General features: G+C 33.5%; 9 protein-coding genes across 11 annotated transcripts in view; 7 read left to right on the plus strand and 2 right to left on the minus strand.

Moving 5' to 3' along the window:
• The first annotated feature begins 2266 nt into the window (after positions 1 to 2266).
• Positions 2267 to 9172, plus strand: LOC115967568 (bifunctional riboflavin biosynthesis protein RIBA 1, chloroplastic). Of its 2 annotated transcripts, XM_031086687.1 has the most exons (8): positions 2303 to 2499; positions 4346 to 4503; positions 4621 to 4739; positions 4854 to 5075; positions 5835 to 6157; positions 6865 to 6994; positions 7533 to 7829; positions 8525 to 9172. In XM_031086687.1, exons 1-8 carry the CDS (start codon positions 2447 to 2449, stop codon positions 8792 to 8794), a joined length of 1572 nt encoding a protein of 523 aa, XP_030942547.1. In that variant the 5' UTR covers positions 2303 to 2446; the 3' UTR covers positions 8795 to 9172. The 2 variants fall into 2 exon arrangements, with proteins under 2 accessions (XP_030942546.1, XP_030942547.1); XM_031086686.1 differs by having other exon boundaries at positions 2267 to 2499; positions 4346 to 4739.
• A 6629-nt stretch (positions 9173 to 15801) lies between these two features.
• Positions 15802 to 16420, plus strand: LOC115967571 (classical arabinogalactan protein 1-like). The gene has a single exon (XM_031086690.1). The coding sequence runs from the start codon at positions 15901 to 15903 to the stop codon at positions 16258 to 16260; it is 360 nt and encodes a 119-aa protein (XP_030942550.1). The 5' UTR covers positions 15802 to 15900; the 3' UTR covers positions 16261 to 16420.
• A 1631-nt stretch (positions 16421 to 18051) lies between these two features.
• Positions 18052 to 18662, plus strand: LOC115967569 (classical arabinogalactan protein 1-like). Its single transcript, XM_031086688.1, has one exon. The coding sequence runs from the start codon at positions 18157 to 18159 to the stop codon at positions 18517 to 18519; it is 363 nt and encodes a 120-aa protein (XP_030942548.1). The 5' UTR covers positions 18052 to 18156; the 3' UTR covers positions 18520 to 18662.
• Positions 18663 to 20532: 1870 nt separating this feature from the next.
• Positions 20533 to 21136, plus strand: LOC115967570 (classical arabinogalactan protein 1-like). Its single transcript, XM_031086689.1, has one exon. The coding sequence runs from the start codon at positions 20619 to 20621 to the stop codon at positions 20979 to 20981; it is 363 nt and encodes a 120-aa protein (XP_030942549.1). The 5' UTR covers positions 20533 to 20618; the 3' UTR covers positions 20982 to 21136.
• A 7783-nt stretch (positions 21137 to 28919) lies between these two features.
• Positions 28920 to 29531, plus strand: LOC115967572 (classical arabinogalactan protein 1-like). The gene has a single exon (XM_031086691.1). It carries the CDS (start codon positions 29032 to 29034, stop codon positions 29338 to 29340), a length of 309 nt encoding a protein of 102 aa, XP_030942551.1. The 5' UTR covers positions 28920 to 29031; the 3' UTR covers positions 29341 to 29531.
• Positions 29532 to 32393: 2862 nt separating this feature from the next.
• LOC115967842 (anther-specific proline-rich protein APG-like) lies at positions 32394 to 33592 on the plus strand. The gene has a single exon (XM_031086992.1). The coding sequence runs from the start codon at positions 32854 to 32856 to the stop codon at positions 33307 to 33309; it is 456 nt and encodes a 151-aa protein (XP_030942852.1). The 5' UTR covers positions 32394 to 32853; the 3' UTR covers positions 33310 to 33592.
• Positions 33593 to 33864: 272 nt separating this feature from the next.
• Positions 33865 to 37638, minus strand: LOC115967841. Of its 2 annotated transcripts, none has more exons than XM_031086991.1 (5): positions 37338 to 37638; positions 37176 to 37244; positions 36294 to 36382; positions 35713 to 35915; positions 33865 to 33983 (listed from the first exon to the last, which is right to left on the minus strand). In XM_031086991.1, exons 1-5 carry the CDS (start codon positions 37541 to 37543, stop codon positions 33963 to 33965), a joined length of 588 nt encoding a protein of 195 aa, XP_030942851.1. In that variant the 5' UTR covers positions 37544 to 37638; the 3' UTR covers positions 33865 to 33962. The 2 variants fall into 2 exon arrangements, with proteins under 2 accessions (XP_030942851.1, XP_030942850.1); XM_031086990.1 differs by lacking the exon at positions 33865 to 33983 and adding an exon at positions 35200 to 35407 and having other exon boundaries at positions 37338 to 37634.
• A 28031-nt stretch (positions 37639 to 65669) lies between these two features.
• Positions 65670 to 67426, plus strand: LOC115967330 (RING-H2 finger protein ATL54-like). Its single transcript, XM_031086403.1, has one exon. It carries the CDS (start codon positions 65966 to 65968, stop codon positions 67124 to 67126), a length of 1161 nt encoding a protein of 386 aa, XP_030942263.1. The 5' UTR covers positions 65670 to 65965; the 3' UTR covers positions 67127 to 67426.
• A 3013-nt stretch (positions 67427 to 70439) lies between these two features.
• The window catches only part of LOC115966596 (TMV resistance protein N-like), a 3794-nt gene continuing 2946 nt past the window's right edge, over positions 70440 to 71287 (minus strand). The window contains exons 4-5 of the mRNA XM_031085800.1: positions 71209 to 71287; positions 70440 to 71123 (exon numbers count right to left, since the gene is read on the minus strand). The exon at positions 71209 to 71287 is cut by the window's right edge and continues 764 nt beyond it. Coding sequence (XP_030941660.1) covers positions 70440 to 71123; positions 71209 to 71287 — 763 coding nt within the window. The remainder of the gene's footprint in view (positions 71124 to 71208) is intronic.

Consider the following 71287-nt stretch of genomic DNA (forward strand, 5'->3'; position numbering starts at 1 on the left):
CTAACATTTTGGTGTCGTGTCAACTTAGTCTATGTTGTTATATTTTGGATGGAAATTGTTGAAATGACTAAATTGACACAATAGAGACTAAATTAACATGACACCAAAGAGATAACTGTAGAGTCTAAATTGACATGACACCGAAATGTTAGGAACCAAATTAATACAATTAAATAGTTAGGGACCAAATCAAAATATGGTGTAAAAAATAGAGACCAAATACGTAGTTTACCCATTTTTGTTTAAGCTTAAAATTCATTTATTTTGATTTATTAGAGCATTCTTATTCAAAGAGCAAAAAATCATTTTTATATATTGTAAAAAAAATTAATTTGAAAATTTTGGTAAATTTCTTATTTGTGAGTTCTAACTTGCCTTACTTGTATTATAATTTTTTTTACGCTTAAAAGCCGTTTATTTATTTAATAGAGTAACCCCTCTAACCCACACAAGAAGAAGTTATATATATTTTTTATTTGACAAAATACTTTTAGCTATTCTAAAATAAATGAAATTTTACAAAACTATAAAAATTCAATTTCTTGTATTACACTTACCTTAAAAAAAAACAAATAAAATTATTAAAAAAGTAGTATCACCTCTCGTTTAAAGTAAATGACATTTTCGGAACATTACTATATCTTTATCTTTTTATTAATAAATTGTTCCATCTGAATTTCAGGAGATATAGAGTACATAACTCTCTCTCTCTCTCTCTTCAATTTCTTATATTACACTTACCTAAAAACAATTATTAAAAAAGTAGTGCCACCTCTAGTATTGTTTGTTTCTCAAAAAAAAAAAAAAAAAAGGTAATTGTCCCACATTACTTAAGAGAGTGTGTTGTGTGTAGTATAACCTATCCCACCATCCTTTAAAAGTTACCATGACTTTTAAGTGAAATTGTGGTGTGCCTTTGTGTTAGAATTTCTTTTCCTCTCCCTTATGTGTGTGTGTTTGTTTCTCAAGAAAAAAAAAGGGTAATTGTTTCACATTACTTAAGAGAGTGTGTTGTGTGTAGTATAATTTGCCCACCCTCCCTTAAAAGTTACCATGGCTTTTAAGTGGAGTTGTAGTGTGCCTTTGTGTTAGAACCTCTTTTTCTCTTCCTTGTGTGTGTGTGTTTGTTTCCAAAAAAAAAAAAAAAAGAGTTAAATGTTATTTTAGGAAAACTTCTATATTTTTATCCTTTCATTAATAAATTGTGCCATTTGAATATCACCTACCTTGGGAGATAAGGAGTAAAAGAGGATTCTTTTATTTGAACTAGACTTTTATATAGATAAAAAATACCCTCATTAATGAAGAGTAACTTCTTTTAAAAATAGGATCATAAATATTAAATAACAAATTTCATTTTGAATTAAAAAAGAAAGCTTCTAAAATTCAGGATTTTTTTTCCCTTCAAGTTCATCTTTTTATTCTCTAAAATTTAGTTTTATTTATTTATTTATAATAAATACAAATTATTAATCTTTAGCAAAAAAAAAAAAAAATAGAAGAGTTTTTGAACATGCACAACGCGTGTGCTTCGAGGTTAGTGTGTGTATATATATAAAAACAAATAAACTAAACTAAAAATTCAATTTCTTATATTACAATTACCTAACACAAAGTTATTGAAAAATTAGTCACCTCCAGCATAAAGTAAATGCCATCTTAGGATCAATACTATATCTTTATATTTTCATTAATAAATTGTACCATTTGAATTTCACCTCACTTGGTTGATAGGGGGAATATATATATATATATAAAACTAAAAAATCAATTTCTTATACGACAAATTACATATTTAGTCCCTATTTTTTACACCATAATTCAATTTGATTCCTAACATTTTAATTGTGTTAATTTGGTCAATAACATTTTAATGTTGTGTCAATTTAATCCTTAATGTTATCTCTTGAATGGAAATTACTGACATAACTAATAGTCAAAATAAATAATTAGTTGATTGAAACTTTTTTTTTTTAATTTTATAATTTTGGCTGTTAGTCACATCAATCGTTCAAAAGGTTAATATTATCAATTTTCATCTAAATAACGGCGGTGACTAAATTGACATGACACCAAAAAATTAGAAACTAAATTAAAATATGATGTAAATGATAGGGTCCAATACATAGTTTATCTAACAAAAATTATAAAACAATTTAAGGCAGCTCACAATTGGGAAATTTACCAAAATTTTCCTTAAAAAAGAAAAAGAAAAAAACAGTTGAGTGATTTATTGGTTGGGGACAGAACAATGTCACGTGCGTATGACTGAAATTTCTCTCTCTCTTCCTTATACAATTCGCCGTTGGCTTGTCATCTCTTTCGTCTTCCTCCCTTTTCCAATTTGTTTTCTTTTTCCCCACTATATATAAAGAGACCCCATTTTGGTTTTTGAGGAATCAAAAAGCTATTTTAATTTTTGAGCTGTTGGTGCAAGCAACAAACAATGGCTTCCATCAACATCTCTTGTCCTTCAAATACATCTCTCTCTCACCTGCAGTAAGCTTCTAATTTTCTCTTCATTTTCCTTTCTAATGCTTATATATTTGAAATTTTTATCACCTTTACAATTCACTTATTGATTGTTTGAGTTAAAACTCCATCTGGGTGTTGTTGGTTTTTTTCTTAAATCTTCTAAAACTTTATAGTTGAATGTGATTTGTTGACCAAGCTTGGGTTTTTTTAATGGTCAATTGTGTCATATCATATATTCAAATTCATTATCTTTGTGATGGGAAATACCATTATGTTAACTATTTTCGATGTTGTTTGCTTATTGTGGCACTTGTTTATTATTGGTATTGTATATGGGGATGTGGGTTTTCTCCCTTATACTGATCCGATCCAACTTTTTTTAAGGATGTGCAATTTTTAGTATTAAAGATAGGGTATAAGATTGACATGACGCTATTATGTTAAGGAGAAAACTACTTTTCTGTTTAATTGCTGAGTGACATGGTGGTTGATAAAAACCAATGAGCTCTGGCTCAGTTGGCGCCTCCTCCCCTTGTAAGTACTAGGTGGAGGGTGAGGATGTGGGTTCAAGACTCATTGGGTGCGTGTCTAACTTACCAATAACAAAAAATGAGGTTGAAAAAAAGTCAATTTCTGTTTTCACTTGTTTCTATAATTTGGTTTAGCCGAAACACATCTCTACCAAGCCACTAAATTCCACAGGGCAAAGTCGAGTGTCGGCTTTTTTTTTTTTTTAGCTAGTCTTAAATAATATATATATATATATATATATATATATATCAGTGATTCGAATTCTTGCATCTGTTTGGTTCTGTAATTGTGTTTCAGAAACCTTTAAAAAAAAGGAGTTTTTAAAGGATGATAATGAAGTTTTCAAACATGCTGATTTAAGTGTTTTCTTTTTTGATAACATAGACAATAAAGTGATGAATATCAAATAATGTTCTCTCCATAGACTGCATTAAAAATAAAAATATCTTGAAAAGTAGGTTACTGAATGCACCTTGGTTCTGTTTTTGTTCTTTTGTGTCTTTAGAAACTGATAAGTTTCAGTGGAGGCCAGAACCAAACAGATCCTTGATTTGCCGTTATATTTCTACATTTGCTTGATAGCCAAATGAAGCGGATATTTTTATGCTATGTAATTGGCTGGTCCTTATAAAATTGTGATTAGTTTAAACTCCTTGCATTAAGTGCTTTGCATTGACATGGCTGTTGCACATCTATTTTTTTTTACCCCTTTCTAGCAGATATTATTAATTCTCTACTCTTATGAACACTAACAGCATCTCTTGCATAACAAGCTGGCAAAGCTCATGGAGCCTCATCTTGTAATTCACTTTGTTTACATTTTTTAGATTGAGAGATCCCCAAGTCAACTAAAATCTACTGCAAATTACCCAGCTAGACTACCATTGGCCCAAACAATACCATAAAGCCCTACATGTCTTGATCCAACTTGGAGTTGGTCATGCATTTTTATCCACTACTTTGCAATGTTTTATTTAATCATGGGCATGGATTTCCATTTCCATAACCTTTCCTCTCCAAAATAATGAAATTTTTTTAGCTTCACGTTGGTAAAAAGTATGTATAAAGGTTCCTATGCTATATCAACTTTTCAAAAACTTGATCTCTTCTTCTGGGCCTTGAGGGGTACTTAAACTGGATAGTTTCCACATTCTGGCATAATAAAAAATAAAAAAAAATCTATGGTCCTCAATTTGTTATATTGAGATTTGCATCATAAACATTCTTTTATAGACACGGTCCAAGTGAATATGGTATTTTAATGCCAAGCTCGTTGTGCTTCCTTTCTACTGCTTCTGCCATTACATCTCGGTACTAATTAACCTTCTCTTGAATTTAGAGTATGCAAAAACTTCAAATTGTTCAATGGATTGCACGGAGTTAATCTTTCTGTGGCAAAAGGGTATGCATCCAATTTGCCCTCGATCCAGCTGGGTGGCAAATCCTTAAGTATTGAAGGTGTTGGTAGAACTAGAGCTACAGTGATATCTGGAGAAGGTGACCTTCTGTCTTATGCCAATGAAAATAATGTTGAGGAAAATAACACTCTCATTGGAGATCAATCGGTTGGGATTGAGATACAGCCTGATAGAGTTGCGTTTGGAACACTTGCAGCTGATACTGCTCTTACAAGTGGTGCTTTTCCCATTGAAAATGATGAATTTGATTTGGATTCCCCTACCAAAGGTTTTTCTTCCATCCCAGAGGCCATTGAAGACATTCGCCAGGGAAAGGTAGCCTGTTTCCTGAGTTTTGTCTTGTTATGAAACCTATTAGCAATGAACTTTTGATTTTCCACTGTATTTTAGTAGTTGTTATTCCATCACTTATTTTGTACAGTGATGCAGATGGTAGTGGTTGTGGACGATGAGGACAGAGAAAATGAAGGAGATTTAATAATGGCTGCACAATTAGCAACACCTGAGGCTATGGCTTTTATAGTGAAGCATGGAACTGGGATAGTTTGCGTGAGCATGAAAGAAGAAGATCTGGAGAGATTACAAATCCCTTTGATGGTAACCCAGAAGGAAAATGAGGAGAAGCTTTGTACTGCATTCACTGTGACAGTGGTATGTACTTTTCCTAGTTGACATCTATAAATTTTGAGTTTTTTTTTTTTGTCATCTTAATATTTTTGTCTTGGGTATCATATAGATTTGAATTTAGACAAACTATTATCCCATCAAGAGTCGAGTCCTTCGAACTTTTGAAAAAGGGTTTTGTCTGAAATTGCAGTTATATAATGCATTGTATGTTCACAAACTAGGCCATTTCAACAAATTCTAAATGTATTATTAATTATTTATTTGAGGGATATTAGTGATTGTTATATTGTACGTGCAATCAAAGGGCGAGAACACAGATCATTTGCTATCTATTGTGCAATTTCTGTGTAGATGGGCTTTTGACTTTGTATTGTTCTGCATATGATGGGTGATGCCTAAATCAGTGAAATATGTTGCTTCAGTATTGAAGAAGGAGACCTAATCCTTTGAGATATATGGTGGACTATAGTACTATCATGTCTCGTGTGAACTTTATGGAAAGAGAGAAATAGGACTTTTTCCTTGATTTTTTGTACTCATTTCAGATTTTTAATATATTTATTCACTACGTTTTTATAAGGATTTTGGTGACTGTGATTATGGAAATAATAATAAAACCTATTAAACGTCTACTGTCTCAAAGAAGTTGAATTTGATAATGACTTTTGATATAGGATGAGTATTTTGCTCTACTTGTAGTATATAATTGGCTTTTTTAGTATTTAAATAAATTATCTTTTTGATAACTACAGTTGATTTCATCCTTGTTAATTATTTATATAGGACGCCAAAAATGGTACAACCACGGGGGTATCAGCTCGTGATAGGGCAACAACAGTATCGGCTCTTGCATCCAAAGATTCAAAACCTGATGATTTCAACCGCCCAGGCCATATTTTTCCACTGAAATACAGAGAAGGTGGTGTTTTGAAAAGAGCTGGGCATACAGAAGCTTCTGTTGATCTTGCCATGCTTGCTGGGTTGGATCCCGTTGGAGTTCTATGTGAGGTTGTGGATGATGATGGTTCCATGGCTAGATTACCAAGGCTTTGTCAATTTGTAGAGCAGGAGAAGTTGAAAATTATATCTATTGCTGATCTGATTAGGTAAATATTGTTTTGAAGATTCTTAATTATATGCCTTTTACAAAAACATATGGTTGATTTTCTTTATAAATGCCTATATGTTTATCTTCAGTTAAAATGTAAGGAGATCAAATTTATTGATTGACTCCAACCCCCTTTAAGAGCCAGCTGATTATTACATTGCAAATTGCCTTAACACCATCAGAATGTGGCGAGTTATATATGAATGATTATATACATCATAGCTGCAAATTAATGTTTTTTTACTTGAATTTTAATGTCAAGTTTTTTTTTTTTTCATACTAATCAATGTTGAATTTTATAAATTTTCAAGTGATAGTTGGAAAGTCAACCCTCTTTGGTTGCCCTATTTGGTTGCTTAAGATATGCACAACTTGGATGAGTATTATCAAGCTTCAGGCTAAACTGGGACCTTAGGCCAACACAAAATGGTTAATAGGGCAGGCTGTCAACTCAAAATCTGTTTCATTTTAGGGTGTTAAACTGGCCAGGGTCCCCGAAACACTGATTTGTGTGTGTGCTTGTGGTGTTTGGGTTTGTGTGTGTGTTTTTTGTTTTTGGTAGGGTGGATGGGAGAGTGGCAAGTTTTTTTATGTCAAGTAGTAACTTCTATTGAGGTGTTTGATACCCAATTTATTTGTAGTTTTGGTGCTTTTTCATTGGAACATAAAAGAGATCATTGTTCTAACATCGATAATCCTTGTCAGGTATAGAAGGAAGAGAGATAAATTAGTAGATCGCTCTGCTGCTGCCAGGATACCTACCATGTGGGGCCCATTTATGTCCTACTGCTATAGATCCATCATAGATGGGATTGAGCACATTGCAATGGTTAAGGTAAGTGATGCTTGTAATTTTGATAGTCAAGACTGATTTTTATTTTTCTTAATCTCACAGCAAACACAAATAAAATTGCTTGAAGGCCCAATGGTCTTTGGACAATGGTTTCCCTGTCATATTGGTGTCTGAGTTTATCTAGAAAAAAAAAAAATAAAAAAAATAATAGAGGGTGCCATTAATAGGCTACTCAAATTCTTTTGGTATTGTGGTTTCCAGAATGTACCACAATTTGTCTCAATCTGTTATGTCGTATGTGTGCATGTATGCAAAAGGGGAAGGAGATATATATATATATATATATATGTTATTGAGTATATGCATTAAAAATCCTCTGCTCTGTATAAAAAATTAAAACCAAAGGGAGAGCTGTTATGTACATCCATTTGGGTAAGCTCCTTTAATAGAGTCAGAACTCTTATGGTTGCCACTAGCATGACAAATAAAATTTAAAATTACATTTTTTTAAGGTATAAGGATTTTTTTTTTCCCATTATTATTTGTCATATTGATTTTAAACATATAAACATGGAAACAGGGTGACATTGGGGATGGGCAAGATATTCTTGTGAGAGTACACTCGGAATGTCTCACAGGTGATATATTTGGATCAGCCAGATGTGACTGTGGGAATCAATTGGCACTTGCCATGCAGCAGATTGAGGCTGCTGGCAGGGGTGTACTTGTGTACCTCCGTGGACATGAAGGGAGAGGCATTGGTTTGGGCCACAAACTTCGCGCTTATAATCTACAGGATGATGGGTGTGATACAGTGGAAGCCAATGAGGAGTTGGGATTGCCCGTTGACTCCCGAGAATATGGCATTGGTGCTCAGGTACTTTAGAGTTGGATTTCTATGTTGCAAATTGGACAAACCACTATTTATCTCTTGCATTTGGCTTATGCATCATCTGTCTCACAACATGTGGGCTTCACACAATTGCGGGATCCACATGTTGTAAAGAATGTATATGTCGATTTAACAAAGCATTTGACTTAATTTTAATCATGACTCTGTCAAATGCTTTTGGAAACAAGATTTACTTTTGGGCATACTTTGATAACAAGATGAAATGCCATCTTTCGGTGTGGATTCCAAATGCACAAGATTTCAGATCTTTCAACAACTTACTGGGTATAAAAAGTTGGTTTTCACTGTTCAATGCGACAATTGTGCATTGAATTATTACCTTAATGGGGTATAAATAAAGCAGACACTTAAAGATTATAGCATTGTTGATTCAATAAAAATAATTACTACTTATTTAATATGCTAATAATTGTATTTCAAATTTTTTAATCAGGATTTAAAACATAAAATGCATCTTTCCCCTGTTTAAATGCTCTATTTGAATAAAAATTTATATACAATAACAACTAATTAAATTGTAAACAGTACAATCCTTAAAAACATATAATGGTGCTTTGTTAAAACAAGAAGCTGAAAACAGTAATTCCAACCTGAAATACTTAAAACATGTTTAAGTTGCCTTCTTTTTGACATTAATTTTATTGCCTTTGTTACTGCAGATACTTAGGGATTTGGGTGTTCGAACAATGAAGCTGATGACAAACAATCCTGCCAAGTATGTTGGGCTCAAGGGTTATGGTTTGGCAGTTGTGGGCAGGGTCCCTCTATTAACACCCATCACAACTGAAAACAAGAGATATTTGGAGACGAAGCGTTCTAAAATGGGTCATGTCTATGGATTAGAATTTAATGGCCACTTAAGCAATCTTATCAGTGGCAATGGTAAACCGAGTGTCAGTCGTCCTTCTGATGCTGCATCTGAGACATAAGTCATGATGCATGCCCCAAAAATGGTACACTAGTTTATGCAGCAGAAATGGGACTCACACAATTCAAGTGTGAAATACAGATAATCCTAGCTTTGAGGAAAGTGTTGTTATCAATCAGACAATACATTTAAATTTGTCAATTGATTTAAAATTACTCAGCCTGAATCCGAGGCATTGCTACGTGTCTAGCCAAAAACTCTCTTACAAAATTTTGGCAATTAATTGTACTGTATTGTCATTCATTCTATCATCTTAAATATTGTAATTATAACAAAGGAAATAAATCCCATTTTTTGTAAAATTTAGATTGTCTGATGGCTAGGTGAATTTCTGAATTATTGTTCATGAAGATGTGACAACTGAGTAATTTCTCTTTAAGATTTCAATGTTCTTCCAAGGCTAAATGTCGTACTTTCGACGTATTTTATTGATAATTAATGCAACGAGCTAGAGCTGTCTAGAGGTAATTTGTAGGCTAGCATGCATTTGGGAGACAATAGCGTTAGTTAGCATGCGTTAGAAACGATTCAGTAAAGTAGCATCTCGAGTTTAATGGGCTCGAGTTCAATATACAACTCGAATCTCAAAGACTTGAGTTTCACTTGCTGATCTGGAGGGTTTTTGTCACGTAGATCTTGAGTCTTATAGACTCAAGTTTGTAAAAAGTAAACTTCAGTCCATAGGACTTGATTTCTATAGAACAAGATCAAATCAGATCATATCAAGAACAGAGGACCAGATTAGATCAGATCAGATGCAGAACAGGTGCAGAATAGAGGACTAGATCAGGAAGAAGAAGAAGAAGAAGAAGAAGAGAAAAGGAAGAATGAGGACCAAATCGGGCAGGAAGAAGAAGAATCAAATTTGGAAGGAAGAAAAAAAGAATTGGGGAAGAAGAAGAGGTTCACGTTGTTTGTGGAGGTCTGTTTAGATCTCAAGTTTTAAATACTCGATTTCTACGTGGATTTTTTTCCACATCAGACTACCATCACATGCAACTCGAGTCTTCGAAACCCGAGTTCAACTTTTGAACTTGAGTTTTAGAGTCTTAAGATGCTAGTTTGCTACATAGTTTTGCAAACGTGACAACTAATTAAAGTATTTCAAAAATAATGTTAAATGCAAAAAAAAATTCAAGCTATCTACTTCTTGATGTTGGCGGCTGCATAGGTTTGGATTAAAATATGTTTCTCCATAACAAAATTCAAATTTTAGCTGGAAATGAACAAATAGATACAATGTCCCAATTGTAATTGCATTCTAAGGATACTTTGGATAAAAGACCATACTTTTTTTTCTTTTTTTTTTTTTGTGGTTACTATTTTGATCCTTATATTTTGGAATCACTTTCAATTTTGTTCATACTTTTTCTTAGCAATCAATTTGATCTATGTTATTTTTAACTTTCTGTTAAGTTAATTTCTACCATAAAGTAGCATAAGGATACAATCTTACTTAATATCTTTTTACTGAAGGTGAATTTTGACAAATCCTCTATTGGATTACATTTTCTTCTTATATCCTCTATGCTCGCAAAATTTCTAGATATTTAAATATCAATAGCTATGTCATCAATAAATTGTTTAAACTGCAAGTTTTTATAGTTTAAAATTAGGCAAAAAGCACATTTTGGTCCCTACATTTTCACACGATTCCCACTTTGGTCCCTATATTATATTTTTACCGTTTTTAGTCCCTATTTAGAAAAACGTCTTCTATTTTAGCCCTTTCCGTCAGTGCCGTTAGGGCACTGACCTACGTGGCAAACAGAATTATTAAAATAATAATAAAAAATTTTATTTTGTCATTAAAAAATAACAAGTCAGCATTTAAATTTAAAAAAATAATTTATTAAATTTAACTAAATAAAAAAATAAAAAACAGAAATAATAATAAAAAATCACATTAATTAAGATTGAAGTGTGTCTTGAGTAAGAATAACAAGAACATAAACTCAGATCTAAGAACACAAAATTAAAATCCAAAAATCACAAAGCCAAAAAATAAGAACATCAAATTAAACCTAAACAAGGAATTAAACATGAAAACAAACGCAAAACACAAAACCAAAAAATTAAAATAAAACCAGCACAACACTCCCACTCTCATTTTATACTTCTTTTTCTTCGTTCTTTCCAGATCCATTACTCTCTCTATTTGAATAAAAAAAAGTTTTTTATTCTCAGAACTCTCTCTCCGAACTCAGTTCTCTCCTCTTTCCTCTCTCTCTTCTCTCTCCTGATGGATGTGATCCGGCGATGGTTCTGGTCCGACGATGGTTCTGGTTCGGCAATGGTGGTCCAATAGTCATGCGTCCGATGTGGTCTGATGGTCTCCCTCTGTTTTCTATTCTTTGTTCTCTCTTCGTGGGTCTGCGTGGATCGAAGGAGTCGTGGGTCGGAGTGTGGGTTTTTGGTTTGGGGCGTGGATCGAAGCAGTCGTGAGCGTGGGTCGAAGGGTGGGTCTGATTGTTCGTGGGTCATCCTCCGCCGGGTTCCACTCCTTTAATCGAATTTGGGTCAAGGTGGTGGTGGTTGGTGGTTCCGATCTAGGTTTGGTTTATGGCTTGCTTCGTGGTTTGGTTCTTCATTTGTGGTTTGGTTTGTGATTTATTGGTGGGTTTGGTCAATGTGATTGTCCCTGGGTTCGTGGCTTGCTTCAGAGGTGGTGGTTGATGGGTTTTTCTGAGTTTGAGATTTTTTTTTTTGGATTGGTTGTGATGTATTTTTGGATTGATTTGGTAGTTTGGAGTTTTAGGATTTGATGATTTTGCTGGGTTGAAAAAATGGTGATTTTGAAAATTTTAATTTTTGAATTTTAATTTCTGAGTTTGTGTACTTAAATCTGGGTTTGTGTTCTTATTCAAGACATACTTAGATCTCAATTCATATGATTTTTAGTTTTTAATTCTGTTTTTTATTTTTTTTATTTAATTAAAATTAATAAATTATTTTTTTAAATTTAAATGCTGACTTGGCATTTTTAATGACAAAATAAAATTTTTTATTATTATTTTAATAATTCTGTTTGCCACGTAGGTCAGTGCCCTAACGGCACTGACAGAAAGGACTAAAACAGAAGACATTTTTCTAAACAGAGACTAAAATCAGTAAAAAAAAAAATATAGGGACCAAAGTGGGAATCGTGTGAAAATGTAGGGACCAAAATGTGCTTTTCGCCATAAAATTATGCATAAAATATAAGTTTATAGATCATATAGTAAATAATATCTGATTGATACAAAATTTAACATGTGTATTAAGAACATAAATAACATGCAATTCAACAGTTAGATTTTCAAAATATGTAGTAATGTTGTTGATGCCCACTTTTGACAAAAGGCCCAATGGTAGAAGAAGCCCTACAATATGAAGAAAATGGGAAGAGAAAATAGTGAAGTAAAGACCAGCAGGCCGGAATAGTAGGAATAATGATCAGCAAGCCCACAAAAAATAATAAGTGGCAAAGAATGAGTAAATGGGCCGAGAAAGCCCAATGAATGAAGTAGTAAACCTATAGGAATAATAAGAGGTAAAGAAGAAGTCAATGGGCCAGGGAAGCCCAAGAAATGTGTTAGTAAATTCACAGGATTAGCATAAAGGCCAATAAGCCCGAAAGGTAATAAGAGGTAAGGATGTGGTAGTTGGGCCAAGGAAGTCCAAAGGATTTAGCAAAGGCCCATGGGAGTAAAAGAGATAAAGAAGAAGTAAAAGGGTCGAGGAAGTCTGAGGAATGAAAGGGGCTGGCATAGCAGGAATGTGGTCCAATAGAGCCCAAAAGAGATAAGGATGTGGAAAGTGGACTGACACAATAGGAATGCTGGTTAGTAAAGCTCAAAAGAGGAAAGGATGTAGAAAGTGGACTGGCAAGAGCCTTAGCCCATAAGCCCATAGGCGACAAAGAAATGAAAGAGAAGTGATGATATAGTAGGAGCAGTGCAGTGGCATGGTAGGATCACCAGCCAAAAGCCCATGGACACAGGAAGGAAGAGGACATGGGCTAGGTAGAAAGGAGAGGGCCTACGCCCAAGCAATGGCTAGTCCAAAGAAGAGGTGGAAAGAAGAAAATGTAAACCCAAAGACCCATGTATCTTTCACATCACAAGAGTTAAACAACTACCAGAACTTATAGTAGAATTAGACAAACGCGGAGGTTATGGCAAATGCGTGAAGGTTAGAAAAGTAATGGATTTAGACAGAAGTGGAGCATACAAACAGGGCCCATGTACCACCTACTTGTACCCAACCAATATAGGGGAGGTGGGCTATGGGTCAAGGGTATGTGAGGGTGTGGTCCGACGGTAGGGAGAAGGAAGAGCCTATTTTGGGGTTCCTGCTCAAACTTCTTTGGGTAGAAATGTCCCGCTGGGATGACATCTCACCCAAAAGAAGTAAATATGAGCTAGAGCCACTAGATGCATGCCATAGAGGTGGGTGAAGGAGATGTTTAACCTTTATCCAGATAAGAATAGTGAGAACAAAGAGATGTAAGAGAGGTAAGAGACAAGACAAACAATTTTTGTCTGAGAATGAGGTGTGTGTGCAGCCAACACAGTGTAATGGTAGTATCTGGGTAGCTAGCAGGCCAGTAGGCAGTCTTGGAAGGATGCCCACAATGAGCCAAAAGCGATTGAGAGGTAAAAATGGTAAATCCTGTCACGACAGGCAGTATAAAAGGCCATAGTTATGAATAGTGAAAGGGGGGAGGAACTAAGCAAGAAATAGAGGTAGAGTGAAGGAAGGAAAAGAGCAAAAAGGGAAAGACTAAAAAATCCAAGAAAAAAGGAGTGATAGGAATAGAGGCATGCATCCAGTAGGCTATCAATTTCTCTCCTTCTCAACAGACCCATTCTCTGATAAGCTATGAATTCAAGTTTAAACCATCTAAGTCATTTTTCCAAAGTGTGTAATCTCTATGGCAGGAGCCTTTTCTGAGGTTACTCACATTGGAGATCGGCTCCTTTTTTGGACTTGTATTTGCTGAAAAGTTGAGCCTTTTTATTTGGCAAACGAATCTTGGTTTTGGTTGACAAATGACTAACTTGTTACCTTATTATTGAATTGTTTGCTGCAATTTTGTTATTTGTTATTGTATTACTTTGTCATGACCTTGTTATGCTCCATTGTAGTGTTATTTACGCGTTATTATGATTTGTAAAGATGTTTTAGTTATCTTGCCATATTGTGTCTCCTGCCATAATAATCTGTAACAATCGTTCTTGCCGCAAGCACGCTGTACATTTAAGACTCTTGCCAAGGCGCATCTACATAGGGATGGCCCAACTCGCGCATAAGCTGGCCTAAAGTGTGATTCAGTTAGGCCAGTCCCAATTCTCCTACCTCAAAATCACAGGCCGTGGTATAGCAAGAGAAATCAAACCCAAAAGCAGAAAAGGCTCACCACAAATGTTTATTTTATTGAGTAAGGTTATAGCATAAAGCTACAACCAATTTTGTAACTAAACTTTGTCCTTTGACAAATCCACTATTGGGTTAGATCTTCTTCTTATATATTCCACGCTTGTTAAATATTTAGAAAATTGAAAATCAATAGCTATGTCATCAATAAATTGTTTAAATTGCAAATTTTTGTAGTTTAAAATATGCATAAAATATAAGTTTATAGATCATATAGTAAATAATATTTGATTTACACAAAATTTGATATATGTATTAAGGCGTAAAGAGCATGCAATTCAACGATTAGATTTTTAAAATATATAATAATGTTTATTTTATTAAGTAAGTTTGTAGTTTTTAAGTTGCAACCAATTTTGTAACTAAATTTTGTCCAAAGGTAAATGTAACAAATCATGAATCTATTTTCAAATTCTGTTATATATTTAAACCCCTTATTAGAATCTTGTCAAATCATATTTTCTTTCTTTAAATATGCAAAGATAGTTATAATAAATATCTATTAATAATTATCATAAAAAATCAATTATAATAAATAGTACTCATTAATAACTATTATAATTATTAAATTTTCATATTTAATATTTCATATACAAATATAATCATAATAAATATCCATTAATAATTATCAATTTTCATAATTATATACAAAGTAAAAGTAGTGAAAATCATTTTTTTAGATAAAATCATAATTTATTAAACATTCTTGTGCATTGCATGGGTTAGTGACTAGTAAAATCCAAAAATTAAAACCTCATGTGTTAAAAAAATTTACTCTAAATTTCAATGGTTAAGAAAAAGGAGAAATGCTATGTCCACAATATTTTCACAACAAATCTTAAGTGGCAGGTTGTTTTTTGTCGATAAAAAAGTAATTTTAGTGATAGATTCAAATTATAACCAATAATAACTAATCACTTTTCTTAAAGAGTAATGCTATGTCCACATATTTTTTTATAGTAATTTCATAACAAATCCTAAATAACATGTTATTATTGATTCTAAATTGAACTCGTCATTAACATCATTTATTTTACCCAATAATAACAGTTTGCTACTTAAATTTTTTAATAAAATTATTATGAAAATAGTGTAGACATATCACAGAGTAAAAAAACAGTAAATTGAAAACGAGTGTAACAAGATATTTTGCTTTATTTTATTTTTTAATTTGTTCTTTGTTTCTTTTCCTTTGCCCGTTCTCATCTCTCTCAAGTCTATGCATCTCAAAAGGTCAAGAGTCCAGATTACTTTTTCAAACAGACGTGTTCAACTTCGATGTTCCCAGATACGGTCGTACCGCGTACCCACGTTGTGAACTGCCCCACACAAAACCCTATACAACTTACCGTTTTCCGACCGTTACAAAGACCACACTTTTAATATTCATCCTTACGGCTCCGCATTCTTCGCTACCAACTCCCACGTGTACGTCCACGATTCATTTCATAGCCAACTGTTCCTTACTCATAATAGCCGTGTTTTTTTTTTTCTTGCCTTTTATAAATAAACAATCTCCACCGTCCAATCCTTCTCGAGATACGTGATATAGACGTTAGGAAATCACTATATAATCCCTACTCAGCCTCTCTTCTTCATATCTCAAATCCAAACACTCCAACTTTCTCTCTTTCTGTTTCAGTCTTTAAAACTTTCACTCTCTCAGAGTCTTAGCTTTTTTATTTTACAATGGCTCGCTTTAGCTTTGTGGCTTTGGTTCTAATGGCAGTGCTTGTGGGCTCCGCTTTAGCCCAATCTCCTTCACAATCTCCTTCAAAGTCGCCAACACAGGCACCTTCTCCTAAAGCTTCAGCGCCGTCGCCTACAGTTATAAAGACTCCAGTGCCAGCTCCGTCTCCGGCAGTGGTGAACTCTCCACCATCTCCTCCTCCGGCTTCTTCTGATGCTCCGTTGAGTCCTCCATCTTCCATTAGTACTACACCTACTGAAGCTCCTGTACCGGCTCAGAGCGGTGCCGTTTTGAACAGAGTTGGGTTCGCTGCTGGATCTGTGGCTGTAGCAATATTCGCTACCGTTTTGGTGTTTTAGAGATTACAAGTGTTCTATGTTTTTTTTGGGTTTTGGTGTTTTATAGTATTTAATTATTCAATATTCATTCATTCACAGTGGATTTGGTCGTATTATATGTGATGTTTATTATGGTATTTTTACTATACCCATTAATATAATTTCTTCTTTATTCTTTTAATTCTTCAATTGTTGTTAAATATTGTGAAATTTTATGGGTTTTAATTGGGCGATTAAACGGAAATCAATTGGTGCTCTCGAGTTCAATAAACTTGGGTAGTTAGCAGTGTGTTTCTCAAAAAAAATCGCAGCAATTGTTTTAAGACTTCACGAATACAAAAGTTACAAAAATGCAATAGAAAAAGTTTTGCTTGAAATATTAATATAATGAATAAATAAAATGTGCACTAAAAATGCGATTAACAAGAGATATTTTCCATTTCCGCAACAGTGATATCAAAATGTTGATGGGCTTTTGAATGAATGAAAGCAGGACCAAATATTATTAGGACACATGGGTGGCATTTTTCATTTTGCTTTATTTTCATTACCAAGGAAGCAATTTTCAATTGCTATCTTATGTACGATTAAGAGTCGCCTAATTAAAATAGAAAATAAAAGAAGTTAAAGCTCCTAATAAAATTGAAAAGAAAAAAAAAAACTAAAGAGAGTTCAACTTTTGATAAAGTAAAAAGTTCGCTATGGTCACTACTTTATTTAGTGCCTCCCCTGACTCCTTTGCCAAGCAAAGATGCTCTAAGTTTTTGACTCAAATTAAAAGTTGTAAAAATATGTAAAAAGAAAAAGGAAACGGTTAAAGGAAAAGACATTGTACTACTGTAGAAAATTTTGTTTGGTTTGCCTGATGTGTCGTAATCACTATCTAAGATGTAAAACACGTTGCTTATCGTTTGAATTGAAGGAATCTGAGAGGAATGAAATGAAAATAAATAGTGTCCTTCCCTTATTTGAAAGATGCTTACCAAGATATAGAAATTTGAAATGTGAAAATCCCACATTCAAACTTGTATTTTGAATTTTTTTTCTTATGAATTATGTTTTTTATTTGACAACAAGATATTTTACCCGTTAAACTAATTGAAATTTAGAAAATACAAATTTGTGTTTCACATTAAGTAGAAAAAAAAAAAAAAGTTACCTAATTTGACCGATTATTCATTCACCTAACACCATTATTAATGGTTAGATACTAATTCCTAACCAAAAAAGATACTAATTAAATAATAAAAATTTATGATACACCTTGCAATTGCATCACTCCAATTAGACAGCACTGACTAATCCAATAAAAAAATCAAACCGCCTCTTTGCAGTTTGCACTGATTGTTAATTTTTTTAAATAAAAAAGAGTAGCTCTAATATATATAAATTATTACAATTTTTGTTATAACTATCTTAATGTGTTAGATTGTAATTGAATATTTGTCATTTTTACATAAATTTATCATTTTTTCTTTATTACTCACAACATACCACGTGAACAATTATGAGACAAATTGTACTATTTTATATAGTCTTAAAATTTTTCAAAAAAAAATAAAAAATCACTTCTAACTCATTTTTGAAATATAGAAAAACCAAAAAGGTAATAATATCTTATTATATCCAGCCAAGACTGTTACCTACTCATACGCTCATACAGGTCACCAAAAAAGCACCTATTACTTAGCCGTGTTTTTTTAATTCTTGCTTTTTATAAAGAAACAATCTCCACCGTCCAATCCTTCTTGAGATACGTGATCTAGACGTTAGGAGATCACTATATAAACCCTACTCAGTCTCTCATCTTCATATCTCAAACCCAAACACTCCAACTTTCTCTCTCTCTCTCTCTCTTTCTGTTTCAGTCTTTAAAACTTTCACTCTCTCTCTCAGAGTCTTAGCTTTTATTCTACAATGGCTCGCTTTAGCTTTGTGGCTTTGGTTGTAATGGCAGTACTTGTGGGCTCCACTTTAGCCCAGTCTCCTTCACAATCTCCATCAAATTCGCCAACACAAGCGCCCGCTCCTAAAGCTTCAGCGCCGTCGCCTACAGTTAGAAAGACTCCAGTGCCTGCGCCGTCTCCGGCAGTGGTGAACTCTCCACCATCTCCTCCTCCGGCTTCTTCTGATGCTCCGGTGAGTCCTCCATCTTCGATTAGTACTCCACCTGCTGAAGCTCCTGGACCGGCGGCTCAGAGCGGTGCCGTTTTGAACAGAGTTGGGTTCGCTGCTGGATCTGTGGCTGTAGCACTATTCGCTGCCGTTTTGGTGTTTTAGAAATTACAAAGTGTTCGTTCTATTGTATTTAATTATTCATTATTCATTCATTCATTCACAGTGGATTTGGTCGTATTATATGTGATGTTTTTTATCATGGTATTTACCATACCCATTAGTATAATTTCTTCTTTATTCTGCAATTGTTGTTAAATATTGTGAAATTTTATGGGTTTGAATTGCGCGATTACACGGAAATCAATTGGTGCTTGAGTTCAATAAACCTGGGTAATTTGAAGCAGTGTGTGTTCAAACAAAATCGCAGCAATTGTAGACTTAACGAATACAAAAGTTACAAAAAATGCAATAAATTTTTTTTGCTTGAAAAATATTAATGTAATGAATAAATAAATGTGAAAATCATGATGGGTTCCACTAAAAATGCCAATGCCAGGTGAAATGATTTAAATTAATTTTGCACTCTCTGATTGGGAAGTCTTAAGAGATTTTCCATTTTAGCTTCACCTAAAAGGAACTCTAATTTTTCCATTTTGAATTTCACCAAATCCTTTTTCCAAAAATTCGACAGATATCATGAAAGTGATTGAAAATTTTAATTCAAAGAAAAAAAGATTAATTCGAGTGGCGCAAGTCTTTTTTTAGTAAGGTAATATTTGCAAATATAATTTGAAAATATTATTAGGGATATCTGCAACACATATTATGGGTGGCATTTTTCATTTTGCTTAAAGTTTCATTTTCCATTTCTCACAGTATTTTAATTTTAATATTGATTCAAATATACCACAAAAAATTATTTATGTACTGAAAAAAAAAATGCTATAAAGCTCCTAATAAAATTGAAAAAAAAAATAATAATAATAAATAAAGAGAGTGAACCTTTGGCAATTAAAGTAAACCTTTGCCAGGGCTTAGGGTCACTTTACTCTTTATTTAGTGCCTCCTGACTCCTTTGCCTAGCAAGAAGCTCTAAAGTTTTTGACTCAAATTAAAAGTTGTAAAAATATGTAACAAGAAAAAGGAAAAGTACATTTCAAAAAAAAAAAAAGGAAAAAAAAAAGAAAAAGGAAAAGTAGACGGTTAAGGGAAATGTAAACTACGGTAGAAAATTTGTTTGGATGGCATGATGTGTCATAATCACTATTTAAGATGTAAATCATGTTGCTTACCTTTGAATTGAAGGAATTTGAGAGGAATGAAATTAATGAAAATAAATAGTAGATATTATCATTGCCTTATTTTAAAGATGCTTATCAATATATATAGAAATTAGAAATGTGAAAGTCCGACATTCAAACTAGTATTTTTTTTTTAATGAATTTTAGGTTTTTTATTTAACAACAAAATATTTTATCTGTTAAATTAATTGAAACTTACAAATTTGTGTTTCATAAAATATATATATATATATATATATATATATATAAAGAGTTAACCAATTTAACGAATTATACATTCATTTAACGCTGTTACTAATGATTAGATACTAATTAAATAATAAAAATTTATAATACACCTTGCAATTGAATCACTCCAAATTAGGCAGCACTGACTAATCCAATAAAAAATATCAAACGGTGTCTTAAACATAAATGTTAAATTTTTTTTAATAAAAAGGGTAGTTCTAATACTATATAAATTACTATAATTCTTGCTATAACTATCTTAGTTGTCAAACTGTGATTGATTGTTTATTTCTTTCATATGAATCAGTCACTTTTTTTTAATACTATATAAAATAGTTTGTCATATAAAAAATTATGGCACAAATTATGCTATTTATATGACCTTAGAATTTTTTTTTATATTTTAATTCACTTCTATCTCTTTTTTGAAATATAGAAAAACCAGAGGTAATAATATCTGATTCTCCCAATCAAAAAAAAAAAAAAAAAAAATTCTGATTCTCAAAAAAAAAAAAAAAGTAATAATATCTTATTATATCCAGCCAAGATTGGCAATCTCCACCGTCCAATCCTTCTCGAGATACGTGATAGAGACGTTAGGAAATCACTATATAAACCCTACTCAGTCTCTCTTTTACATATCTCAAACCTAAACACTCAATCAAACTCTCTCTCTCTCTATTTCAGTCTTTAACTTTCTCTCTCTCTCTCAGTCTCAGCTTTTTTTCTACAATGGCTCGCTTTAGCTTTGTGGCTTTGGTTCTAATGGCAGTACTTGTGGGCTCCACCTTAGCCCAGTCTCCTTCACAATCTCCATCAAAGTCGCCAACACAAGCACCTGCTCCTAAAGCTTCAGCGCCGTCACCAACCGTAAGAAAGACTCCAGTGCCTGCTCCATCTCCGGCAGTGGTGAACTCTCCGCCATCTCCTCCTCCGGCTTCTTCCGATTCTCCGGTGAGTCCTCCATCTTCGATTAGTACTCCACCTGCTGAAGCTCCTGGACCGGCGGCTCAGAGCGGTGCCGTTTTGAACAGAGTTGGGTTCGCTGCTGGATCTGTGGCTGTAGCAGTATTCGCTGCCGTTTTGGTGTTTTAGAAATTACAAAGTGTTCTATTTTTTTTTTTTTTTGGGTGTTTTATTGTATTTATTCATTATTCATTCATTCACAGTGGATTTGGTCGTATTATATGTGATGTTTATCAGGGTATTTACTATGCCCATTAATATAATTTCTTCTTTATTTCTTTTAATTCCGCAATTGGTGTTAAATATTGTGAAATTTTATTTTTGGAAGTCTAAGGAAACCAACTTCATGGGTTTGAATTGCGATTACACGGAAATCAATTGGTGCTTGAGTTCAATGAACTTGGGTATTTGTAGCTGTTGCTCAAACAAAATCGCAGCAATTGTTTTAAGACTTCACGAATACAAAAGTTACATAAATGCAATAGAAAAAGTTTTGCTTGAAATATTAATGTAATGAATAAATAAAATGTGAATGTTCCACTAAAAATGCGATTGCCAAGAAATGCTAGCCAGGTGAAACGATTTAAATTAATTTTGTACTCTGATAGAACCAAAGGAAGTCTTATGAGAACTTATTTTTCCATTTTAGCATTTCACCTAAAAGGAACCCAATTTTCCATTTTAGCAAATTAGAGGACCAAAATAAATTTTGGTGAAATCGAAAGGATGTTTTGCATTTTAGCATCTGTTTTTTTTAGTTATTTGCAAATATTATTAGGCATATCCTACAACACATATGGGTGCCATTTTTCATTTTGCTTAAGTTTCATTGCCAAGAAAGATGCAATTTTCTTATGTACTGACGAATAAGATTTAAGTCCAAAGCCTAATTAAAATAGAAAATAAAAAAAGTTATAAAGCTCCTAATAAAATTGAAAAGAAAAAAAACTAAAGAGAGTGAAACCTTTGATTAGGCAATTAAAGTAAAGTAAACCTTTGCTAGGGTCACTACTTTACTCTTTATTGAGTGCCTCCCTGACTCGTTTGCCAAGCAAGATGCTCTAATTTTTTGACTTAAATTAAAAGTTGTAAAAATATTTAAAAAGAAAAAGGAAACGGTTAAAGGAAAAGACAACGTAAGCTACTGTAGAAAATTTCGTTTGGTTTGCCTGATGTGTCATTGTCACTATCTAGGATGTAAATCATGTTGCTTACCGTTTGAATTGAAGGAATTTGAGAGGAATGAAATGAAAATAAATAGTGTATATTGTCATTCCCTTATTTGAAAGATGCTTATCAAGATCTAGAAATTTGTAATGTGAAAATCCGACATTCAAATTGTATTTTTTTTTAAAAAATTTTAATGAATTTTATGTTTTTTATTTGACAACAAAATATTTTACCCATTAAACTAATTGAAACTTACAAAATACAAATTTGTTTTTCACATAGAACAGATATAAAAAAGGAGTTACCCAATTTGACAGATTATTCATCCACATAACACCATTACTAATGATTAGTTAAATAATAAAAATTTATAATACACCTTGCAATTGCATCACTCCAATTAGACAGCACTGACTAATCCAATAAAAAATATCAAATCATGTCTTTACAGTTTGCACTGATGTTATTATTTTTCTTTTTAATAAAAAAGAGTAGTTCTAATACAATATAAATTACCACAATTTTTGCTACAACTATCTTAATGTGTCAGAGTGTGATTTACAACTTGTCACTTTCATGTGAATCCGCCACTTTTTTTTCATCATTCACAATCTGCCATGTGAACAATTATGACACAAATTATATGGTCTTAGAATTTTTCAAAAAAAAAAAAAAAAATTTCACTTCTATCTTCTTCTTTTTTTTTTTTTTTTTTTTTTTTTTTAAGTGGACTTGAATTTCATTAAGCCAGATAGAGAGTTACAAACATAGAACCAAAATGACTAAGCACTACAATACATCAAATTGGATTAACAAAGAAACAAATGGAGGAGTAACACCCTTCCATAGGTGGGAGCTTTTTGTCCCACAAGCATGCTGGGCTAACTCATGAGCAACTTGATTGTAGTCTCTGCATATGTGTTGGAAAGACTCAAAGGAGCTTCGGATTTGCAAAATTTCCTGGATGAGATGACCTGAGCTACTACTTGTGCATTTGTCATTAATAGCTTAGATTGCTGCAAGCGCATTAGACTCCAGAATGACTTGAGGTAGATGCAATTCTTGGGCTAGCTAAACACATTGTTACAGGGCCATAATCTCCACCAATTTTGCAGAATAGCATGCTTTTAGAAGCTTGCAGTTGGCTGCAATTGTCTGGCCAGTGCAGTCCCTAACAATTATTCCAATACTAAAGTTCCCACCATGGTCCGAGGTTGCCCCATCAACGTTTACCTTGAAGATTCTTGGAGGCGGGGGGTTCCATTTGACAGGAAGATGTCTTGGTTAGGAGAAGTCCCAATCAACAGCATTGCTAAAATCCTTCACCACACTTTTAGCCATTTGCCAAACTTGCTAGTGGGAGAGGCAGCTTCCTCATGGACTACCTTATTCTTGTTGTACCAAATGGCCTAAGCAATTCCAAAAGAAAAATTCCAGGTCTTGCTGAGAGTGATGGGAGAGGATGAACATGGCTGAGTCTAGGAAAGACCACCAGATCTCTTGATTGCTTAAGGGGTTTTCAAGCCATTGATTCCAGATGAGGGTGGAGAATTCGTAGTTGAGGAGGGCATGTTTAATACTCTTAGAGGCTTTTTCATAGATTGGACAGCCCCTATTGTTGCAAATTCCTCTGTTGTAAATATTTTCCATGGTGGGGAGTCCGTTGGCACAAACCCTCCAAGCAAAAATCTTGACCTTGGTTGGGAGATTAAGATGCCAAAGTCTCTTCCATAATGATTTATATGGGTCCCCTGAAGAACATTCTCCATACTTCTTTGCTTCAATCAAATGTGGGCTATGTGGTATGCGTTTTTAACTATAAATTCTCCTCGACTATTGCCCAACCAGATTATTTTGTCCTCATGCATGCTGTGGGACAAAGGTATTCTTAGGATTGTTTCGTCCTCAAAGGGAAGAAACGTTATTCTAACCAAGTCGACATTCCACCATTTTGTGATAGGATCAATGAGAGTAGAAACCATGGGAAATTCAGGATTGTTGTTTGGGGGGGGGGGGGTGTGGGAGATAACCTTGTAAGTGAATGGGGTTGGCAACCACCTACAATCCCATATGTGAATCAATTTTCCATTGCCTACACTCCATCGGGTTCCATTCCTTATGACTTCAAGGCTGTTGTGTATACTTCTCCAGGAGTATGAAGGCGAGCTCCCAAGCTTGGCATTTAGGACATCACCCGTGGGGAAGTACTTTGATTTAAGTACCCGAGCAACTAGGGATGTTAGGTTTGATAGGATTCTCCAAGCCTGTTTTGCAAGCATGGCTTGGTTAAAAGCTCTCAAGTTTCGAAACCCATGCCTCCATTTGCTTTCGAAATACACATTCTTTTCTAGTTGACCCAACTCATTTTTGCTTCGTTTTGCTTCTGACCCCACCAAAAGTTCCACATCATTGTCTCCAAATCATCACATAAGCTTTGTGGGAGTTAGAAGCAACTCATAGTATATGTTGGGATCGCTTGGGCTATTGCCTTGATGAAAATTTCCTTCCCCCCCCCCCCCATCCCCCATAGAGAGAAGCTTACCTTTCCAGCCAGCTAATTTACGCCCAATCCTCTCTTTTAAAATGGAGAAAACTTATGTCTTAGACCTTCCAATGAAGGATGGGAGTCCCAAGTATTTAGTGTGCCTTGAGTCTTGCATTGGCCCCAAAATGTTAAAAATTTCGTCCTTAATATCTTGGCTTGTGTTTGGAGTGAAAAACACTGAGGATTTGTCTGTGTTGATTTTTTGGCCCAAGGCTTCTTCAAAGCTACGGAGGATTTGCTTTAGCTCTTGGCATTCTTTGGAGTTTTCTTTGTAGAAAATAATACTATCATCCGCAGAGAAGAGATGGGTCACTCATAGGCAGCCATGGGCAATTGAAATGCCAGTCAAGTACTGATTTCAGGTAGCTCTATGGATGAGGGCCAAGAGACCTTCAACATAGAAGAGGAAGAGACTTGGGGAGAGGGGGTCTCCTTGTCGAATCCCATGGGTTGGTGTGATGTTACCATAAGTAGCACCATTTATAATGACTGAATATGAGATTATGGTGATGCATTTCATAATCAGATTTATCCATCTAGTGCTGAAGCCCATTCTTTCCATAACACCTTGAATGAAACACCATTCCACCCTATCAAAAGCCTTACTCATGTCAAGCTTGGCTACCATGAAGCCTTCTTTTCCTGTAGATTTATGGTTTAGAAAGTGCATTAATTCAAAAGCCACTGTCACGTTATCAGTGATGAGATGATTAGATGTGAAAGCACTCTGGTTCTCGGTGATGATATGTGGTAGGAAGGCTTTAAGTCTGTTGGCTAGTGTTTTTGATATAAGTTTATACACCACATTACATAAGTTGATGGGGTGGAAGTCAATGATTCTCTTTAGGCTATTTGTTTTTGGGATGAGGGATATATTTGTTTTGTTAAGTTCAGCCATTGGTACATTGTTATTGAGAACATTAAGGACCATGTTAGTAATACCATTACCCACAATATTCCAATATTTCTGATAAAATAAAGCAGACATACCATCAGGGCCGGGAGCTTCGGTGGGGTGAATCTATTTAAGAGTAGTGACTACCTTTCTTCTGGTGAAGATTCGGTCCAAGCTTGCATTCATGTCATCGGTTACCCTTGTTGGTATGGCTGTAGTTACTTCTTCAACTTGTGCTGGGTGGGTTGTTGTATAGATGTTCTCAAAATAGGTAATGGCTGCACAGACAATGCTTTCTTTTTCATCACATCAGTTACCTTGCTCATCCCAAATTCCAACAATAGTTTTTGAGCATGGAAAAATTTTGTATTCTTGTCCCCTTTTTTAAGCCAATGTGCTTTAGCTTATTGACCCCAATAGAGTTCCTCATCATTAAGAAGGGTATTAATTTCTCTCTTTAAGCTGTTGATTTTGTTACTTAGGATACCATCCTTGTTACTCTGTGTTAGGTTGTTCAATGTAGTCCTTTTTGCCTGAATTTTTTTTGGGATTTGCCCATACACTTATGAACTCCAAGTCATAAGGTCAGCAACACAACGTTTGAGATTCTCCATAACTCCTTTCGAAGTGCTTAGATCAGTCTCCATGCCCCCAGATGATTCTATAATGGCTTTGCAATCATTGTTCTTCATACACATTGCTTCTAAGTGGAAGTGCTTTGCGTTGGCAAAGCACTTGGTTATTGAAACTGTGACTAGCAGTGCGTGGTGGTCCGATGTGGAGTTAGCAATGTGGTGAACTTTCAAACCCCTAAGCATTTCCACCCACTCCGGAGTGGCGAAGGCTCTATCTAATCTCAGGCTTATGCTGTTATTTCCCTCCTGCATATTACTTCATGTATAATCAGGCCCACAATAACCTAAATCATGGAAATTACAATAGTTAACCACCCTCCTAAATCCATCCATTTGCTGTTGGGTTCGAGTAGCACCCCCTGCATTCTCATTTATCAATAAAATTTCATTGAAATCCCTCAGGCATAACCATGGGAGTTGGAACTAATTATTGAGAAAAGCTAATAGTTGCCATGATTCGTAACTTCGGTGGGTTTCTAGATGCCCATAAAAGCCGGTAATTCTCCAATAGAAATTACTGTCATGCTCCTTGATCACTACGTCAATATGGTTCTTTGAATAGCTTTTGATTTCAAGGTCGACTTCTCTAGCCCATAGGAGAGCAAGCCCTCCACTTCGGCCAATACAAGGAACAATAAGGCCATTTGCTAAGCCCAGCATATTTCTTATTCTCTCTATACGTCTATTTTTTGCTTTTGTCTCTATGAGGAAGACGACTTTGGAACTGTAGCGCCGCACCAAATCCTATAGTGCTTTAACTGACCGGGGGTTCCCAAGTCCCTGGCAGTTCCAGCTTATGGGATTCATGGCTCTTGGTGGTGCTACTCTGCAGCTATCACCGATCTCTCCTCAGACTCTATCTGGTTTGTGTTAACTGTTGTGCATCTCCTTTTTTGCAAAATGACTTTCTCCTCTTCGTCAGATATGAGCTTCCCCACCCTTTTTGTCCCCACAGTTATTAATTCAGTATCAGATTGTGGACTTTTATTTTTTCCATGCTCCATTGCTATCTTTTTCCAATGGGCTTTGGTCTTTACTTTTTTTTTTTTCAACCATAGGGCCTGTAGGATCTACCTTAGTTGTATTTCCCCCACTTATGTTAAAGCTTGGCTTCATTGGGCTAGTAACTTCCATTGGGTCCTTTCAGATTGGGCTTGTTGGCCCACTAAAGAGAACGCATCATTTGCCTCCTTTTCAATTTTGAAACTTTGCGGGAGACCAAATGGAGGAGCATTAGCAACATCACATGCCTCTAACACATGCCTTGGAACATGATCCAAACGTGTGGAGTAGTCCCATCCATCCAGGGCTTTCTCTGGCTGGTCCCCATTGCTACAGGTGATGTCATGCCCCTTCCATTGTTCTGTTTTTTCCCTCTTCGGCTACCTTCGATGCCTGAGTTGCTTCCTCCACAGTAAGTTACAGAGGCATATGAGTTCTTTGCTGTGGTTTGAATGTTTTCTTCAACCCTGTCCTCATTACCATCATTTTTACCCCTACTACTTGTAGACCTTGATCTATCGACACCTATTTTAGAGTTTCCTTGAGCTCGGAGCCAATCACCATATTGGTTGGATGAGCTTTGGTTGTTTGGAATTTCTTGACAGTGTCTATCATTATGCCCAAGTCTACTGCAATGAAAACAAAAGGTTGGAAGCCTTTCATACCTGAAACTCACCCAAAATTTCTCTCCTTCCACGCTGGCTATTTTTCCTCCACACCTAAGAGGCTTATCCAATTGAAGATCCACTCTGACTCTTATGAATTTGGCTTGATCTGATTGCCTTGCTCACCGATCGGTTTCTATAAATCTCCCTAGGCTATTGCCTAGGTCTCTACACATTTCCTCAGACATGTGCTCCAAAGTGAGTCCCCAAATTTGAACCCAGAAGGGGGAATGGGTAAAAGTGATATTTGTGCTTGATAGGCCTCATCTCCATCTATACAACAACAAGAGGTTGTTGTCAAAATTCCATGACCCATTCATTTCTATCCATTTTAACTGATATTTGGAGTTGAATTTGAAATGGCGAGAGAAGAAGGAGGGAAGACTTGGCTCCAAGACAAGAGAGATGGGCTCCTACAGGGGAGAGAGATTTTACTTTTATCTCATTTTTTTTTTTTTTGGTTTTTCATAGTGTTTTTTCAAAACTTTCAACTAAATATTAATTACTGTTTATGATAGGTGGACCCATGGTGGGGTGAATCGTTGGTCCAAAAAATTTTTTCAAAGTGTTAATATTTGAACTTAAACTAGGGAACTTTTAGTTAAACTCAAGACAGCCATTTGAAACCAAATATCCAACACTTGGCCAACGCGTTACTATTATCTCATTTTTGAAATATGGAAAAACCAAAAGGTTATAATATCTTATTATATCCAGCAAAGACTGCCAACTTCTGTAATGTGTACTATTTGGTGTTTGGAAGAAAAAAGTTCTAGAATAACTTTATTTTAGGAATTAAAAATTAGATTAATAATGATTGATTACTAAACCAGCTGGGCCGTTTCAATTATGACCCCCAAAATGGTCCCACCTTGTATTATCGATCTGGTACCCATGTGTGAATGATTTGTGACATCTGCACCGTCACATTTTCGACCGTTGCACGTAAAGCAACCCAATCCAACGGTTCACATTGCTTTCATATTTCAAAAAAGAAGACACCCCAACTAACATGTTCGCCAGTGATTCGATGACAACTGTACCCTTAGTGGCAAAGCATCAAAACGTGTTTCTAGCGTGAGTTGTCCGTGATTTACGTAGTGGCATTCTCGTACTTTCACTTTTAATTCCCCTCCTATAAATACAACTCCAACGTTAGTGCTTCTTCAAAACAAACACAAAGTACCAAACTCTACTAAACTATACCAAACTCTCTTTTCTTTCCATAGTGGTATTCTCGTAATTTACGAAGCTTTTAGTCTTTGAAATGGCTCACTCCTCAAGCATTGTGATTCTTTTGCTTGCAATGTTGGTGGTCTCCGCCATAGCTCAATCTCCGGCGTCTTCTCCGGTGGCTTCTCCAAAGAAATCTCCGGCGTTGTCTCCTCATGCCTCTGCGCCTTCTCCGGCCACCGTGAAGTCTCCTCCATCGCCTTCTCCGGTGACTACTCCCTCATCGATCTCCGGGCCACCATCTGAAGCACCTGCTCCCGCACAGAACGGTGCCGTTTCGAACAGTTTCGCTCTCGCCGGATCTGTGGCTGTTGTGGCGTTTGCTGGGTTTTTAGTGATGTAGAAGAATGGGGTTTATGGATTGTTAAGTATTATTTATTTTTTATTTGTGTAATTAATTTTATTTGTTTCGGCTGTTTATTTGAGATTGTTTGATGAGAGAGAGAGAGAGAGAGAGTTTGGATATTGATTGGACTTTGTACTGCAAACTCGATTTTAAATTACAGATTCATTGCAAGCTTGCAGTTCTTTTTACGTTTTTAATTTTCGAAATTTCCTTTTGATTTTAAGACTGATATTTTTTTCAAAATTTTTTTAAAAGAAGAATATAACAAATTATGCACAGTAGTTTTTTTAAAATTTTTTTATTGAGATAAAAATGTGAAGCTCTTTTATGGATACGAGCGCCTTACAACTTATATATATAGTGATTATAATGCAAAAAATGCGCAACAGTACTGTAGCTAAAATAACCTCAAATAATCCCCAAAACACAAAACAAAAAACCTTAAATCCAATTTTTACACATTTTACACAATAGAATTTTAGGTTGAAATAACCTCAAATAAACCCCAAAACGCCGTAGATTTTCAGGCTGAAATAACCTCAAATATAGAGTGGACTTATAAGGCAAAAAATGCGCAACGGTACTGTAGCTAAAATAACCTCAAATAATCCCCAAAACACAAAACAAAAAACCTTAAATCCAATTTTTACACATTTTACACACAATAGAATTTTAGGCTGAAATAACCTCAAAACAAAAACAAAACAAAAAACCTTAGCTGTGGCGCAACGGTACTGTAGCTAAAATAACCTCAAATAAATCCCCAAAACACAAAACAAAAAACCTTAAATCCAATTTTTACACATTTTACACACAATAGAATTTTAGGCTGAAATAACCTCAAAACAAAAACAAAACAAAAAACCTTAGCTGTGGGGCTATTTGGTATGAGATTTTGAGCAATAACTTTAAGTTTTTAAATAACATTACACGTTTTTTCACACATTTTTTCATCCACACGTATTTTTAAAAAAGACAAAACTTAGGTACAGTATTTTTGATGTTGTTTCTTAGATTCCTCTTTTAAAATTTAGTCATGTAATTACTTAACTAAAAAATATACTTCTATCCCATAAAAAAAAATTCACATGACAGAATCTTAAAACGAGAATCTAAAAAACAGTACCTAAATACTATACCTAAGTCTTACTCTTTTAAAAAATACAAACAACATTACCAAATGTCCTAGAATTTCAGTCCTTTCAACCTGTGTCTTTCAGGGTACAATTACATTAGGAATGAGCAACTTGATTTGCACCCTGCACTACATGATTTAAGGTATGACGCATTCCACGCCTAAAATTGGGGGAAATGGCGAGAATCATGGAGTAAAAGATTAAAGAGTTTATATAATAATAATAATAAACCCCCGGATGTCATCAATCATTATGCTGGCATGAGACAAAATCTCAAATACTCCTTTACTATTTGTATTATGGGGATATTGAATGCTAACTTAAGCATGGGAGAAATTTTGGCCTACACTATATGGGTATCACTCCGAGTTTGCCTTCACATCATCAGTATTATTATGCAAATTAAAATAAATTAGGGATTTACATACTTGCCTTTGAATTAGTTTATTAGATGAAAATTTATTTGCTAAAATGTTGATGAATTAGTTTATTACATACTTGCCTTTGAATTAGTTTAAAAAACTATTAAACTAAAATATAAACAATAAAACTCACTTTTAAATGTTTCATGCCAAGAGAGGGTTTCATTTTATTTTAAAAAAAATTATATAATTCGATAGTTGGGGAAATGAGATTTGAACGGTGAACATCTAGGTTACAATGAATAGAAATTATTAATCAAATTAGAAGGCTCTTGATGAAATATCATTATAAAATATAATCTGAAGAACCTTGTAAGTTCAATCAGACTCTTTCTTGTGTTTTTAATGTAGGCGTCTAATGTTCAAACCCTCCTCTCGTACTATATAATTGTCACACACACGCACAAAAAAAAAAAAAAAAAATCATTTCATTATAAAATACTATATAATGTTCAAACCCTCTTTTTTTTTTTTTTTTTTTTTTTTTTTTTTTTTTTTTTTTCTTTTTTTTCATGAGGGTCATTAAGAAATTTGAATTAAACATAATTTAATAAAAAGAAAACTTGAATATATTGAGTTATCGACAAAAAGAAAAAGAAAAAAACTCTCAAATATGTAAAGTTTTACAATTTTCTTCTACGAATTTTTAATTTTGAAATCATTACATGATAGTTTATTATTAATTATCATTATCTATTGTCAATGTGGGTAGATATGACTATTTTATTTTGCTAAGCTTGTATATCATTTTTTATTTTTATGTAGTTGTTATTATTTATTTGTCATTGTTTTTATAAAAATATTTTAAACTAAATGATAAAACTCAACCAATTTTCACTGTATTAATTATTGATTTACACAACCATATTCATCCATATGTTAATAATACACTAAATGTCTACTTAACCAATCAAATGCTTGTATCTATCTGATTAATTTGATCTCATATCTCTTCTTTATTGGACTATTTCGATATCTATGACTCTAAGAGTAAATAGTAAGTATTTGTAAATTGTGAGTATCTCTCTCTTTATTATAAATTTATGAGCAAGACTTAGGTACAATACTTAGGTACTGTTCCTTAAGTTCCCCTTTTAAGATTTTGTCATATGAATTTTTTCTCATGGAAACCTAGTGTATTTTTAAGTTAAATAGTCACATGGCTGAATTTTAAATGGAGAATCTAAGGAACAATACCTAAGGTATTGTGCCTAAATTTTGTGTGTGTAATTTTATCATGTAAGGAAATACAGAGGATTTATTACATGTGTGTGTAATGTTATCATGTTATAAAGTTTGTGATTTAAGAAGAAAAAAAAATTAGTTTGTGATTCGGGTGTGCAAAAATATTTTAAATGGTAAATTAAATTGATAAAAATTATTTTATATATATATATATATATATATTTTAATATAAATGTCTAAAGTTCAAACCTCAAACCCTCCTCTCAAACTATATAATTGTCAGAAAAGAATAAAAAAATCACTTCATTATAAAATAACTTGCGGGTAATACTTGTTCCACCTAGTTTTACACACATTTGGTTTTAGTTCAAAAATGGAATGTACAACCATGCGTAAGAGTTTGTGTGTAATAAAAGCAACCAAGTATAAATTTGGGCAAAGCAAGGGTCATACTAGTATACAATCTAACACATCCCAAAGTCCCAATTCTTGGAACAATCAAATTCAAAGATCAATCCCAAGTATGCACGCCAGATTCAATGCCAAGTGTACCCTTAGTGGTGGAGCACAACCTTCAAACTCCAATAAACCTCAACCAGCTCTAACTCCCTCAGTCAATTCACAAAGAAGAACCCACGTCTATGGTTGACAATTCCCTACGTTAAACTCTTCCCTTTCTATTTATACTAACCCTCCATTCTCTTTTCTTTCTCAGACTCACAAAAGCCTCGAACTTTTCTCTCTCTCTCTCTGTGAGGCTGTGAGCAATGGCGCACCTAAGCTTTGTGGTTTTGGTGTTGGCATTGTCTCTTGGCTCCACTTTGGCAAACTCTCCAGCTCCCTCTCCATCATTGTCTCCTGCTAAGCCACCAACTGCGCCTCATTCTGCACCAACTCCACCACCAACTGCGCCTCATTCTGCTCCAACTCCGCCACCAGCTGCGCCTCATACTTCTCCAACTCTGTCTCCAAAAGCATCGCCACCGGCCCAATCGCCGTCTCCAAAGGCCACTCCTCCGCCACCTCCACACCCTCACTCTCCTTCTCCTTCTCCTGCAAAACCTTCTGCTCCGTCACCGGCCAGTGCCACTCCTCCCTCATCGATCGCAACTCCACCAGCTAATGCGTCTGCTCCATCTTCACATAACGCTGCTGTTTCGAACAGATTTGCCGTCTCTGGGTCCCTGGCTGTCGGTCTCCTCGCTGCTGTTTTGGTCATTTAGAGCCTTTTGATTGCTCTTGCGCTGCACTGAGTGAAGTCAAGTAGTCAACTACTCTCGTGGTTTTTTTTCTTTTCTTATTGCTTATTTCCATGTATTTATTTACCTACTGTACCATTTATTTTTTCTTCTCTCGTTGAGGCTGTTTATTGTTGTCATATCTCATCGACTGGCATGAGTTTATTGCTACTGTTGTTTTAATTCTTCTGTAGATAATTTGATTATATGATGTCTTGGTTTAATATCCTTTCGTCGTGATCATATTTTTATCAGTATATGGACTGATCCTTTTCTGTCTCCTAAATTGTGTTTATTTATTTTTATTCATTATAATATATATTGATTATTTTAATTATAGTCAATTACCATTTTGTCCCTAATGTTTACTCCATACGTCAAAATGGTTTCTAACCTTTCAAATATGCCATGTTAAGATAGTATCAACCCTTAAGTAGTAGATGGAAAAATATGAAATGACTAATGATGAAATTAAAATATTATGTTTATGCCACCTCATCAGTCACATGTCCTTAATATATGGATCTTCATGGATTCACACACTCGTCTCACATCCCCTTTTTTTCCGCCAGAAGAGAGTAGGGGAGGGGATCGAGGTCCTTGTTGCCTTCCTTCACTCCAATTTCCACTTCTTGTTGTCACGGGTGGTCAATTGTCTCTTGAGGAAAGGGTATCGAAAAGAATTGGCAGTGAGGGAAAAATTATACGACCATAAAATTTTTCACATTTTTTTTGCCATAATTGTGACATGGCAGTGTGATTAGTGAAGAAAAAATAATAGATTTATGTGTAAGTGATAGTTAATCACTTATAATCTGTTACATCATAGTTTATGGCAATAAAATTGTGAAATAATTTATGGTTTTAGAACTACTATATAATGAAGAAAGAGAATTGTTGCGGAAGAGAAGTATCATACATTTTGGTAAAGGGTTAGGGTGAATAAATAAATGTTTTTGCTAATTTTTATTTCTTTTATTTTTTTATTTTTTAAATAATCAAGCTCAACATGGCAGCTGTATCATGGCAACTCTGAGCCCAAGGCATCTATTGATGGTGATTTGAAACCTTTGAGTGAGATTTCAAAGTCACAAATGAGGAGTTTATGCTCAGCAAATCCAAGATAAAAGAGTTTGTGGAGTCTGAGTAGCATGTGGTCGTGTTAGTAAGTTCTATTTGAGTTAATTAGCTTTAGATTTAGAATTTAAATCTATTGTAATCTTCCATTCTATTATGGTGGATTTGTTTATCTTGAGGATAGTTAGGTTAAATATTCTACAAGTTTTTACCTTAAAACAATTGATTTTATTGGTTTTCTTGGGTAATTATATCGTTATTTTCTTTATTTTTTTCGTACTATATGATATAATTGTATGTGTTTAACTTAGAACTAAATAATTAACCTAAGTAACTACTTGGCTAATTAATTATGTTAAACTAATCTCTTTTCAAGGGGTCTAAACAAACAAATAAGTGATATTATTTGTCGGATAGTGATCTATGCCATTCTACCTCATAACCAATTGGTGATGAGAAAGACACATTCAAATCTTTTATGGCCCTTGAAATCACACCACGCGAGCATATTTTTAGAATGGTTGTAAGGAGTCAAATTGTGGTCCCTCCAACAATCCCTCCTTCACAATAACACTCCTGTGACTTAAACTCATGACCTTGACTCTAATACCATTTGTCGGACTGTGAGATGTGCCATTCCACCTCAAAACCAATTGGTGATGAGAAAGATACACTCAAATCTCTTATAACATTCGACATCACATCATGTGGACATATTTTTAGAATGGCTATAGAGAGTCAAATTGTGGTCCCCCAATAAGAACTGTACAAAATATGCTTATTTTTTAAGAGAAAAAGTTCAAAATACGTTAAATCCTCTATTAGTTTTTATTTACATTATGGTGCTTTTCTTTGTTTGGGAGTGTCACATATACATTACAAGGTAACATGAAGTTTTCCAGAGTGTTCACAAATTCTAACATTACTTCGCTTTGCATTCTTGCTTCGCAATATGATCAATAACAGGTTCAACCAGAGTCTCCACGTCTTCCTTCAATGTATCCGCCTATGTTTTGGTCAAACAGAAATCATTCAATACCTCTACCCTATGGAAATACATGTATGTACTACTCGCGTAATGCATGTTTATGATGTTTGCACAGCCTTGGGAGATGCCTAAGTAATGCTTTAAAATTGTTGAATCAAACAAAATTGTGTTGTTTTGATAGTGAATGATTATGTATATTGCCAATAACTGATGCTTGGTCAATGAAGAAAAATACTAATAAAGGAAGAGAATGTATCAGCAAATGAATGCAATAACTTGCGAATTAAAAATGGTTCAAAGAGAGTGCTTTTATATTGCAATACCTTGTGGATAAAATCTTCTGTTAATTGGGCATCGTGGACAACCTCTTTTGAAATACGTTCAACCAACAAATCTGCTTTCTTCAGATTACCATTTTCAGGAAGCTTATCTGCAGCTTTTGCTGATACCTTCTCTGCCACAGTGCCCACCTTTTCTACTACCTCCGCTACAATTTCAACCTCTGTAGCCACTATTTCTGCCTCTCCTATAACATCCAAATAATTCCATAAATGAATTAAAACCTTTTTGTAATAATATTGGGAGAAAATGATACTATATTTTTTGTATTACCTTATAGATAGAAGTAGAAGTGTTTTTACTTTTTACTCTTCTAGGCCAAGTTTGCAGTTGTTTTGCTTGAAGTTCATTTTTTTTCTCCATTTATACCCTTAATTTGGGAAATAATTTTTTTCCCAAGTTTGATCATGCCAATATCGGAATTTGTTGTGAATCCAAAAAGAATAGTTACAATTTACAAGTATGTTTATTAATTTTCTAAATTCTAATTAAGCAGATTAAGAGACATAACACAAGAAAGCTTGATAGAAAATTCAGGTTTAACAAATTGCACAGCTGAATTTACCTTCAATCCATTGTAGTTTCCTCCAATCCTGCTTCCAGTTCCACAATGGTAGCGAGAAAGCAAAGCTAGAGCCCAAAATCCATTTTGCCCTGTATGGTTTGGTAATTCATCAAATTGCCCACATGATGACACTGCCCCACCCTCATGCGAAATGGTGATTATAATAACCAAATTCTATAATTATTTTCAAAATTTTCTAATATATATCATTAATATCTAATTAAACTAATGGAACCTGATGATTTTCCAGTTTTCCTAAGAATCATATGCTATTCCACTGTGGAATAATTCCTATATACGACATTGTTATATTATTATATAGCACGACTCTTTCTTTTTTTATTTTTTATTTGGGATAGGTTGTACGACTTCTATTAGATTATTAAATATAGGAACAAGTCAGAAAGTTGAATTCAGTGCACAGGAGCTATTCCCAACCCCCCCCCCCCCCCACAAAAAAAAAAAAAAAACCTAAAATTTCTATATTCATATCTTTGAATGCCACGCATTTTTTATTTATTTAAATTATTCAATACTCAGACAACAATTTGCTCCCTTATCTCATATAAATTGTAGGTTTAGTTGTAAATATAATTATTAGGAATTATTATCATGTGATCGACTAGGATACACGGACATTTTATTTGGAATGTCATACCTGTGTCATATCTGTGTCATAACGGTGTTCAATTTGCTGTATCATGTTATAATTTTTTAAAAATTACTCATGTCGCCATATCGTATTTGTACTCATACTTGTACACGTGTTTGTGTTCGTGCATCCTAGACGATCAAGAGGAAGAAATATTGGTCTAGAAGTATTGAATAATTTATCACGTTTTTATAATTCCTTAAAAAACAAATATTAATGGGAATACATACCAAGAAGGGAGGTTGAACTTTGGAGGGGTTGGTGCAGGTGGTTGAACCTTGCTCTTTTCTTGATTGACCCTAAAATTAAAAGCAAAGAAACTATTAAAAAATCATTCTTGAAAAACCTGAAGATTATTTGGAGAAAGATGAAAGAAAGCAAGAGAAGATTACGTATTAGCATCATGTTTTTTCCACGTTTTGCTATTGGTGCTGAAAAACTTTGACCCTTCGTTCATTCCATAACCATTTCCAAGCTTATTTACAGAAAAAACCGGCCGGTGTCCGTGAGATATATAGCCGGAGCAAGGCTTGTCACGGTGAATTGTTTCAAGAATGCTTCGCAACTTGCAGGAAAGCCCTGAACCTGTTCTAGACATATTGAACGGTTTTCTTTCTTATCTCTGAAAATGACTATATGTAACCCTTGTTAGAGAATTCAAGCACAATGAAATTTCAATCAACAGAAGAATATGCATATATATATATATATATATATATATATAGATATATATAGATTATGTTTCAAATTGTGACTAAGGAGTAAGGAGGATAAAGTATTATTATACTTTTCCAATGGAGTTTGCGTGAGGGAGTGCTTGCAGGACTAACAAAGTGCTTGGAAAGAACACGCTAAGGGATAACGCTAATTTTGCATGTTTTGTCACTCCAAGCTAAAGGTTTATACCTAAAATAAGGCTAACCTGTCACTTGTGTTCCTTGCAAGTAAAAACTTCGTACTCTGTTCAGGAGCTTCAAAGATACCTTTTTCTTTCCTAAAAAGAAAAAAGAAAAAAGAAAAAAAGAGACCACTTTTTTTGTTGCTTGGCATGGTCTTCATTTTGCTTCAAGAATAATTTATAATATTTTTATAACAAGTTGTAGATGACAAGTTACTATAAGTTTTAATATGATTTCATCACTGATATTACTGTTTTATCGATTCATTAAAGCTTGTCAACTAATAATTTGTTATAAAATTGTTGTAAAAATATTAAAAACGTAAAATTAATTACTTTTATTGAAAATTATATAGAAAAGAGATAAAAACAGAGTGTTTATATTGGGCACAAAGATGGTATCCTCTATGTCCATGAGAAAATAAGGTGTTAAAAATATTGGGCCGAGTTGAACCCAATGAATTTTCCCTAGTGGGTCTGGTTTAGCCCATAACAAAGAGTTGTAACTCTTACCTGAAGGACGTGACTCTTAATAAATATGTTTGATCGTTTGTAATGGGTTACAAATTTTGACAAAGATTGTGTGTCTATAAATATGACACCAAACATTAGTCTTAGATGATTAATTAGTTTTTGTATCAAATACTACTGTGCCAGACTGCCAGTTTTATCAATATTTTTGTCTGTGAGAGATGGTACGTGACAATATAGAACACTTCCAAAGATACGCAAATAAATAATTCATGTTCTCTGTGTTCTTTCTCTTCCACTTTCCAACAAAAAAAATACTTCGCTTTGTGTTGGAGTATATTTTTTGTGTGGTCACTTGTCAATTGCTAGAGTGTTAACCTTGCCACACCCTTTTCTATTGTTAGGGATCGAGTTTGGAACTCAATACCAAGCCAAAGAACACTGATGGCTAACCGCATTAAGAAATTGGGTGATAGGTTTTGAACTCTTTTCAGATACCTATCACTCTGACCCAAACTGCCCTACAAAGTGCCTCCATAGCGAATAATATTTTCAAAACCTACATGTTCAAGTAAACCTATTAAAAATGATATTTCTTCAATAAATAATCTCCAATAATTCTAAATGGTAAAGGAGCCTTCAAGATTATGATTGAGGGAAAATCCATATGATCAAAGTTTAACATAAATCATTATGCTCTTACGTCCCACTTAGTGGTATATTACTTAAATATAAGTTCAAAACTATTTCACAACAGATGCATAGACTTTTCCATCCTCAAAATTGCAAAATAGAAATTTCCAAAGTCTCCATTAAAATCAATTGAGTATTGATATAGTGTTTATCATAGAATGTCTATCTTAATCTCATATATTATCTTCACGATTAAGCAAAATTTTAGTCACCTTTAACCTCCAGATGATGCTTGGTTTGAACTCATTGAAGAGTTGAGTTCCCCATAAATATATGGCTTAATATGAAATCATAATCTATAAGTATACATTAGTTAGGAGGAAATTCCAAGAAATATCTCAACACCCCCCCCCCCCCCCCCCCCTTTTTTTTTTCTTTTTCTTTCACCTTGCAGATAATATTATCCCAGCAGCCTAGAACTTAGAGTATAATGCAACTTTATAATTATTAACTATCTGCCAATATAAAACAAAAGGTACCACAATTGACTATAATTCAAATTGTAATAGTCTTTCAAAATAAACTCTCTTGCCACCCAAATATATCAATATCCAATCAAAATATGGTTCACTAATCCAATTTTATAATACCACAAACATTGCTTCCTACACACTTCATGTTCTATTGAGTCAATTCATTAACTCTTATCAGTTAAAATCAAAGAATTACATTTTTGGCATCAAAACTTATTCCCCAGGATATTAAACAATCTTCCAAGTCCATAGAAAAGAAATTGGGGACCTCAAACTTCTAAGTAACAGAACATGTCTCAAAAACATTTAAGGACAACCTCACTCATAAATTAGGTTATGGTAATCCATGTAGGTCAACAATAACAAGAACAATGATCCGACCAAAAGAAAGTCAGTCCTTAAAATCAGAATCCAAAGAAATCCACCAATATTATAAATGAATTCTTTAAATGCCCTCAAAATTTATAACTTGAACTATAATAACCACAAATTGATTTTTTTTCACACTACGAATTTTCTGAAAATTTCGTAACTCCATATAAACTAAAAAAGAGGAATCATAGCTCTAACATTATACCTTAACCCCCTCAATTGTTCTGCAATTTCTTATTCTCTAATAATGATCAAGCACTCCAAATTCTGAATAGGACATACCCTAACTATCATTCAATAATTATACCTATTGGAATCCCTACAGATTAAACCTAGAGCTCTGATACCATTAAATTGTCATGCCCCAAATCCAAGTAAAAGCTAGGTACGTGACAATGGCCGCACGCTTATAAAGTAAGCACCCTACAAGTGTGCCAAGCTTTCTTAACAACTAAAATTTATCCTAAAAAATTACATAAAATAAATCCAAAATATCTCAACAATTTCTTTATGAATAGATCTCCAATAATTCAAAAGGAACAAAATCCAAACCTTATGTACATAATGCCAATTTCCCAATAGATATAAGTGTAAGGTTGAAATTAATCAACCATTTTGTTGGCTTTATTCCGTGCCAAATTTGCTTGTATTTCAGCAGTTAGTAACCCTGTATTTAGGTGGGTTTTTTGTAAGGGTAGTGAGTGAGATAGAGTGTTGAAGGCTCAAGAGTGTGCAAGAATACTGAGTCTCGCGGCTGGATCTCACGGGTGACTCGTGGGAGCAAGCCGCCAGAAGTAGCACACGTGCCAAGCATGCTAGAAGTTGAACAGTCATGCTAGCTGGAGCACTACAGGAAAAAATAGGACAACTGGCCATTCGATTATCTCGCGACTGGATCTCGCAACTCAGTCAAGTTACGAGGCCAAGCCGCGAGCTAGCCCTGTTTTGAAAAACCTGATATTTTACATTTCTCTCTCACCCTAGTATAAATACCCCTTATACTCACAAAAGAAAAAGAGCTTCCAGAGAGAATTTTGAGAGAGAAACCCTAGAGTAAAACAAAATTGATTCATCCACAATCTTTACATAAGAGACTTTTCAAATTCCTTAACTCTCTTCATTTCCATTGTTAAACCCTTGAGAGACATTTTACCAAAAACCTTTTCTCACCATATCCATTACTATGAGAGGGTTGTTTGGTGTTTTGGGAAGCAGTTAGGAAGGTACCAATTTACATTGGTTGATGCTATGGTCAAGTAGCGGAATCCGGGAAGTTAGAAAAGAAATAGGTTCGGCGCAACCTCGTTGGAGCAAGAAGCTTGGAGGGTTTAGGTGCACTGGGTAGATTAGGCTTGGAGGGTCTATTGCTATCCATGTATCCCAACTACATTTTCTAGTGGATTACTTACTGCTTGGAGGGCGGCGGAGAGGTTTTAAGCCGAGAGCTTCGGTTTTCTCTTCGATAACATATCGCGTGTTGTCCTTGTGTTTGCATATTCCTTCCCTGTATCTTTGCCTTTTATTTTCTGCTGTGGATGTGATTTTAATTGGCATAGTTTGTTTACCAATTCTGTATTAAGCTTTTATTCATGTTCTGCACATTAATTGTTTGATATAAAGCTTGAATTGGTATTTTGTAAATTAGGGGTCTAAATGTTCAAGGGTGTTTTTACACTATTTGAACTTTCAATAAGACTATTACAAGACCATCTAATCCCAAAATCACTAAGCTTCTTTCCCTGCTCACAACACAACAACAAAACTCTCAAAACTTGTTATTCTTCACAATCTAAAACTAGAAGGGAAAAGGGGGGGGGGGGGGTTGACAACTCAATAAGTAACCAAAGCCTAACTAGCTGAGATAAGCACATATATTGACAAAAATAATACATTTTGCATAGGATCAAATATTTCACATATATCAAAAATTATAATATACTATGAGTTTCAAAATAGACACAAGAAGTTTCATAGACTTAAAATAGTTCATATATTCAAACATAATTCATATTCTTAACAATCTTTAATGACTATGGTTACGCTATATTCTTGTTACTGGGCATCAGATTTAGATGAAATTAGTTCTGTGCTAATGTAGATCCCCTTACTAGTTGGGTTCAGAAACATGATAGGCTTATGATGCCTCAGATAGAACTAGTTTCGATACCAATGAATAACCCCCATTGGGTGGGTATCAGAGTCAAAACATAGTCAAATTGTCCAAAATTATATATATCAAATCATAGTTCAAACAAAAATATATCTCATTCAAATAAATATATAAAATCATATATATATAGTTATTAAATATATTTATGATGATTCGTTATTCTTTACTTTAAATCAATTTAGCTAAAACAATTCAAATAAAATTGAAAACAATTATAAGACAATATTCAGTAGTTAAAATAAAGTAGTATAAGCAAAATAAAACTAATTAGGAGAAAGGATACTTACCTTACACGCTTATAAGTACTGAAAACTTTCCTCTAAAATTTTATCTCCAATTGTACAATATTTCCACCCACACTCTAAAGTGGTAAAGCTAGACCAATATGATTTCTACTTCTTAAACAAATAGAAAATCAAGCCCCCTCTTTTTTTTTGGTTTTATAAACCCATGCAGCCTTTTCCCTAGCTTTTCTAATCTATAAGACTTCCACTTCTAATCTACAAGACCACAAATGTGTTTTTTTATTTTTTATTTTTATTTTTAATGGTGGCTAGTGTTTTTGACATAAGGATATATATATTGCTAACCCCAATATCAAAATTACTAAGCTGCCCCTAAAAAAAAAAAAAAATCTCCTTTTTATCTTGAATTTTTGTTTTTGGAACCAGGTATCACAACTATGAAGGGTATAAGTGTGAAAGTGGGAAGGTCATAAAGACCAAGATGGCGATGGAGACAATCACAAAAAAACTTAGCACTTAGGGGGTTGTGATGAGTATTATGCGTTTGTGGGTGAAATAATTTTGACAAAAACACTATTTTAGGGTCTGTTTGGGGTTTACTTATTTTGCTGAAATTAAAAACTTTTTGCTGAAAGTACTATAAATAAATGTAAAAGTTAGCTAAAATAGTATAGTGGGACCCATGAATACTGCCAAAAAGTGCAGTGGGGCCTATGAATAGTAATAAAAATAAGCTGATAAAATTAATCATGTCAAACGGACACTTAGTCCTTACATTTTGGGGTTAGTCAATTTGGTACTTGTTTGGATTCAAATGATTGTGGCGTTTGCGTTTTTGTTCTGCGTTTTTCTCTTCTTTTTTTTTTGGTTGTTCAGCCCGCAATGGTTGACAAGTCAATTGTGAACAGTACACCCGTGCACTGTTCACGAGTCCCACAAATTACACTTTTCAGCAATTTTGTCATTAAAAATGGGTCCCATAGCACTATTTACACATTTAAAAATTATTTCGCTATAGTGTTTTCAATTTCAGTTTTTAGTTTCAGCAAAAATAAGCTCAATCCAAACAGACCCTTGGTCCCTCCATTTTGATAACAGTCAATTCAGTCCCAGCTATTATTAACTTGCAGTTAGTTTGGTCTCTACCATTAACTCACTAACGGAAAATGTTTACGTGACAAACATTTTGCACAGTTGACATAACTAATATTAAAATATTAAATTAGATACTGATGTGTCTAAATTTTAGTGGTTGATGTGGCAAAATCAGCATTTATATGGCAAAAAATAAAAAAAACCACGTCAACTTTAAAGTATATATTTTTCTTTTTTACCGATTTTTTTTCCTTTTCTTTAGATTTTCACCTTTTGTTTTTGTTTTTTTTTTTTTTTTTTAAAATTTTAGAAACCCACAATAATATCACAAGAAGGACATGTCTAGGCTGGCAGCTGGCTTCTTCTTATTTTTGCTCAAGCTCATCTCCAAACTTTCATTTGGTTATCCAAAAAATCTCTAAGCTTTCATATCTCTCTCTCTCTCTCTCTCTCTCTCTCTCTCTCTCTCTCATCTTTTGTTATTTGTTATTCATGGCCATATAACCCAAATCCCAAATTTAAACTAAACCCCAAACCTTAACCAAATCCACCAAACCACTCATCTTCATCTCCACCTCTCTTTTAATTTCCAGATCACACACATCTCGTTACTCCATTGTGTTAGCTATGTTCTTCCACCAGTCTCTCACCAACAATTGACAAGGCGGCAGAGACACGGGGCTGGGTTCTTATGGGTAGAGCTTGAGACGAAGAGATCCGGGATAGAAGAGTCACGGTCGATTTGTGGCCATGGATCGGGCTCCGTGGTGGGTCTGTAGTGCTGGACGAATGGTTATGGGGAATTTGGGTTTGGGGTTTCGTTTTCATTTGGGATTTTGGCTGAAATTTATGGAATTAATTTTATCTTTGTTGATCGACTGCATAAGATTCCCAGTGATTGAAATCCAAATTGAAGGTTAGAAATAATGTGATATGTGTTGTTGTGGAATTGTTGGACTAGATTATTGTTTTATTATCAAGAAATTGCAAGAAATGAATTGGAATGAAATTCTGTCTGGTTAGCAAGAAATTAAAAAATAATACTGAGAAAATTAAAATGTAATTCTAAATGGATAAAACAATTGTAAGAATATTAAAAGAAGAAATAAAGAAAAGGAAAAAAGATCATTAAAAGAAAGAAAAATATGTACTTAAAAGTTTGTGTGGCTTTTTTTTTTTTTTGGCCATCTAAGCGCTGATGTGGCTACATCAGCCACTAAAATTTAGACACATCAGCATTTTATTTAATATTTTAATGTTATGCATGACAACTGTGCAAACTGTATGCACATAGTCATTATTCGTTAGTGAGTTAACGGTAAGGACCAAATTGAGTGCAAGTTGAAAATAACATGGACCTGATTGACTGTAATCCCAAAATATAGGGATTAAAATGGTGTTGTAGGGACATTGGCCCAGGGGTCCATTATCTATTTGTATATTGGGCTTGTGGCCCAAGCCGAGGATTAGGAGTTGTTCGAGGAAGAAAAATCTTTGATAGGAGAGACTATGTTGGTAAATGAAGAAGTTGGTTTTGGTCATAATGGCCCAGGAGGATTGTCCGAGGATGAATGCCTCCTCAGCTAATAAAGGCCGAGGTCAAGAGGAGTGATCCATTGTTCAAGAGAACGTTCCAGGAAGTTCGGTCAGTATAGATAGGCACGGTAGAGACATAGGAAATGGGGAAGTCCTAAAATATCTAAGAATAAAGCTGCTGCCACCATATTAAATACATTGCAGCTAACTCTCTGACCGCATTAATGTGGAGGTGATACCTGAACAATGATTATTAGCCTTACAGCTGCTACATGAAGACTTTTGGGAGGTACTGATGGGACAAGTATCAACACCAACTATTGGGCATGCATATGGATGGTGGAGATGAGATGGGGAGACAATATAAAAGGAGAAAGAGGCAATGAGACAAGGGGATCGAAAAATCAAGAAAAAAAATACTATAGCAGTTTAGAATTAGACTTATAACCATGCTTAAGAGCATTATATAAGTACCAGTCTCCTCGGACTTTGCCGATGACATTTTTTCTTCAGTCTCAACTTGTATGTTTTCACTCTTTTGCCATCAGCCTACTTAACTTGTTGTTTGATTAACTAAAACCCAGTTTTCTAACACATTCTTTATAAATTCATTGTTTTGGGCTGAAATCCATTCATACTTTGGGTTAGGAATTCAAATATGGTCCTTAAAGGTGTTTTTACCAATAATTGTTTCACCACACCCCTAGGTTTTTTTGTGATTAAAAAATATAGTAATTTTAAATTATAATGGATGCAAATTATTAATGGCAATTACGTGATTTCAATGCTAATTCAGTGTTCATTTTTTAAAGCTAGCCTTTGAAACTTCTAGTTGTATTAGCAATCCACAAAAGCGCAATATTTATAGACAAATTAGTCACAGACCCGCGTGTTGCGCATGATAATTTTTTAAATAAAATACTATTTTAGTCCCTAGATTCTATAAAGAGTTTTTTTTTTTTTTTTGGGTATTATTATATTTAATTGTTGATTGCACTATAAATTTTTTAATGTCCTTTGTATAGCCATCTCTATTTTATTTCTTACTCCTCTTTCCCACCATTTTATTTTCCAAATAACAGTTATTAATTGACATTTGATTTCATTTCTTTTTTTTCCTTAATTTATTCTTTATTACTTTGTATGTTCCCTTGCTAGTTGTAAATTTTATGGTTATTAATAAGAAATAGATATTATGGATGGCTTAAATAGTTGTAGATGTAGTTATGTTAGTGGTATGTCAAAGGTTTTTTTATTTTTTTTAATGGGGGATGTGGCTGAATTTAAATGTTAAATAAAATGATATGAGAAAAAAATAAAAATAAAATACATAACAATAAACACTAACTTATCCAAATAATTCTATGTAATATAATAATAGTACATTCTTATATACTATTTTTAATTATTTATAATGCAATATGATAATATATAACAATCAAAGTCATAAAATAAAAAAAAATAAAAAAATAAAAACTCAAAACACAAAACTAAATCCCATCAACCAAAATAGAGTTCTAAAGAATACAAAACTTTATCAAGCTAAAATAGAGATGCAAGAAAAATAAAAATAAAAATCCAACAAAAAATTGAGGGAGAAAGAGTAGGAAATAACCACCTTTTTGTGAGAGAAAATGATGTAAAGAATGGAAGAGCGAATGACAAATTTATACTAGGATGATGATAATAAAAAGAAATAAAATAAAGGAAGATAAAAGGAAAGAGGAAGAGTGATATCAAGGTAGAATGTTTGGGAAGATGAAAAGGTAATGAGAAGGAGAAAGTGTAAATGTTAAAAAAAATGTGTACAATTTGATGAGCACAATAAAAAATTACATTTTTTATTTTTTAAAACAAAAAGAGAGAGAAAATATAAATAATTTAATGATAAGGAGGATGTGGTTGAATTTCAATATTGAGTAAAACAGAAGAGAAGAAAAAAATAAGAAAAATTAAAAGATATAACAACAAACACTAAATTATCCAAATTATGGTATGTAATGGAATACTATTTTATTTTTATCTACCATCTTTAATATTTTATAATGTAATCGGATAAAATTTAACAATCAAATAGCAAAATAATAATAATAATAATAATAATAATAATAATAATAATAATAATAACTTAAAACACGAAACTAAATCGTATCAACTTAAATTAGAGTTCTTAAATACACAAAAATTTATCAATCTAAAGCGGAGATGCAATAAAAAATAAAAATCCACCAAAACATTGAGAGAGAGAGAGAGAGAGAGAGAGAGAGAGATAACTATGTAAAGAATGGAAAAGAGTGACAAATTTATAGTAAGAGAGAAGGGATAAGAAGAGACAAATAAAAGAAGATGAAGGGAAAGATGAATAGCAATATTAAAGTAGAGGGTAGTGGGGAGATGAAAAGATAAGGGAAGAAGAAAGGTTGAAAAAAGTGTAAATATTTAAAAAATAAGTGAATGCAAAAAAATTATAGGAAAATTGGAAATAAAAAAGAAATATATATAGATGTTAAAACCGACAAAAATGAATATGTAAAGTTAATAATCTATTTATATATATTTATTTGCAAAAAAATAGGAATAAATAATAATTATGTGGCTAATTACATGACGATGAGGTGGCGCATCAGGAGTTCAGCAGCAATAAATGCCACTCTTCAGCTTTTAGTAATATATAGATGTGTAAACATCAAATTGAGATAAATAAAAAATTATGATGCTAAACCAAAAAAAGAGAGCATCATCACACGCATAAAGCACATGTGATTAGACTAGTATTAATTTATCTATATTATTAAAAAAATAGTTTTAAAAACATTACTTAATTTGAATGCTTCTTGAACTAAAACCTGTATCAAATAACATAGATGTGTGACAATTGTACAATGTACATATTAGAAATTTTATGCATTGTAAAATCTCTTTACACACCCACAACCTCATACACCTAGGTGTTTTGTACTTTGGATGGAAACACAATGCTTCACATCATATTTTTAGTACATATTTAAAATCAAATTGTCGCTGTTTACAAACTGGGTAAGATGATACACACAAATCACAAAAAAAATGTCTGCAAGTATATTCCGATTTGAATCTTTGATACAAATAAGCAACTAAGGTGTTAAAGCCGTCAAATAAATTACCTACCCTTTAGAAGGCTAATATCCTTAATAATACTTCTACGAAACTAAATATTAAGTAAGTTTTTATAAATTCAAAAAAAAAAAAAAGTTAGCTTTTCGATACGTAATCAACTAAACTCAAACTGAAAGCTACAACCTCAAAAAGGCCAATGATCATTACAACAAATTTCCGAAACAAAGCTAAGTGAAAAATAGGAAAAAAAAATTGGCATGAAAAGAAAGCTGCAAAGATGTACGACTTGAATTTTTATAAAGTCAATATTATACAAACAGAAAACAAAAAAGAAAAAAAGAACACCCCCCTCCCCGAAAAAAAAAAAATAATAATAATAATACATCACGTAGGATTTTTTTTTTTTTAATGAGAAATTTACTCTATAGGATTTGTGGCAAATCTGGAAAGATATAGGTGTTGATTTTTGTTGCAGAGAGTATCAAAACAATGAAGCTAGCCAAATGGGTGACGTCCCTCGCTAATCTAAATATACTCAAATGATAATCTTCTCGCTTCTGTCGCTTCTCTATCTCTTTGACTATGGCCATATTAAAAAAAAGTAATATTAGAAAAACAATTATGAAATGAAAGAAACACAACCTACAAATAATAATTTCAACAATGTTGAATGAAACTTACTTGTTTGAAAAGAAAGATAGTGATAAAATGAAGAAAAATGGTGGAAATCAAAGGAATTATAGATATAAGCTGGAAAAGAGACTTGAGAAAGAGATAAAGAATAAGAAATTAAAAAAATGGGTGAGATTAGTAAAAAACTATGAAAACAAAAATACACAAACCAATAAATTAATAATTTTAACAATGTCAAAGGAAACAAACCTTTTTGAAATTTCTTTTTTGAGCTGAACCTTTTTGAAATTGGAAATGATAATGTAGTGAGCAAAAAATTTATGAAATCCAAAAGTCTATGCAAAGAAATTAAAAAAGGGACAGGTAAAATATATATAAATAGAGACTGTGGGAGGACGAGAATCCGAGAATATAGATAGATAGACTAAGGACAATGTCAGGAATATGAACCTTGGAAAGCACCAACAGAACATCCTCGGGAAAATATGAGTAACCCTTTGCAGGTGCAGAGAGACTATAACACATGTGGAAGCCTTCTAGTAAAGCCTTGATGGGACAAGTATCAGAGAAATCGAACCCTGACCCTCTAAATGTAGGGCTCAAATATACCTTGGTTGATTATATAAAATTGAGAAGCCCCTAAAGGAAGGGATTCACATTTTTAGAATTATAAACCATTTGTAATCACTACATCGGACTAAACCCGAGGAACTCAATATAGGTCCTTTGAGGCTGCTTTTTACTTATGCGCATTCATTCATACTTAGTATTAATTCAATCACCTCTCGTTAAATTTTTTCATCTTGTTAAGGGTATTTAAGGTTGATTAAGCATCCCATCTCTTAAAAAATAATTGTGTTAGCAAAAGTAGCAAGTTTAAACTTGAGACTTACTTGTCCCATTTTTTGCCCGCCATAGAGATAGTGTGTGCTTATATAATGATAGTAAGATAAATAGGAATTTTTAAAAAAAATATATATATATATATATAAAAAGTGAGATTGGAAATGGTGAACGTGGGATGTGGGAAGTGTTTGAAACTAAAACCATTTAGTTTGAATTTGTAGGAGTGGGAGTGTAGAAGTTTTTTTGTTTTTTTGTTTTTTTTTGTTTTTGAAGTGGAAAATATTTTTGATAACTAATAAGTAGTTTAAAAAAATACATTGAAAAAGTAAGTTGATAAGAAAAATAATTTCTCATAATTTTTTTTTTGATAAGTAGTAAAAAGTGGATGGCAAGCAATGTGGGAGTTTTAATGTGGGTATTTTCAAATAAATACCTGGGTATTTTTAAATAAATTAAAAAAAGAAACAGATAACTGTTTAGAAAAAACCAACAAAAGGGTGGTCCTATCTTAACGGCAATATTTTAGAAATGTATTTTTACTAGATTATCATTTAGTTTTGTCTCTACTTAAATGTAAGTTGTTAGGGTATTTTGGAACAAAAAAAAAAAAAATGTTTAGTCCAAATAGGAGAAGCTCCTTAAATAGTAGTATAGATCATAGTTATTAAACCCGGACCAAACATTGACTTGGTTTGTGAGTTGGGTCACTGATTCAACTAGTGAGTCATTGGTCGAACCGTAGGGTTAAATAGATTTTTTTAGAATTAAATATATATAAAATTAAGTTTGAGAAATCATAACCTAAATATGTTAAAAAAAAAGGAAAAAGAAAAAGAAAAAGCATATGCCTAAATTAAACTTGCTATTATAATTCAAAATCAATGTTTTATAAGCAATAGCATTAGAAATTCTATAAAATTCACAAGGAAAATAAATGAATGTCATAAGATTGCAATAAAGTCTTTGCTAAATAAAATCTTGTTACATGTTTTAAAATTATGTATATTAAATGAATAAAAAGGAAAATCTCAAACTCTTGTTTAAATTAACATATTATCATACATTTAAATAATAAAAGAGTCAATAAAGTGGACCTATTAATATAATTTTACACAATTCACAAACCCAGCTGGGTTAATAAAACATACCCAAGTCACACGGGTTGCTTAAAACCCACCGGGTTACACTGGTTTTGATTGGGTCATGTACTGTTTCGATCCAATTGATCATCCAACTTGGTCTATGCGTTGGGTCACTGGGTCATCGGTTCGATCGGCTAGGTCGGGCCGGGTTTAATAACACTGGTATAGATAAACAAAATAACCAATTCATAATTATTAACAATATTCAAAGAAGTAAGCAAGGTTCCATGATGATTCATCTTTATCAATTAATATTTGGGTTTGAATGAATTCCAAATCTCTTTCTCGACCACAATAAACTTTACCATTTGAGATAATTAGAACCCACACAACATTAAGTGTTTTCCTTTAAAAAAAAAATGAAAGAAACTATTCTGTTCAAACTATGGGAACCACTAATGGAATTGCCATGAGAAAAAAAAAAAGTGGAACAAACAATAAAAGAAAATGCTAAAACTATTACAAAATTTACATCAAAAAGTTTACAAATTGATGAGGTAAAAATGTGATTAGCGCTACTTAAACAATATAATAAATAAATATTTGAATAAATATTTTGTGATTAGTGACATGCTTGTTTATGTGTGAGTGTGTGTGTGTGTGGTGGAAATACATTTTTGGTTCCTACATTTTTTTTTTTTTTTTTTTACTGAATACGGTCCCCAAAATCAAAAAAACATTTTCATTTTAGTCCCTACCATCATCTCATTAACGAAAATTGCCTACGTGGTAGACAGAGTGCACCGTTGGCATGTTAGATTCAGATGTGGCTAATAAAATAATAATAAAAAAATTCCTGGTTAGCATCCACATCACATTTGACCTAAAAATAATTATCAGTTTTAAAAAAAAAAAAAGAACATAATTATAAACAAAAAATAATTTTAACTCCCTATCCTTCTCTCTGTGTGTGCGTGTGTTGGTGCGTGTGTTTATTTCTTTTTCTTTCTTTCTTCTTCTAGATCTTGCCACCTCCCCTTCTTTCTTCTTCTGATCTCTCATCTCAATTTCTCTTTCTCTCATTCTAAGCATTTTATCTCTTAGATCGGTATCTCTCTTCTTACATATTAGTGGTTCCCTCTCCCTCTCTCTTGGTGGGTCTTTCTCTCTTAGATTGGTGGCTCCATGGCTAACTATTGGTCTCTCTCTCTCTCTCTTGAAACTCTTAGTCTGACCCTCTCTTGCTCTTTGATTTCCCTTGTAAAACAAATATTGGTGGTGGTGGTTGGAGGTTGTGAAGCAGTGGTCGATTGAGTCTAGTGGTGGGTCGTGAGTGTGTTTGTTTTTGGAGTGGGTCGTGGGGTGGGTTGGTGTGTTTAAGTGTTTTATTGAGATGTTTTGGCGATTTCTGGGTTTTGGTCTCAATTTTGGTCTTAGTTTGAAGATTTCTATATGTGTTTTGCATATTTGGTTGCTAAGAAAATGCAAGAAAAGACACAAAAATATTTATTTTTTAATTTTCTAGGCAACCAATTATTTGAGGAAGAACATGAACAATTTTGGGGAAGTGAGAAAGATTATGAACAGTTTTGGGGAAGAACATGTTATCCAACTAAATAATGAAAAGAAAAGAAAATATATAATTAATATATTTTAGTTTTTAAAAAAAAAATTTTAATTAGAGGTTTAGAATTTGATTTTATCTAACGTGGTTTTAAAAAAAAAAAAAAAATTAAAATACTGACATGGCATATTTAAAATGTCAAATAAAATTCTTCATTAGTATTTTATTGACCAAGTCAGCATCTAACATGCCAACGGTGCACTTTGTTTACTATTTAGGTAATTTCCATTAGTGAGATAATGGTAGGGACTAAAATGAGAATGCCTTTCCAATTTTTGGGACCGCATCTAGTAAAAAAAAATGTCGGGACCAATCATTGGATAAATAATTTGAAAATCTAACTGTTGAATTACATGTTCTCTATATTTTTAACATGCATGCCAAAAATTTATATTGGATGTGAATATTGGTAAATCAACCATTAGATGACATTGTCTTTGTATATTATCCTTGCAAAATTTTAAGATTATTAAAGATCAGAAACATTGATCAATTCCCCTTGTCAGTAATATGAAATATGATAAGAAAAATTCCACGACTGTAGATCCTACATTTCTTCATTTTAATTTTGTTAATATTTTTTTATATAATACTTAAGTGATAATATGTTCAACTATGAGATGCCAATAAGAGAATTTCAATAACAATATTGTTTTTATTTTTTATTTTTTATTTATATATATATGTGTGTGTGTGTGTGTGTGTAAGGACTCAATTTGTAACGACCGCAAACTGGTATTGGGTTCGTACGTTAAAGGCCCAAAGAATAAAATTTGTAGAGCGTGGGTGTCCAAAAACTAGGTTAACTTTAAAAGAAAAATAATTCAACCTCATGTTTACAGATGGATTAGCACTGATATAACTATTAGTTTTTCTTTGAAACGAGTACAGTTCTTTGGTTTCTAAGCTTTTTTCCTGAGTGTTCTCTGTTTCTTTTTTTATGTTCCGATCCCCTCCTTTTCCATGCTTTTCTCTCCTGTTATATACTGTCCTCTCCATATCATCTTCACCACACACATGTAAGTTGGGTTCAGGGGATCTTTTTCTGTTTCATCTAACACCTTCTGGAACCTCCTACTAGCAGCTGTAACGCTGCTTCGTCACTGTTCAGACATCACCTCCACATTAATACGGACAAAGAGTTAGTTGAGAGGCAATTAATGCGGAGGCAGTTGTTGTTATAGATATTTGTTTGCCTTCTCTTTCTTGCCCTTGGTCCCTTACCCCACTTTTAGTGGTGACGTAGCTCCGAAGTATGTTTGTAACAAGGTGGCGTTCTGGTCGTCCACAGACTCATATTGCCGAAAAGGATTTTGTCCTCGGACGAATACTGAACCCACCTTTCGTGATACTTACTCTTCCTTTCGTTTGGTTACTCCTACAACCTGATATGGGCCTCCTCAGACAGATTTACATCCTCGGATGGGCCACAAGCCCAATTAGCTTAACTTCAATAATTTTAGTGACTAACAGGCCCCCACAATATATAAATATATATATATATATATATATATATATATATCTACAATGAATTAATATATAAGCCTAATATAATTTTTTTTTCTTTACCATGCCAAAATGATTAATACAATTGATATTACAAAACCCACACATTATGAAGGCATGATAAACATATGTACAAACATAAAACCATGTTAAACTTTTTTTTTTTTTTTTTGAGAGAGTTTTAACCTATAGCGTTTGCTCTTGATGATAACTCTTTTATCATTAGACCAAGACACCAATAGGTTTTGGTGTATGCGGGAATTGAACCCCAGATCTCTTATTCAATCATCAGAGATTATACTAGTTAAGCTAACTGAAACCCACATAACCATGTTAAACTTAAACATACTTATAAGTAAATATATTTTTAGCAACATAACTGTTTTATTGAAAATTATCTTCAACTTCACCAATTCTAATGTTTGTTATGTTATATCCATAAGAAACATAACTATTGACCAGCAACTCATTTTGCTTCAGTTTTGAGTTGGATTTATTCAATCTATAGTCATAGAACCCCAATTAAACTGAACCTATTCTATGGTGTTTAGGTTTCTTAGTATTTGCATTTTTTATTTTTGTTCTGCTCTCAAATTGTCTTACAAACTCTCCTTAGGGACTAACTGGGAGTGTTTTTATTTTGATTGTCATTTGATCTAGTTTACCTATCGACTAGTGACTCATCTATTTCAGATTTGAATTAGATTTATTCAATCCAGAATCATACAACCACAATTAAACTTCTTGAATCTATTCTATGGTGTTTAGGTTTCTTAGTATTTAGTTTTTTGCTGTTTGCTTTGGGCAGAAGCCAATGAGGTCAGATGGGTGCTTTCAGAATCCTGGAGAGGACATTCAGCATTTATTGGATGGATTTGGCTGAAAAATGGTAAGATCTCTTTGAAGGGTATCTTGTTATTTTGGGTATAACAACTGTTTGCTGGGATTTCAGCATTAAATGGCTGATGATATCACTCCCAGCCATGTGTCAAGTGCTGAATACATTGCTAGGGTTCAGCTAAAAATGTTTCCTTTTCGGGTGTTTGTGTTTTTGGTCCAAGGTTCCATTACAAGACATTTCTAGCAAGTAATAGAAGGATAGGTTGAAGGCTAAGGAAGCTTTAGAGATTTGGTCAAGGTTTGATTGGGTTGTGACATAATCTTGGTGAGCAAGAAGAGTATTTAGTGTTATGCTCTGGTAGCTGGCAGAGAAAATATATGGTCTGATTGTGGCAGACAGCAACTAGGTATAAAAGATATTATGAATATTTTGTATGTAGTTGGAGATAAAAGATAGCCAATCAAAATACGTCATGTGTTTGAGTTGGATTATAGCTGAAAGAAGTAATGAGATTATGTAGAATAATATAATGAAGTTTCTAAATATGTATAGCAACAGTTGGGGATTGAATGATCAGTTACCCTGCAGCTAGATGGCTGGGGATATTAAGCATTTGTCACGTGATGAATATTAAGCTTTATAAAAAGAGCAATGGGGAATTCTATCATTTAAAGTGCTACGTGATAAGAGATGCTTACCATATGTTACTCGCTACACACGGACTCGTCAGAGTTTAAGGAGTTGAAGAAGACACGCCAAGCAACATGTTTCTTTTATCAACTTTAAACCGCTGGAGTTTTACTGAACATACCTCTTGGCCCTCCAAACCACAACTCCTAAAGTTTCTCCAAAGAGACTTATGAGCTTGGGTCATAAGCCGAAGATGGGATGACGTACCTCGGGTTTTGTTGTCATTTTGTGTAAATATGGGCTCTTGTTGAAGAAGCCACTTGCCATGAGTGTAAGAGAGGTAATATGGGCCGTGAGCTTTGATTCATTGCTTAAGCCCAATCCATATGTTGATGTTGATAATGTCGTGAGGTTATGATCCCAATTGATGAAGAGGAAATGCGGACCATGAATCCGCCTCTTGTAGTAAGGATCTTGTGGGCCATGTGAGCCTAATCCATGTAGTTGAATGAGATATGAGCTTATTTTGTGCTTTAAATAGATTTATCCAAAAATCAATAATATGTTGATGTGGCATGGGGTGCCAATGAAGTAATGCCACGTGGGTTGAAAAAACAGTTCTCAACAAAGTGTTTATATAGGTTTAGGGAAACCGTTATTTATTTGATAACTTCCCCTAAAATTAAGGAGCTCGGAAAACTTGGTGGTAACTTCCATACCCGCTATGGAATTTGCATTGCTTGGTCTTGTTTTCCATAACTGCTATTGGGAATGGTTTGTAGTAATGAACCTTGGTTCTTGTGCTCGGTAGGAATGTGGGGGTTGTCCAAGACTTGTGTAGAGTTGGGATGTATAGAGGTCGTTTGCACATTTTATGGACGGACGACCTTGTCATGGACGAGTATTCCATATAGGCCGGCTTTTTCCATTCTTGCCCTGGATGACCATTATGGACGAACTTGAAGTTGGTTTATTTTCTAGTACACCATCAGAACGTGGAACATATATCTATACATAAACATAAAAACAACAATAAAAATTGAGACAAAAGCATGATGATTTTTTTTCTATGTTGAAAACTTCAATATTGCAAACCATATTATCTATACAAAACACACAGAATTTACTAAAATCAATTAAATTCATAAAATTACCTTTATAAAACTAAACCTAGGACTTTTTACTGTTAAATTTTGCAAACTAAAATAATTTGTCATATGATTTTTACTTAAGTTAATAATTAAATAAAATTGTAACACTTTATCCAATGGTACAACTAGTTCATTCAATCGGCTTTTATTCCTGTAATTCCGCAAGGACCGGTCGTAATAGCAAATAACTCAAAGGCTTGAGGTTTACTTCTAACCAACACTGTTAATCAGCAAAGGAAAAAGTGATACTTTTGCCCATCAATCCAAAAGAAATCTTGATACGAAGCGGGTTCTTAGTTCCAAAAAGAGCATGCATGGGCTTTTGAACACAAATGACATGGCTTTAGGCAGAATTTTTTTCCTATTCAGATTAACATTTGTTGGCAAAGCATCAGAACAAGCCTTCTATGCAAAGAACTTAAATCTTCCCAGGTACTTTTTAAGTTTTCAGATACCAGACCGGAAAATTTTTAGTACTACCTCAATATTGGACCACGAAGCAGAGTCTCTTTGGCTTTCCTCATCGAGAGGGATCTCCTTAATCCTTTTGAGCCTCAAAAGGAAGAAACACATGATCTACAAGGTGAGAGTTCTACCAACCCGAATCATCATGAGTAAGAGTTGCAACCTTAGCATCATTAGGAAAATGGGGAAGGAGGTGAAATCTGGGAAGAACGGACATGCCAAAAACGACGCCATATCTATGTCTGACACGTGTCGAACTTGGGTACCGCATTGACATAGGAAATTCTATCATTTTGCCCTTATTTTTTTTTTTAAATTTAGCAATATGTCCCTGTTTTGAAACTTTTTAGGTTCATGTTCCTGTTTTGAAACTCGATTTTAATAAAATCGAGTTATGCCAAATGAAACTTAAAAAAAAAAATGTGGAACTCGAGCTCCATTTAAGGAGTCCTATAGTGGCGTTTTAAATGGAACTCAAGTTCACAGAACTCGAGTTCCATGCAAGTTATTTATTTATTTATTATTAATTTTTTTTAAATTTTGATCGCTCCATACCTATAGCTGCGTTTAGGGAGTCCTATAGTGGCGTTTTAAATGGAACTCGAGTTCCATGCAAGGTTTTTTTTTTTTTTTTTTTTTTAAAGTTTGATTGACCCATAGCTATAGCTGCATTCAGGGAGTCCTATAGTGGTGTTTTAAATGGAACTTGAGCTCCATGAACTCGAATTCTATGCAAGTTTTTTTTATTTTTATTTTTTATTTTTTTTAAAGTTTGATCGCCCCATACTCGATTTTCTACAAATCAAGTTTTACATTGAAACTCGATTTTGATAAAATTGAGTTTCAAAACAAGGATATGGATTTAAATAGTTTCAAAACAGGGACATATTACTAAATTTTTTTAAAAATAAGGGTAAAATGCTAGAATCAACTTTTTAATTGGAACTTGGCTTGGATTCGGCTTGGATATAGTCAATATATGGACACCAAAAAAAAATTGAGAATATGAGAAATGATTAAAAAAAAAAAAAAAATCAACTACTTAGATGAACAAGATTTCTCTCCAAACTAGTTTGTAGAGAAACTCTCTAAACTTTTCCTATATCTTTTTATTGAATACAAATTTTAAAAATCTAATAATTAAATTACATGTTCTTTATCTTTTTAACATGCTTGTCAAATTTTGTTCAAATCAAATTGGATGTTATTTATGATTCGATCAATGAACTTATTTTTTTTATACATAATTATTTACTACAAAAACTTAAAAGTTCAAACATGCCATTGATGAGATAGCTATTGATCTTTGATCTTTTCGAAATTTTGCAAGTATGGATAATATAATAAGAACATGTAATTTAACAGTTAAATTTTCAAAAGTTATATTCAATATAAAGATATATAAGAAGTTTGGAGAGAAACATTTTCCGCCTTTGATCTTGTTGGATTTCCACTCCAATTACTCAGAATAGATAGATTAGTACAAATCGAAGCTCATTGTTGTAGATTGGCACTGCTCCAGGCACAAATTGAAGCTCATCGGTGCAAATCTATTGCTTCCTCCTCACTTTATGCACAAGATTGGCCTTTAGATTTCTCTCTCTCTCTCTGTTGGATTGTTACGGCTGTGGGTGTTCTTTTTTTGTTTTTTGTTTTTTTGAATTCTTGCTTTCTGGGGAACGAAAAGAAGAGGTTTTTCATATTTGGTGCCAGTTGTTTTGGTTGTGGGTGTTCTTTTATAGAGCAAACATCGAAGAAACCAAGAAACAACACAAGTAAGCAGTCAGATTTTACTTTTCTATTTTTTAAAAACTTTTAAGGAGTGAAAAAAAATAATAAAACAAGAAAAAATAGTAAATAGTAAACAGTAACAATACAGCTTGTTTTATTTTTTAAAATTATATTTTCAACTTTATTCTTAAAACACATTGGTCACAAGAGAAAGAAAAAAGAAGTTTACTTTGTTTAAAACTTAAAATAAATCTAAATTATACTTAAATATATAAACAATATGACTAAAAATAATAAATAAATAATTTTTATTCTAGATTTCAAAAAATGCCATGTCATTACTCATTATGTCTTGTATCATGTTGTACGCCAGTTTGTGTTTCTAGTCTGTACCCGTGCTACATAGGGCGAAATTACCTTACCACCATTATCCCAAAGGACCCAAACACACTATTATAGTGATCAACTAATTATTTTTTTTTCTTGATTCTAATAATTTTTTTTTTTTTTGAAATCTTACAATATCAACATTCTTTTCTTATTAAAAAAAAAAGTCAATATTGGCAATTTTTCACTAGTAAATGTATCAGAAATTTCTCCTAGAAAAAATGTATCAGCAATTTTTTTCCCTATATCATTTTTTTTATTTTCTAAAATAGTCAATTTTATCCACCACAATCCCATTGTCATAATTCTACTTATTTTGGCCCAAATCCTCAATTGCACCGTATCTTACTGCAACAATGGTCGTGTCTGACCAGTGTCCTTCCGTATTTATGGGCTCGGTGTAGTTGGATCAGATGGTTTGGACCGCTCACGATGTATTGGGCCCAAAAAGTAATTTCCTTTGAAAAATGCTCAACGTACTACAAATTTTATTATATAAAACTTATAAACTAATATGACAATAAATGTAATTAATGCGTATCAACTACCTCATAATCGAATCTTGGAATTGCATTTTTTTGTTTGTTTGTTTGTTTGTCTATTGAGAGAGTTTTTACATGTAGTATCATTTCTTGATGATAGCTTTTTATCATCAAATCAAGACACCAATCAGTTTTTGGTGTAGGCAGGGATTGAACTCCAAATCTCTTATACAACTATTAGAGACTTTACTAGTTGAACTAACTAAAACCCACTCTTTTTTTTGATTAATAACACATCAGTTTGTAAGATCAATGTAATAAAACTTATAATACCTATAACACCACTCAAATTTTTAATTCTATATTTCTTGTCAATTCAAACCTTGTGAAACAAAAATCAATAAACCACCAGTCATATTCATAAAACATCATATTCTCAAAAAAAAAAAAAAAAAAAAAAAAAAAAAAAAAAAAAAAAAAACCAAATGAGAAATACCTATCAAAATAAAACCCAAACAAACATCATAAATGTTGACTCTGTAGTGTAGGTAGGCAAACCGTAAATAAAAGTTGTGTCTTGAAAATGTGGTTCATGTGTATTTGACATCCAAGACTTGTGCTAAAAAAAATTGCAAGTTTTGAAATCTCAATTCATGTCGATCAATCAAGATTTTTGATACATGGCACTTAACTTGATAGGTTGAGAATTGTGTTGCTGATAGATTCTAAATCCAACCCAGTCATTTATCTAAGCTTCTAGGTTAAAGTTGAAGACCATTCAAGATCTGGCGATCTAGTTGAAGTTGCTATATCCAATACATATACAAGCTACTAGAAGGAATCTTCAAGAGGGTTCTTGAAGTCATGAGCATGTTCCACAAGATCCATAGAAAGAAGAGCTCAAGAATTTGGAGCTACATGTGGTCATATTAGTAAGTGTTAGGTGCATGGCACCTAATGGTAGTCCAGTCCACTTAGACTTCTATTGCAAGTGGAGATAGGTGAAGTAGGCTTGATGGAACAGACTTTGCGTATTGGAGGATGCAGATTGAAGATTATCTCTATGGGAAGAAATTGCATCTACCTCTTTTGGGGACGAAAAAACTATGAAGGATGAAGACTGGAACCTTCTTGATAGATAGGTATTGGGAGTTATTCAATTAACTCTGTCAAGATTAGTTGCGTACAATGTTGTGAAAGAAAAGACTACAGTGGATTTGATGAAGGTTTTGTCTAGCATGTATGAAAAGCCGTCGATTAACAATAAGGTGTATTTGATGAAAAAGTTATTTAATCTAAAGAAGGTAGTAAGCACTCTTGTAGCGTAGCATCTGAATGAGTTCAACACAATCACAAATCAATTATCCACGGTGGGAATTGAATTTGATGATGAGGTTCATGCATTGATACTTTTGGCTTCTTTACCAAACAGTTGGGAAGCCATGAAAGGGATTGACGTTGATGAAGTGTTCTCAGTGTTGATAAAGATAATAAAGAAGGTCAAGCTTAGAGTTGGCTTGACCGACATAGAATTGAATTGAAGAAATAGATTGAAAATATCCTCCCATCGGTGGGCTAGAGGGGGAGATTGTTGGGTGCACGACACCTAATGGTAGTCCAGCCCACTTAGACTTCTATTACAAGTGGAAATAGGTGAAGTACGCTTGCATGAGTAAAAATCCTATTCCTAATTATACTAGGAATGTCAGGCGGTGGTAGGTGCATTATATATAAAGCAATATATTGTCTATATGTGGTTTTTGTAGGTGTTGCATAGTGAAAAAGAAGGGGGGTGCTGCATAGTGAAAAAAAGAAAAGAAAAAGGATTGCCGTCTTTGAGAAAGATAATTTGTATGTGTGAGAGTAAAGAAAAATAAGAGATATTTTTTTTTTAGCCGTGAGTCATACACAAAAATTATAGTAATTGATTTGATAATAGTGAAATTATTTGGAGTTTATCCCGTAGTTTTTCCCTTCAAAGAGAAAGGATTTTCCATGAAAATATTTGTGTTTTTGTGTGTGATTGCTATTTTGAATTGACAGTTTTTTTGATAATATTATTTGGGACCCAACAATAAGTACTACCTAACGTAACATTATATTTTAAGGGTTGAATCTATCATAAAACTTCCATTCTATATTAATAAATTTGTTTTCCTGACTCGAGTTTTCTCTTCATCACTATATCACAATGTTCTTTATCTTTCGTTGTTATTGTTTTGCAATATAGCGTGTGAATGACTAATAGAAACTGAATCTCCAAGCATAATTGGTAATTATTTCTGTAAGACTTAAAATTGGTAATTTGGCACAACCTGGGGTCTACATTTGCCCCAGCAATAAACATGAGAACTTTGAATATTAAATTTGTTTTCCTGACTCGAGTTTTCTCTACATCACTATATCACAATGTTCTTTATCTTTCGTTGTTATTGTTTTGCAATATAGCGTGTGAATGTCTAATAGAAACTGAATCGTCAAGCATAGTTGGTAATTATTTCTGTAAGACTTAAAATTGGTAATTTGGCACAACCTGGGGTCTACATTTGCCCCAACAATAAACATGAGAACTTTGAATATTATTTTTTTTCTTAAAGAGAAGTCAATTATGAATGAACATACCTTACAAGTCACAAGGGCTATTACCAATATAACCTAAGAATAATCTAGAAGAGCAAATGAGGAATTGCTTCCATTTAGGCCGATTAAATTATATCATGGAAAACCTTGCCGTGCTTTGATGCATCTAAAACATGAAAAACCCATGTGAGAAATAGAGGAATTAGGTCGCAAGACTCAAACTATAGCCCCTAAAAATCGAAAACAAAGCCATACCAAAAAAAAAAGAAAAAGAAAAAAAAACCATTGAGAAGCTAGAAGCGGATGTGATAAATCACTAAAGTCGGCTGAGTAAAAAAAGAAAAAAAAAGACAGGTCATTCCCTTCAAGTTGGAGTGGTTCGACAATTGGACTGAATGAGGGATTTTTCTTCGGTAGTAGGTTTAATAGTTTTGGCTATTTGTGCCGACATAATTAATTGTCACCTAAGTTTGATGTGGAAGTTTCATTATGTCCAAATAATTCTTGATTATAGGGATAATAAGGATTGTCATTAATAGCTACAGAGGCTTCTGAGAATGTCTCGGATTCTTGGTCATCTTCCTCTTCTTCTGAGTTAGCATTTGTAGCTTCTTCATCATTCCATTGTTGTTTTAACAATGCAATTATGGCAGATCTGTTGAGACCATCGAAGGCATACTTCTTTTTGGACTTAGCAAGTGTGGTGGTAGATGTAGTAGCAAGTGTAGTAGTGTGAGGCTTGACTGCCTGAATAGGGGGGTAAGCCGAGGAATGTCTTCTTTCATTGATCATTAAAGGTTTGTTGTTATTATTACCAAAACTTATTTTAACAGTTCTATCAAGATACTATTGGATATAATCAAGATTAATTTCATTAGAAACAAATTTAGCAGGCTGAGCTTCTCGTTCCAACAACCATTCATTAGGAAGAGTAATATCTTTCCAATGAATCATTTTTGGAATTTGAACCTTAGTATCCGGAGTGGAATACTGGATTAATAAAGTCTTGTCACTAGTATTTTTTAGTCTAGCATTTGGATTAAGATTTGTTTTCAACAACAACAACAACAACAATAATAATAATAATAATAATAAAAGTGCTATGTTTACAATATTTTCATAATACTTTCTCAACAAATCTTTGGAGTTAAGTTGTTATTAGTTCTAACTAGCCGCAGACCTGCGCGTTGCGCATGATAGTTATTTTTATGGTGGTTTTATTAAATTTTTTTATACAATTTAAACTAATTTAATAAAGAGTAACGTACTTTGTAATTATATTTTTATTTATTATAAGAATAATCATAAATGTAATATAGGAACAATCATAAATCATAAATTTAATAGTTTTTGTCGTACTAAAATGGAAAAAAATAAAATTTTTCTCAAAAATTCAAAAGGCAAATTAACGAAAATATTTATTTATTTTTATAAAAGTTATAACATTTTGTGAATCATTAAAAAGAATATAAAATTTGGAAATTATTCTTTTAGTTTTAAACAAACTTTCTCAAACTTATTTTTTCTGCCTACAATCCAAAATACTGAAAAAAGTAACTAAAAAAATTAATAAAACTTAACTATGATTAATTGGACCAATTAGGAAAACAAATTTTTTTTTTTTTTTTTGATAAGTGATAACAATTTGTTGTTTATAATCTACTAAGGTTATTTCCTTTGCAGAAATTGTAATTTCATCCACCCAAAACATATTATCAAATAAACAATTATTAGCAAAACCTAAGAATTAAATTTCTATATATGCATTGTTATAAAATAATAATAATAATAATAATAATTATAGTAAAATTGCGAAAGATAAAATTTGTCTCTCATCCAATAATTTTTGTTTGGCCAACCTTTGCTTTTCTCTAAATATATGGCATTATAGAGTACTTCTAATACAATTATTAAGAGTACTTTGTCCACAACAAAGGATTAAAAAATAAACAAAAATGATTAAAGTCTCATAGTTTAACATTTAAATTGAGTATTATAAAAATCACGCTATCAAATTAAATTATCCAAATCATGTAATGTAGTAGAATAATATTATATTTTTATATGTTATATTTAATCCTTTATAACACAATAGGATAACATTTAACAATCAAAGAGGGAGAGAAAAAAAAACAAAATTGAATCACATTAACCTAAAGTAGATTAAATAATATAAAAAATTATCAACCTAAAGCGAAGATGCAAAAAAAATAAAAAATAAAAATCCACCCAAAAATTGTGTGTGTGTGTGTGTGTGTGTGTGTGTGTGAGAGAGAGAGAGAGAGAGAGAGAGAGAACCTTTTTTTTGTAAGGGAAAACTATACATAGAATGAAAGAGATAGTGACAAATTTATAGTAAGAGGATGTGAATAAGAAGAGACAAAAATAGAAGAAGATGAAGAGAAAGATGATGAATGATATTAATGTAGAAGGTAGTGGGGAGATGAGAAGGTGAGGGAAGGAGAAATGTTGGAGAAATAGTGGGGAGATGAAAAGGTAAGAGATGGAGAAAGGTTGGAGAAGTGTAAATATGAAATAAAAAAATATTAAAAATAATTATAAGAAAATGGAAAGAAAAAATATAATGACGTGGATGCTGATGTGGCTCAACATGAGTGCAGCAGCATTAAACGCTACACTTCAGCTTTTAGTAATATATAAATTTGAATTCATCACTGAAATTACTTTTTTACCTACTAGTAACAGTTAGTAACAACTTACCACTTAAAATTTATTGTGCATATATTGTGGAAATAACATTTATCATATTATAATATGTATTTTAAACTATTAAGAATGCACGAAACAACACATTGTTATGCTTATATATTTTTATGTGCACATTTTTTTTGTTTTTGTTTTTTATAGAGTTTTAAGCTATGACATTTGTTTCAGATGATTGTGTTATTTATCATTAGACTAAGACATCAATCAGTTTTTAGTGTAAGTGACGATTGAATTTCAAATCTTTTATTTAATTTTCAAAAACTTTACCAGTTAAACTAACCGAAACTACGTTACTATGCAAACTTTGTGAGCAACATTCTCTGCTTGAATGTCTGAAAATGATAAAATAAACAATTCTTCTACATCTACAAGTTTTGTGCCACAAGTGCGGCTTTTTTCTCTACTATTCAATATCAACCATATGAGTTGTAATAAAAATTATGGCATAAAAAATTATGTTCTTAAATGTTCTCAAAATTTTATTAAGGCTTCCAAAAAAAAAAAAAAAATTTGAAATGTTATACGTTCACTAAAATTTTTGTCAATTTTCATAGTCTGCTTGTGGATTTGTTGGATGTTTTTGAGGATGATCTCAATGGGGTGTATGTTAGCAAGCTTTGTCCTAAACCTATTGTTCCCTTTTAGTTTGTTTTAATGTATCGTCTTTCACAAAAAAAAAAAAAAAATTTTTTTTGTCAATTCATGTAATTTTGCATCATTCATGCCTTTTCTTGTGCTTTTGATAGGGAAACAAAAAGTGGCATTTTTTTTTTTTTTAAAAAAATCCTATAAGAATGAACTTTCGAAATTGTCTAGACGTAATTAATCTTTTGTTTCCCATTAATTTTTTTAATGGTAATTCTTTCTGATTGGGAAATGGATTAAAAAAAGAAAAGTAAAAGAATTTGATTCGAGTTTATCTGGCCTGGCTAGAACCAAAAAGTCCAGAAAAGCCTGCCTCCATAAAATTATAAAATACAAAAAGCAAAGTTACAAAGTCAAGCAAGCAACGCATAAACAATCAAAAAGAAAGGTCACACAGCTCAGCTAATCTCCAATATCCAATCTCTGTTCTCCATTATTCTCCAAATTCAAACATCACCCTTTAACGAAAGAAGCCGTCTTTGAACCAAACCTGCTCCCAATTCCTACCTACAATTCTTATCTCTTTGTTCAATCACCACCTAACCTTGAACCTTTCTCTCTCTCTCTCTCTCTCTCTCCCTCTCTGATGGTTTTGCTTTGGTGTTTTCTTTGTCTGCATAACCAAATCCCTGTCTCTTGAAATGGGTTTTCTTTATAGAAAGCTATTAGACGATAGTAACAATGGAAGCTTGTCGCCTTTCTGTGTATACTGTCTTAACTTTGATGTTCAAGGCTATTGCCCACAAGACTGTCTAAATTCCTGTCCGAGTATCTGCCATTACTCATATCCTCCGATACCTCCACCAAGCATCCCCTCCAATGATCAATCAGGAAAATCCAATAAGATCCCAACTTATGTGATCGCCATAGGCACGGTTCTCGCCGCTGCTTTTATTATCGTTTGTTTTTTGGCTATCTATTCACGCTACTATTTACGCCGGCGCAACTCAAGGAGGAGCACACGGCCACAAACTGAGGAGACCCAGGATGAGTTTTTTGATGAAGAAGAAGGACCTATCATTGACCATCCCATCTGGTACATACGCACCGTTGGTCTACAACCATCAGTTATAAGTTCAATCAGGGTTTGCAAGTATAAGAGAGGTGATGGTCTTGTTGAAGGAACAGAGTGCTCTGTTTGCTTGGGTGAGTTTGAAGAAGATGAGAGTCTTAGACTGTTACCCAAGTGTAATCATGCTTTTCACCTCCCTTGTATTGATACTTGGCTTCGATCACACACCAATTGCCCCATGTGCCGTGCGCCTATCATCAGAAGCACGTCCATGACGCCGGTGCCAGAGCCTGAGGTCGAGAATTTAGATGCAGGGGAAGAAGCCCAAGTGGAGATTTCACATAGTAGTAGTGAATCCGATCGGGACATTGAAGAAGAGGTTTGTGAGTTAAGGATTGGTGTAGAGGAAGAAGGTGGATCAGTGTCTGAGAATGGTGAGAAAAGATGTGGGAATTCAAATGTGGAAGTGAATGACATACAACCATTGAGAAGATCAGTTTCCTTGGACTCTATGTCAGCTTCAAGGATCAGTCTTGCTGTTGCTAATATTGTTCCAGTAAAGTCTGCTGGAAATTCAGAAACCCAATTGGTAAAATTGAATGAAAACACAAGAGTTGTTGGAAATAGAGGTGATGGGAATAGGAATTTGATGAGATTATTGGGTAGTTCTTCAAAAGCGAGATTGCTGCCAAATAGGCCTATTTTCATGAAGAGATCTGTTTCCTGGAGTGGGAAATTCAAGTTAGGCAACTATAGCCAGAGCCGAAACTTGGTTTTGCGAAGCTTTTGATCTTGCTCATGTTGTCAAGTAAGTATTCTGAAAAAATTGATGTGTCACAAGTTCTTGCTAAGCTGAGATGTTACAGAATTTTACTTTTATGTGTCTGATACTATGTAATAAAGTCATAGTCATAAGGTCCCAAAGTGTATAGTGACAAGAGGAAATTGAGATTGATCCAAAAGTGGGATTCATCTCAGATGTTCATTTCTGTATTTGTCAACTTTCAAGTTTTCAAAGGGAGCTCAACAATTGTGACTTATTTTCAATTTACCATGGCGGAGTAATCATGATGGTAGTGTGGGATTTTGCGCAAACTGCTGCAATTACAATGCTATCTATATTCATTTAGAGGCCAAATAATCAAATCCGACTACGTTATGCTCAATTTGATTATCCAATCTATATATTTTATTCTGTTACATTTCATTTCAAAATTTGTTCACTTCTGGATTTTATTTTTTTCCCTTCTTTTGATTTCATATAATTAAGTTATTTTTCTTTAGCTCATCACATAGGATGCCACCTGTTTTGTTCATGGATTTATTTGATGGATTATGACCAAACCATGTGTTTACTTGGAATCCTAAACAGAAACACGACCAGATACGAACCATGTCTCATGAAACAAAGGTCACTAATTTAATCTCCCTTCTGCCTTTCCTTAGGGCCAAAAACTCTTTTTCTTTTTTCTTTTGCTAAATGGTAAGTTTTCATTAGGGGGAAGAGGCAAGAACATCTCTCAGCCTAGCTTATCTAAAAGAGGGAGGGATAAATTATTAAAAAAAAAAGAAAACTCAATAATAAAAAAATGTATGAATTATACTATCCTCCTCCCTTAAGGTTTGAGGAAGATTTCCTTGCCCTGAGATGCTAATAATTTCTGTGAGAATAATCTGTAGGATAAATCATACCATAGATTTTCTCAAGGGAAAACGGGCAATGCCTTAGTTTCCATCACCAGCTTCTTTGAGGAAGAGTTCATTCTTCGGCAATTTATTCATAATCTCACTCTCATCCTAAAAATAGAGAATGCAGCCACTAAAAGTCAATTCCAACAAATATCTCTTTGCAATGTTATTAACAATGCAAATTTATTAAAGCCTCTTCTTCCTAGATATCTAATTGGCATGTAAAATTTGTTCATGGAAGAAGAATCTGGGATAATAGTATCTTAGCCCGGTAAATCATTTCGTTCTGTGTGCTTGAAGCAAAGTAGACAAGGGTTGATTGGCTTGAAGGTAGATATGGAGAAAGCCTATGTTAGGCTTTACTGTTCTTTCATTCTCCAACAGCTCAGGTGTTTTGGATTCTCAGAGAAATGGGTGTAGTGGATAGAGCAATGCATCTCAACGATGCTTTCTCTATCTTAATCATTGACAGTTACCATGATTCTTCAAACCTCAATGATGCCCAAGAGAAGGGGACCCTATGCCTCCTTTCTTATTAATCCTTGTTGTAGAGGTTCTGTCAAGGGTGCAGTTACAAACTTCCAACGGACAGACTATTTGGGGCTAACCGAAAGAGGTAAAAGTGAGCAGAGCTTTCACCAGCCATCTGTTAACTGCATTTATTTCTGTTCATTCTCAATGAAGAGCAACAAGCAGAAGCTCTAATATCATTTACACGGCCTCGTCAGGTAAAGCAGTCAATATGTTCCTACTAAAGTCTCAGATCTTCAGCAGGAGCATTAGTATAGCTGAAAGAGCTCGTTTATCCTCAATCATGGGGTTTACAATTGAAGATGCTAAAGCCAACTATCTAGGCTTGCCACTCAAAATTAGTGCCATTAAATCCAAAGCCTTTGAAGGTGCGGTGCAAAATTTCAATACAAATTACAAGGCTGAAAGCAAAAACGATTATCCTAGGCTTCTCAAGCCACGTTAATTAGATTTGTGGCATTTGCTATGCCATCCTATTTAATGTCCTTCTTTGTGTTACCCGATGAGAGTCACCTCCTACTTGGACTTCATGTTCAGAAGATTTTAGTCTGATCTTCAAAATTCTAAACCAATGCTTTTGTCTCAAAATTTAGGATGCCGAATGTAGCCCCAAATCTTACAGCGACCTTGCCTTAAGATGGATGGGAGATTAAAATGGGGCTTTAGTTGACAAATGCACATTCTGTGGGATCCCAACTGAAACAACCATTCATATTTTCACGAAAGACCCTTTTTGTTCAACAATTATGGGCAACCTCTTTATGGTCTATCCATCCTAATCTCCATTTCTTCTACTTTCCAATGTGAGAAGTCATTATCAGCCAAACCTTTTCTTTCAACTTGGATTGCGGATAGGGCCAAAGAGTTTACTCTTTTTTTGGGGCAACGTTATACATTTGCTAGCAAGAATCAAAACAATTCATGAACGAAGAAATCGTTTCAAATATTCAGAGGAAAAAAAAAATCGTTTCCAAACAACAGCATAATTCCAAAAGAACCTTAATAATCAATCTCCAACGAAGTGAAGTCCCCTCCAACTAAATAAATGAAAAATACTTTTGGTGTTACTGTAAAGGAGGGATACCGCTGCGCCAAAATGAGTAGGGAGTAATTTACGATGATGGGCCAAGCGTGAACAGTCAGGGGATGTAATTTGGGCAGAAGCTTTGGTTATTTGTTTGATGTGTTTGGCTAGTTTTAGAATTAACTAACATCATTCTTGAAGGAGATGCTGCTAAGCTTTTAGAAGCTTTTAAATTCCCCAAAAACTTTGAGATGGATATAGTCTGCATCTTTCAAAGACTAGTCTTAAATGGGAAATGTAATCGTTAGCTACTTTGGATTTCACAACTATGGTTTCCCAGATGTTCTCCAATCCAAATGGCATAAACGTGTAGTAAAAAATCCCCATAGGCATTCTGAAGGAAGTTTTCTAGGCATTATTGTTTGCATCTTGATTCAATTGTATCTCGAAAACCCATCCATGATAAAGAACATTTTATTGTTATTGTAGGCGTTCATGAGAGCATATATGTTGGTTAAAGGAAAATCTCTGAAATCCACGCAGTAGCTGATCGAACTATTTTTCTTCAACATGAGACAAATATTGGTAAGCCAATTGGGATAATGGCAAGGTTTGACAAAGCTTGCACTAATAAGCTTTTCTACTTTTGCCTTAATTTGTAAATTAACTTCTGATTTGAAGTTTTATCCAAGTAGTGTTACCTGCGGCACTCCTGAGTTTTGTCACAAGCTTTTCTACTTTTGCTTTATTGTTTGACACCCTGCGTGTATACTACTTCACACAATATCCACATTTTTCAAGAATGTCTACACTTTACACATGATAAAAAAGAGTGTGGACACTTTACATAAATTTAAGTTCAGTGAGTGAGATAAAATGAGATGCCGAAATATGGTGTTTTGGGAAGATCACAGGAAACCTGATACAATGTCGAAAGCAAACACTTGAACTTTTTTTCTTGCATGATGTTTGAGTCATTTTGGCCTTTGGACATACTAGATTCCACCATATCAACCTGGCATTTGGATATGGAACTTCCAGGACATGGATAGCTCTGGACACCATCTGGGAATATAGCTTGTGCAAACCCTTCCACATCTTGACTGAACACTATTCGCACACCACACTTTGTAGGCTCAATAAAAGGGTGTTCAATTGCAATCGAAGCACCAATGCAATCACACTCATCTAAGTGGTCTCCAAGTCTTGCAGCTGGTATGTATACATGAAATGTAAATGAACTAGCATCCAGGAATCCATTGCGCTTTAGGACTAGAGGATAACATTCTACACGAACTCTATTCATATTGGAACGAAAATTGAACTCTGCAAGAAATTTTAAATCCAGCCCCGAAAAAAGGTCATTAAAATTTTCAGAGTCTACACAAACAACAGATAGAGCAATTCCTCTCCAATAACTATTTGTGCATAGATCAGAAGAAGGGATTGTTACAGATGATGGAGGGCCCTGACGGATGAACCACTTTGGAATTTCAGTTACAAGTGAATAGATGCCAAGTTCAACATCTTGGTTAATTGCCGCCTATTTCATATTTAAAATAGTAAGTATAATGATGTACAATGCATGCGTGTGTGTGCTTGAAAGAGAGAGAGAGAGAGAGAGTTACCTTCACATGTCTTTCCCACAGTAGCTCTAACTGATCTACTGGCGTAAACAAACCTGAGTAAGTAATTTCTCCTTCATTC

Source organism: Quercus lobata, chromosome 11, assembly GCF_001633185.2.
Source record: "Quercus lobata isolate SW786 chromosome 11, ValleyOak3.0 Primary Assembly, whole genome shotgun sequence".
Taxonomy (NCBI): Eukaryota; Viridiplantae; Streptophyta; class Magnoliopsida; order Fagales; family Fagaceae; genus Quercus; species Quercus lobata.

Bases quoted from the DNA above. Each gene is read 5' to 3' on its own strand.
- LOC115967330 (XM_031086403.1), top strand. From the start codon at position 65,966: ATGGGTTTTCTTTATAGAAAGCTATTAGACGATAGTAACAATGGAAGC.
- LOC115967571 (XM_031086690.1), top strand. From the start codon at position 15,901: ATGGCTCGCTTTAGCTTTGTGGCTTTGGTTCTAATGGCAGTGCTTGTG.
- LOC115967568 (XM_031086686.1), top strand. From the start codon at position 2,447: ATGGCTTCCATCAACATCTCTTGTCCTTCAAATACATCTCTCTCTCAC. The intron at 4,740-4,853 runs GTAGCCTGTTTC...ACAGTGATGCAG, and splicing joins AAGACATTCGCCAGGGAAAG to ATGGTAGTGGTTGTGGACGA. The intron at 5,076-5,834 runs GTATGTACTTTT...TTATTTATATAG, and splicing joins CTGCATTCACTGTGACAGTG to GACGCCAAAAATGGTACAAC.
- LOC115967842 (XM_031086992.1), top strand. From the start codon at position 32,854: ATGGCGCACCTAAGCTTTGTGGTTTTGGTGTTGGCATTGTCTCTTGGC.
- LOC115967569 (XM_031086688.1), top strand. From the start codon at position 18,157: ATGGCTCGCTTTAGCTTTGTGGCTTTGGTTGTAATGGCAGTACTTGTG.
- LOC115967841 (XM_031086990.1), bottom strand. From the start codon at position 37,543: ATGTCTAGAACAGGTTCAGGGCTTTCCTGCAAGTTGCGAAGCATTCTT. The intron at 35,916-36,293 runs GTAAATTCAGCT...TGGATGTTATAG, and splicing joins GAAACTACAATGGATTGAAG to GAGAGGCAGAAATAGTGGCT. The intron at 35,408-35,712 runs GTATTGCAATAT...ACCAAAACATAG, and splicing joins CAGAAGATTTTATCCACAAG to GCGGATACATTGAAGGAAGA.
- LOC115967572 (XM_031086691.1), top strand. From the start codon at position 29,032: ATGGCTCACTCCTCAAGCATTGTGATTCTTTTGCTTGCAATGTTGGTG.
- LOC115967570 (XM_031086689.1), top strand. From the start codon at position 20,619: ATGGCTCGCTTTAGCTTTGTGGCTTTGGTTCTAATGGCAGTACTTGTG.